Raw genomic sequence first — 72089 nt, 5'->3', positions numbered from 1 at the left:
AAGGAGCAGTGCCGCCAGAGCCTCTCAGTTTGCCGGAAATCAGTAAGAGGAGCAGCGTGGCGGAACAGGCAAGCACACGTGCAGAGAGTCCCAAGATGGCGCCGGAGGCCCAGAAAGTTTCCGCGGCGCAACAGGCGCAGCAACAGGATACCAAAGTATTAGATGGCCTGTACATCAGAAAATTGGAACATCCCTGAGAGGGAGAGCCACCACTGGAACACTGCCGTGCTACGGTGGTGAAATGAGACAAAGTGTGGGGGTTTGGCACTAGTTATGAGAAGCAGGGGCCATATTCCAATTTGCAATACTTCCTGAATATCTCGACGATTATTCGTCCTATGTTCGCGAAATTCGCATATTCGCTATGTTCATTCACTTTTTTCCATGCGAAAATTTGCATGAAAAAATGCGCATAAAAATTTGTATGTGAAAAAAAAACTAAAAAAAACACGAATATTCATCATTACGAATATATAGCACTAAAAATTCTCATTATGAATATTTCTGCTCAACACTATTTGGCACCCTCATGGACTGTCGTCATGGAGGGACCATCCTGGTCAATCCTCGGGCAGTGCAGAAAGACCATCTGCCCATGTCCATGCATTCTCTAGAGAGCGGGGAGTGTATAGTGTTGTTTATTCATGGCGATCTATATGGGAGGTATCTTGACCCAGTCAGGAGAAGCGTAGCCACTACCTCACCGCCATGACAAATTCCCGCCAGGTACAAAGATTAACTCATAATGTAAAGTTATGTACCACAGTCAGTCCACATATGGTAAAAGTAGTCCACACATATGCAAATAGTTAAGATAGGACTGTAACATTATTTGCCGTCCCAGTCCACAAGTTCTAAATATATACAGTTATATGTCTTATGCTTCTCTCCTGTCCACGTGTACAGGGTACTCTACTGGCCAGAGGGTTCACCTGATATCTAGATAATGCACGTAGAGCGACAGAATTGCTAAATGTAAAGGTAACACTGTTGTATAGTGTAATAACTATATTGAGTTCTGGGGAGAAGAGTTGAGAACCGAGGGGCCCCAGCAGCCAAGGCATTGGGTAGATAGCCTCCGGCAGCCCAATCCGTGAATCTATGTATATTGATTAGTGTTGAGCACGAATATTTGTAATGCAAATTTTCATCGCAAATATCGGCACTTCGCGATTCTGGGAATATTTAGAATATAGTGTTATATATTCGTAATGACGAATTGTTACGCCGAGCGCTCCGGGTCCCCGCTCCTCCCCGGAGCGCTCGCTACACTCCTCTCACTGCAGCGCTCCGGTCGGTTCCACGGACCCGGGGCGCTGCGATACCGCCTCTGGCCGGGATGCGATTCGCGATGCGGGTAGCGCCCGCTCGCGATGCGCACCCCGGCTCCCGTACCTGACTCGCTCTCCGTCAGTCCTGTCCCGGCGCGCGCGGCCCCGCTCCCTAGGGCGCGCGCGCGCCGGGTCTTTGCGATTTAAAGGGCCACTGCGCCGCTGATTGGCGCAGTGGTTCCAATTAGTGTTTACACCTGTGCACTTCCCTATATCACCTCACTTCCCCTTCACTCCCTCGCCGGATCTTGTTGCCTTAGTGCCAGTGAAAGCGTTTCCTTGTGTGTTCCTAGCCTGTGTTCCAGACCTCCTGCCGTTGCCCCTGACTACGATCCTTGCTGCCTGCCCCGACCTTCTGCTTCGTCCGACCTTGCTTCTGTCTACTCCCTTGTACCGCGCCTATCTTCAGCAGCCAGAGAGGTTGAGCCGTTGCTAGGGGATACGACCTGGTCACTACCGCCGCAGCAAGACCATCCCGCTTTGCGGCGGGCTCTGGTGAAAACCAGTAGTGACTTAGAACCGATCCTCTAGCACGGTCCACGCCAATCCCTCTCTGGCACAGAGGATCCACTACCTGCCAGCCGGCATCGTGACAGTAGATCCGGCCATGGATCCCGCTGAAGTTCCTCTGCCAGTTGTCGCTGACCTCACCACGGTGGTCGCCCAGCAGTCACAACAGATTGCGCAACAAGGCCAACAGCTGTCTCAACTGACTGTTATGCTACAACAGTTACTACCACAGCTCCAGCAACCATCTCCTCCGCCAGCTCCTGTACCTCCCCCGCAGCGAGTGGCCGCTTCTGGACTACGACTATCCTTGCCGGATAAATTTGATGGGGACTCTAAGTTTTGCCGTGGCTTCCTTTCCCAATGTTCATTACACTTGGAGATGATGTCGGACCAGTTCCCCACTGAAAGGTCTAAGGTGGCTTTCGTAGTCAGCCTGCTGTCTGGAAAAGCCCTGGCTTGGGCCACACCGCTCTGGGACCGCAATGACCCCGTCACTGCCTCTGTACACTCCTTCTTCTCGGAAATTCGAAGTGTCTTTGAGGAACCTGCCCGAGCCTCTTCTGCTGAGACTGCCCTGTTGAACCTGGTCCAGGGTAATTCTTCCGTTGGCGAGTATGCCGTACAATTCCGTACTCTTGCTTCTGAATTATCCTGGAACAATGAGGCCCTCTGCGCGACCTTTAAAAAAGGCCTATCCAGCAACATTAAAGATGTTCTGGCCGCACGAGAAATGCCTGCTAATCTTCATGAACTTATTCACCTAGCCACTCGCATTGACATGCGTTTTTCCGAAAGGCGTCAGGAGCTCCGCCAAGATATGGACTCTGTTCGCACGAGGCGTTTCTTCTCCTCGGCTCCTCTCTCCTCTGGTTCCCTGCAATCTGTTCCTGTGCCTCCCGCCGTGGAGGCTATGCAGGTCGACCGGTCTCGCCTGACATCTCAAGAGAGGACACGACGCCGCATGGAGAACCTCTGCCTGTACTGTGCTAGTACCGAACACTTCCTGAGGGATTGTCCTATCCGCCCTCCCCGCCTGGAAAGACGTACCCTGACTCCGCACAAAGGTGAGACAATCCTTGATGTCCACTCTGCTTCTCCACGTCTTACTGTGCCTGTGCGGATGTCTGCCTCTGCCTTCTCCTTCTCTTCTGTGGCCTTCTTGGACTCTGGATCTGCAGGAAATTTTATTTTGGCCTCTCTCGTCAACAGGTTCAACATCCCAGTGACCAGTCTCACCAGACCCCTTTACATCAATTGTATAAACAATGAAAGATTGGACTGTTCCATACGTTTCCGCACGGAGCCCCTTCTAATGAGCATCGGATCTCATCACGAGAGGATTGAACTTTTGGTCCTCCCCAATTGCACCTCGGAAATTCTCCTTGGACTTCCCTGGCTTCAACTTCATTCCCCAACCCTGGATTGGTCCACTGGGGAGATCAAGAGTTGGGGGCCCTCTTGTTCCAAGGACTGTCTAAAACCGGTTCCCAGTAACCCTTGCCGTAACTCTCTGCTTCCTCCAGTAACCGGTCTCCCTAAGGCCTATATGGACTTCGCGGATGTTTTCTGCAAAAAACAAGCGGAGACTCTACCTCCTCACAGGCCTTATGATTGTCCTATCGACCTCCTCCCGGGCACTACTCCACCCCGGGGCAGAATTTATCCTCTCTCTGCCCCAGAGACTCTTGCCATGTCTGAATACGTCCAGGAGAACCTAAAAAAGGGCTTTATCCGTAAATCCTCCTCTCCTGCCGGAGCCGGATTTTTCTTTGTGTCCAAAAAAGATGGCTCTCTACGTCCTTGCATTGACTACCGCGGACTTAATAAAATCACGGTTAAGAACCGCTACCCCTTACCCCTCATCTCTGAACTCTTTGATCGCCTCCAAGGTGCCCACATCTTTACTAAATTGGACTTAAGAGGCGCCTATAACCTCATCCGCATCAGAGAGGGGGATGAGTGGAAAACAGCATTTAACACCAGAGATGGACACTTTGAGTATCTGGTCATGCCCTTTGGCCTGTGCAACGCCCCTGCTGTCTTCCAAGACTTTGTTAATGAAATTTTTCGTGATCTGTTATACTCCTGTGTTGTTGTATATCTTGATGATATCCTAATTTTTTCGGCCAATCTAGAAGAACACCGCCAGCATGTCCGTATGGTTCTTCAGAGACTTCGTGACAATCAACTCTATGCTAAAATTGAGAAATGTCTGTTTGAATGCCAATCTCTTCCTTTTCTAGGATACTTGGTCTCTGGCCAGGGACTACAAATGGATCCAGATAAACTCTCTGCCGTCTTAGATTGGCCACGCCCCTCCGGACTCCGTGCCATCCAACGTTTTTTGGGGTTCGCCAATTATTACAGGCAATTTATTCCACATTTTTCTACCATTGTGGCTCCTATTGTGGCTTTAACCAAAAAAAATGCCGATCCCAAGTCTTGGCCTCCTCAAGCGGAAGACGCCTTTAAACGACTCAAGTCTGCCTTCTCTTCGGCTCCCGTGCTCTCCAGACCTGACCCATCTAAACCCTTCCTATTGGAGGTTGATGCCTCCTCAGTGGGAGCTGGAGCTGTCCTTCTACAAAAAAACTCTTCCGGGCATGCTGTTACTTGTGGTTTTTTTTCTAGGACCTTCTCTCCGGCGGAGAGGAACTACTCCATCGGGGATCGAGAGCTTCTAGCCATTAAATTAGCACTTGAGGAATGGAGGCATCTGCTGGAGGGATCGAGATTTCCAGTTATTATTTACACCGATCACAAGAACCTCTCATACCTCGAGTCTGCCCAACGGCTGAATCCTCGTCAGGCCAGGTGGTCTCTGTTCTTTGCCCGATTTAATTTTGAAATTCACTTTCGACCTGCTGATAAGAACATTAGGGCCGATGCTCTCTCTCGTTCCTCAGATGCTTCTGAAATTGAACTCTCTCCTCAACACATCATTCCTCCTGACTGCCTGATTTCCACTTCTCCAGCCTCCATCAGGCAAACTCCTCCAGGAAAGACCTTTGTTTCTCCACGCCAACGCCTCGGAATCCTCAAATGGGGTCACTCCTCCCATCTCGCAGGTCATGCGGGCATCAAGAAATCTGTGCAACTCATCTCTCGCTTCTATTGGTGGCCGACTCTAGAGACTGATGTGGTGGACTTTGTGCGAGCCTGCACTATCTGTGCCCGGGATAAGACTCCTCGCCAGAAGCCCGCTGGTTTTCTTCTTCCTTTGCCTGTTCCCGAACAACCTTGGTCTCTGATTGGTATGGATTTTATTACTGACTTACCCCCATCCCATGGCAACACTGTTATTTGGGTGGTCGTTGATCGATTCTCCAAAATGGCACATTTCATCCCTCTTCCTGGTCTTCCTTCAGCGCCTCAGTTGGCTAAACAATTTTTTGTACACATTTTTCGTCTTCACGGGTTGCCTACGCAGATCGTCTCGGATAGAGGCGTCCAATTTGTGTCTAAATTCTGGAGGGCTCTCTGTAAACAACTCAAGATTAAATTAAATTTTTCTTCTGCATACCATCCTCAATCCAATGGACAAGTAGAAAGAATTAACCAGATCTTGGGTGACTATTTACGACATTTTGTTTCCTCCCGCCAGGATGACTGGGCAGATCTTCTACCTTGGGCCGAATTCTCGTATAATTTCAGAATCTCTGAATCTTCCTCCAAATCCCCGTTTTTCGTGGTGTACGGCCGTCACCCTCTTCCCCCCCTCCCTACCCCCTTGCCCTCTGGTCTGCCCGCTGTGGATGAAATTTCTCGTGATCTCTCCATCATATGGAGAGAGACCCAAAATTCTCTCTTACAGGCTTCTTCACGCATGAAGAGATTCGCGGATAAGAAAAGAAGAGCTCCTCCCATTTTTTCCCCTGGAGACAAGGTATGGCTCTCCGCCAAATATGTCCGCTTCCGTGTCCCTAGCTATAAGTTGGGACCACGCTATCTTGGTCCTTTTAAGGTTTTGCGCCAGATTAATCCTGTCTCTTACAAACTTCTTCTTCCTCCTTCTCTTCGTATTCCTAATGCCTTTCATGTTTCTCTTCTTAAACCACTTATCATTAACCGTTTCTCTCCCAAATCTGTTCCCCCCACTCCTGTCTCCGGCTCCTCGGACATCTTCTCCGTTAAAGAAATTTTAGCATCAAAAAAGGTCAGAGGGAAAACCTTCTTTTTAGTGGATTGGGAGGGTTGTGGTCCAGAAGAGAGGTCCTGGGAACCTGAGGACAATATCCTGGACAAAAGTCTGGTCCTCAGGTTCTCAGGCTCCAAGAAGAGGGGGAGACCCAAGGGGGGGGGTACTGTTACGCCGAGCGCTCCGGGTCCCCGCTCCTCCCCGGAGCGCTCGCTACACTCCTCTCACTGCAGCGCTCCGGTCGGTTCCACGGACCCGGGGCGCTGCGATACCGCCTCTGGCCGGGATGCGATTCGCGATGCGGGTAGCGCCCGCTCGCGATGCGCACCCCGGCTCCCGTACCTGACTCGCTCTCCGTCAGTCCTGTCCCGGCGCGCGCGGCCCCGCTCCCTAGGGCGCGCGCGCGCCGGGTCTTTGCGATTTAAAGGGCCACTGCGCCGCTGATTGGCGCAGTGGTTCCAATTAGTGTTTACACCTGTGCACTTCCCTATATCACCTCACTTCCCCTTCACTCCCTCGCCGGATCTTGTTGCCTTAGTGCCAGTGAAAGCGTTTCCTTGTGTGTTCCTAGCCTGTGTTCCAGACCTCCTGCCGTTGCCCCTGACTACGATCCTTGCTGCCTGCCCCGACCTTCTGCTTCGTCCGACCTTGCTTCTGTCTACTCCCTTGTACCGCGCCTATCTTCAGCAGCCAGAGAGGTTGAGCCGTTGCTAGGGGATACGACCTGGTCACTACCGCCGCAGCAAGACCATCCCGCTTTGCGGCGGGCTCTGGTGAAAACCAGTAGTGACTTAGAACCGATCCTCTAGCACGGTCCACGCCAATCCCTCTCTGGCACAGAGGATCCACTACCTGCCAGCCGGCATCGTGACACGAATATTTGTGGGGGTTTTTTCACATGCAAATGTTAATTTTTTTATCACATGCAAATTTTTATGCGCATTTTTCATGTGAATTTTGTATGGGAAAAAAAGTGAATGAACATAGCGAATGTGCGAATTTCGCAAACATAGGACGAAAAATCATTAATATATTCGTGAAATTCGAATTCGAATATGGCCCCTGCTGCTCATCACTAATATTGATATGTATATTGTTGTCTTGAGTGTCTTCAGAAAGCAGTTACAAAGTCAAATTAACCCCATATGTTTAAAGAGCATGAATGGACATTCACCATGCCACATGGACTCATCTTGTTTCATAATATAGACTTGAGAAGGACATTGTGCATAAATGCCCCAGGAACTGTCACTAGACCTCAATGGTTCAATCCTCTGCTCATCCAGAACTGGGTTTCGAGGATGACTTCAATTAAGAGGGGGAGTTTGTGGTGGCCCAGTATGGGAGGTGTTACCCCGTGCTCCTGCTGTCCTGTCAGGCAGCCTCCTTCAGTGTCCCCAAGGCCCCTGCACTTGTTTCCCCATTGTAAATATGTTTTACCATGTAAAGTGTTATAAAATGTAATGTTGCTTTAAGAGTTATACCATGTGATATGTCATGTGATTGTTACCCAGGAGGTACAAGTGACCAGGTGACCCCAAGAGTGACCTATGGGCTCCCTGCTAGTCTCCCCCATATAAGCCCTGGGTGGAGCTTCTCTCTCTTCTGCTGAGGTCCAGTGCAGTCTTGTCTAGTGTGTGTGTCCAGAGTGTTGGAGACCTCAAAGTCCAATCCTGCAGCCGCCATCAAGTCAAGTAAGATAAAGTCACAGCTTTATGAGTCAAGTCAAGTCAGTCCCTGTCATCTGTCAAGTCAGCGTGGTCTGCATTCAATTGTCCAGTCCTACTACAAGTCCCAGCAAGCCCTTAAGGTCTCTGCATCACTGTTCACCTCATTGGGCCCTGGCTGAACTGTATAGACTTTTCCATCTGTCTACCCTCAGTAAAGCTACTGTTGTCCATAACTTGGCGTCGGTGTCTTTATAGCCCCCCGTGCCTAGCCCAGGATCCAGCGGTATACCTTCAGGTGGTTACAGGCCTAAACCCCACCCTGGCTTCACCAACACAAGGGGTTAATGCCATCTGCCCCTAGGGTAACAACATCTGCCCTCCTCACACCCCGCTAACACAGATAAATAAATATATAGATAGGTATGAGATAGATAGATATTAGATAGATAGATATGAGATAGATAGATAGATATGAGATAGATAGATAGATAGATAGATATGAGATAGATAGATATGAGATAGATAGATATGAGATAGATAGATATGAGATAGATAGATAGATATGAGATAGATAGATATGAGATACATAGATAGATATGAGATAGATAGATATGAGATAGATATGAGATAGATAGATATGAGATAGACAGATATGAGATAGATAGATATGAGATAGATAGATAGATAGATAGATAGATAGATAGATAGATATGAGATAGATAGATATGAGATAGATAGATAGATAGATAGATATGAGATAGATAGATATGAGATAGATAGATATGCAATAGATAGATATGAGATACAACCAAAGAATAAATTAGCCAGCACTATTGATCCAAACTATTGTAAAAACCTGGCTTGCAGGTGCAGGCTGCTGGGCTAAATATACAGCAACAGGAGAATACAGCAGCACACTGCTAGCACAAAGATATAGATGAAACATGAGTATATAGATGAAACATGAGTATATAGATAGAACATGAAAAGCTATACAGCTGTAATGCAATAAATGAAGATATGAAACTATGACATTATGAGGTACTTAGCTTGCAAATTTGGTGCCAAATAGCATGGACCATCCCACCACGGTAAGGTGACCTCATTCTGGGACGGACCCTACACTGTGAATATGCCTCTGTGTGAACAGTACAGCAGGCATTGCAAGGTCTGAAACATCCAAGGCACCTTATATACACCTAATAGAGGTGGGTGGGGTGCAGGAGCCAACATGGAGGTAGCCACTCCCCCGAGGATACATTATTTTCTAAAGAGGGAAACGAGTATACAGGCACCCTCAGCTATATTTCGCTTATTGTGCAGTTGATGCCTAGATACCAGCGGTTAAACACCAGCTGCACATTAGAAACCAAATATATACCAGTGACACTGTCATTATGCCATTAATATTGTCTTAATTTTGTTATTTCACATTTTTATGCACATTATTACTTAAAGGTTGTTTTTATTGTATATGTTCTTCTCACATGGGCCCTGTGAGAAGTAACTAATTATAGTCTATTTATCTTATTTTAATAAATAGTTTATATTATTATTATTGAAGCACGATCCAGACCATTATTTATTTAATATCTATACTATTATTTACTCACTTAGAAGGTCCGGGCAACTTTTCACTATTGGTCTTTCCTTTTTTTTGTGCAATTTACAAATCTGTTTAACTTTCTGGCACCAGTTGATTTATAAAAAAAATTTTTTCCAGTGGAGTACACCTTTAAAGGGGCACTGAGGGGACGGGGCATGACATCATGAGGGGGCGTGGCCATGATATCATGAGCCCCCAGCGCCGGCTTTAAGCATTTGGAACATTTTGTTCTGAATGCTGAGAAGCAGAGTACCATTTTAAAACATTGCACATTTCGGTACAGGTGGTCATGGGATTTGCACATTTTTTGGCAACTTTTAAAAATTTACAGATGATAATTCCGGCAACAAAACATACGCTGGGAAAACCAAGCCCAGTTTCTCCACTCCCTCAGAATGTAGCACACACAGAGAAAACAGCATGTGCAGCAGCAAAAAGTTGCATAGTAAAAGCTACAAGCCACACAGGCCTTGATCAATGCCCCCAATTGTGTTTGGTAAAAATTGTGCCTTAGATAACAATCAAATTCAAATCACATTTTTTTTAAGTTTACTTACATTTTCTCCCAGTATTGTGGATGTTTACTCAATAAAAGCCATAAACGGGACAACTATCTGTGTGTTGTTAGGTTCGTTACATTGTGTCTGTCTATAATTATGAGCTAGATAATGATCAGATCACATTGTATTAAAGTGATTCCAAAGAGTTCACTTACATTTTCTCCCTGCACTGTAGATGTTTATTCAATGTTTTAAATAAAAGACATGAACAGTACAACTGTCTGTGTGTTAAAAGGTTTGTTACATTGTATTTCTATATATTAATGACATTTTATTAAAGAGATTCCAAAGATTTCACTTACCGTATTTTTCGCCGTATAAGACGCACTTTTTCTTCCCCAAAACTGGGGGGGGGGGGGGAATTTGGTGCGTCTTATAAGGCGAATACACACCTATCGCGGCGGTCTCTGCGGCCATCAACGTCCGGGACCTGCGGCTAATTCAAGGACATCACCGATCACGGTGATGCCCTGTATTAACCCTCCAGACGCGGCGATCAGACACTAACCCAGCTGTTCAGTCGGGCTGTTCGGGACCGCCGTGGGGAAATTGCGGCATCCCGAACATCTTACAGTACACCGGGAGGGACCTTACCTGCCTCCTCGGTGTCTGCTCCGTGACGGGATCCCCTGCATGGCTGGCGCTCTCCTTCGTCGTCATCGTGGCGCACGCCGTCCCGTCATCCAATAGGAACTACGTGCGTAGCGGCGACGTGGTGGCGATGGAAAGCGAGGATGCCGGGCAGCAGAGATGTTCCGGAGCAACGGGGACACCCCGGGGACACGGCGACAGCGATGGAGGGCGACATCCAGAGCAGTGGTGACGAGCGGTGACAGGTCCCGAGTGGCGGGGACACGTGAGTATTACCTCCTATACCAGTGGTCTGCAACCTGCGGACCTCCAGATGTTGCAAAACTACAACTCCCAGCATGCCCGGACAGCCAACGGCTGTCCGGGCATGCTGGGAGTTGTAGTTTTGCAACATCTGAAAGTCCGCAGGTTGAAGATCACTGTCCTATACTTTACATTGTATTTGGTTCATAATCTTTATTTTCTAGATTTTTATCCTATAAAATTAGGTGCGTCTTATTTGCCGGAGCGCCTTATATGACGAAAAATACGGTACTTTTTCTACCTGCATTGTAGAAGTTTACTCAATGTGCTCAATAAAAGACAGGCCCAGGTCTCTGTGTTATTAGGTTTGTTACATTGTGCTTGTCTATAATTATTAATGACTTAGATAACAAAGAGATCACATTTTATTAAATCAAATCCAAAGAGTTCACATACATTTCTCTCCCTGCACTGTGGATATTTGCTCAATTAAAGACATGAACATTACAAATGTCTGTGTGTTTTTAGGTTTGTTACATTATATTTGTTTATTATCAGACCTCATTTTGTTAAAGGGAGTCCAAAGCATTTACTTACATTTCTCCCTGCACTGTAGATGTTTACTCAATGGGTTTCATTTACTAAGGGTTTTTCAGTAGATTTTGTAGGTTTTTTTTTGTGTCTAAAGTGTTGTGCACCATAATTTCTGACAAAAAAATCCAAAAAAACCCTAATAACTCTCCACTTTACTCAGAAAACCCTACAAAGGTGCGTGACCATCAGGGAAAAGGGGCGTGTCTCTAAAAAAAAAAAAACTACTGTTAAAAAGAAAACCTACAAATTTACTTAGGTTTCCACATAAAATGTGGTGGATTTGAGCTTTGGAACACCTGACAGCTCAGATCATGTGTAAAAAGAGCAACATACAAGATACAATAGTAAATACCATGGAAAAATACCTGTCGGAATCAAAATCCCCCAAAGAAAACGACACTCCGCTTTTAGTAAATGAGGGCCAATGTGTTCAATAAAAGATATTAACAGTTCGATTGTGTGTTATTATTTTAGTTACATTGTGTTTGTCTACAATTCTGATTAGATATTAATCAGATCAAATGTTGTTAAGGCGATTTCAAAGAGTTCACTTACATTTTCTCCCTACACTGTGGATGTTTACCCAATCTGCTCAATAAAAGACATGGACAGTTCAACACTTAATTGATTTAGTTACATTATATTTGTCTACAATTATGACTTAGATATTAATCAGATCACATTTTATTAAGGCAATTTCAAAGAGTTTACTTACATTTTCTCCCTACACTGTGGATATTTACTCAATGTGCTCAATAAAAGACATGGACAGTTCAACACTTAATTGAATTAGTTACATTATATTTGTCTACAATGATGGCTTACCGTATTTTTCGCCCTATAGGACGCTCCGGCATATAAGACGCACCCAATTTTAAATTAGGAAAATCTAGAATACAATGTAAAGTATAGGTCACAGTGATCTTCAACCAGCGGACCTCCAGATCTTGCAAAACTACAACTCCCAGCATGCCCGTACAGCCGTTGGCTGTCTGGGCATGCCAGGAGTTGTAGTTTTGCAACATCTGGAGGTCTGCAGGTTGAAGACCACTGGTATTGGAGGTTATACTCATGTGTCCCAGCTGCTCCGGACCCGTCACCGCTCGTTACCGCTACCCTGGATGTCGCCCTCCAACGCTGTCGCCGTGTTCCCGGGGTGTCCCCCTCGCTCTGGAACGTCTCTGCTGCCCGGTATCCTTGCTCTCCGTCGCCGCCATCCTGTCGCTACGCACGCCGCTATGCACGACGATCCTTTTGGATGACGGGACGATGTGCGCGACGACGTGATGACGACGAAGGAGAGCGGCGACCATGCAGGGGATCTCGACACGGAGCAGACACCGAAGAGGCAGGTAAGGTCCCTCCCGATGCAGCCGGGTTAGTGTCACTTTCGCTTCAGACGCGGCGGTCAGCCTTGATCGCTGCGTCTGAAGGATTAATACAGGGCATCACCGCGATCGGTGATGTCCTGTATTAGCCGCGGGTCCCGCCGGTTGATGGCCGCAGGGACCGCCGCGATAGGAGTGTATTCACCGTATAAGACGCACCAACTTTTCCCCCCAGTTTTGGGGAAGAAAAAGTGCGTCTTATACGGTGAAAAATACGGTAGATATCAATCAGATCGCATTTTATTTAGGCGATTTCAAAGAGTTCACTTACATTTTCTCCCTACACTGTGGATATTTACTCAACTCAATAGAAGATATGAACAGTTCACCTGTCTTCCTTGTAATTCATTTAGTTGCCTTAAGAGAACAATCAGACGCCAATTTGTTAATAATCAGTGCAGAAAAACAGGTGGGTCACTTTTTCATGCAACTGTATTGTTGTTGTTATACCGTATTTTTCGCCGTATAAGACGCACTTTTTCTTCCCCAAAACTGGGGAGAAAAAGTCGGTGCGTCTTATACGGCGAATACACCCCTATCGCGGCGGTCCCTGCGGCCATCAACGGCCGGGACCCGCGGCTAATACAGAACATCACCGATCGCGGTGATGCCCTGTATTAACCCTTCAGACGCGGCGATCAAAGCTGACCGCCGCGTCTGAAGGGAAAGTGACACTAACCCGGCTGTTCAGTCGGGCTGTTCGGGACCGCCGCGATTTCACGGTGGCGGTCCCGAACAGCCCGACTAAATAGCCGGTTAGTGCTTACAGGACACCGGGAGGGACCTTACCTGCCTCCTCGGTGTCTTCTCCGTTCAGGGATCCCCTGTATGGCCGGCGCTCTCCTTCCTCGTCATCACGTCGTCGCGTGCGTGCGTCGGCGTGCGTAACGACGTGATGGCGGCGACGGAGAGCGAGGATACCCGGCCGGCAGCAGAGACGTTCCGGAGCGACGGGGACGCGGCGACAGCGATGGAGCGACATCCAGGGCAGCGGTGACGGGTCCGGAGCGGCGGGGACACGTGAGTATTACCTCCTATGCAGTGGTCTTCAATCTGCGGACCTCCAGATGTTGCAAAACTACAACTCCCAGCATGCCCGGACAGCCAACGGCTGTCCGGGCATGCTGGGAGTTGTAGTTTTGCAACATCTGGAGGTCCGCAGGTTGAAGACCACTATTGGGTTCAAAATCTACATTTTTTTTAGATTTTGCACCTATAAATTGGGTGCGTCTTATACGCCGGTGCGTCCTATAGGGCGAAAAATACGGTAATTATTTTATTATTATTTAAACAAATAAAATCTATAGAGTAAATTTGCACTTAATGGGAGAGATTACAAGCCCCACGACTAGGAATTTTGATGTATATTCCAGATCCCGGGGAATGTATTCAGTCAGGACGCAGACGGTGAACACTGGATCATTATTGGCAGCTGACATTTATCTGGAGAAGAACGATTCTATTTACCCTCCGGACTATAAAAGAGGAGAGATCGGCTCGGGGACACTCAGATGGTTCATAGGAGAGAATCCAAATAGACCCTTCAGGGGGAGTACGAGGCCATGAGCACCTGGACTAAGACCCCCTGAATACACAGGTGAGCCACAATGTACTAACAAAGAAATTACAAGAAAAATTAATTTTTTAATTACACTTTTTGTTATTGTTCTAAATAATGCACCAACTACTACAATGCTTAAAAGCAAAAAATAACAAAAAATTAAATTCTTGCTTAAAAAAAAAAAAAAAAAAAAATTAAGTAGAATTTATTAAAGGTTGTGGGGAATGTGCGAAATTTAGTTTTGTGAATTTCTCTTATGGTTTTGCGAATAGCATTTCCTAATTTCTATAGTACGTTTATTTATTTAAACTCCTTTTTTGGTGGATAAAAAAATTTGCTACATTTTTTTTTTCCTGTCTAAAATTTAAGAACATTTTTAATTTTTTTTTTTTTTTTTTTTTTTGCTGATCTGGAAATGTTGTGACGATGCTGGAACAATATGATATTTTTTTTTTTCAGGATTGAGATTCTGCAAAGTTTTTGTGCATGGTTTAAATTTATAAATATATATATATATATATATATATATATATATATATAATGTATTTATATAGATTTTTTTTTTTCTATTTAATTTACATTAATATTTAATTATATTTATTTTATTATTAGTAGTATTATTGTTACTATTACTTATTTTTAATCTAGATATTTTTAACGTCTTCCTGGCTTATTTCACTTGCAATCATAACAATGCCCACTGGCACCATAGAATAAAGGCACTAGGGAACATACACAGAATGCTGGAAACAATTGCACAGAGCATACACTATAATCCGCACCATACTGCAAAAGTCAGAAATCTATAATGCAGTTTTTACCAATCAATGTGCCTCCAGCTGTTGCAAATCTACAACTCCTAGTATGCCCGGACTGATTAGAAACTAAACAAAGCACTAGGGAACACACACAGAATGCTGGAAACAACTGCACAGATCATACACTATAATCCGCACTATACTGCAAAAGTCAGAAATCTATAATGCAGTTTTTACCAATCAGTGTGCCTCCAGCTGTTGCAAATCTACAACTCCTAGTATGCCCGGACTGATTAGAAACTAAACAAAGCACTAGGGAACACACACAGAATGCTGGAAACAACTGCACAAATCATACACTATAATCCGCACCAGTGTTTCTTAGCTGTTACAAAACTACAACTCCCAGTATTCCCGGACAGCAGTTGCTCATTTTTTTTCCCCCATGATGCAGTTTTTTTGTTTTGTTTTAAAAACAGTATTAAAATATGCGTCTTTTATTTGGCCTTTTACTCCTTAATTTTTTTTTTTTTTTTTATTAAAAGTCATGTGACCCAAGAATGTCTATTAAAAGTATAACTGGAACAAAAATCCCAGAAAATGGGCATCATATACTAATATTTCCTTTTTTTATTATTTACATATTTTTTTTAATTATTTAATTATTTTTAAATATATTTTTTTAAATTATTTTCATAGTGATCCCTTGTATGTATTATTTTGTTTTTAAATGCCACATGCCAGTGCGTCACCAAAGTGGGTTTTAATGTGCCAACATTTAATTTTTTTTACCTCCTCAAAGAAAGATAAAAAAAACTGGGTGAACTATTTCATAAATCAAGTTAAAAAAAAACAAAAAAAAAACACACCCACTTTTCAGGTAAAAAAAAAAAAAAAAAAGTAAGAGAATGGTCAGGAAACATAGGCAAACTATGGTGCATATTTAGCACATGCCGTCAATAAACATTGTAACTTTTTCCTACTATGTTGACACAGAAATTAAAAAGTAAATGAGGACCTATATTTGCATATAGGTTGTCATTTTATTTGGTGTTTTTTTTTTCCCTCCTATAGTCGTCTATGGGAACACAAATACCATTGTGCATGATAAAAAATTAAATAAGAATAAATAGAAACTCCACTGAACCTAAAGACACCACTTAATGGTAAAAAAAAAAAGCCTGGTAAAATAAATCAATTTAATTAATTATTTACTAATTAATGAATTAATTAAAAAATATACATATATAAAAAAAAATGTGGTATGGAATGTTATATTTCCCTATTAACATCTGGCCACAGTGTTTTTTATGCAAAAGATTTTTATTCCTCATAAAAAGTAGGCTTCATTTAAATTTTTTTTTTTTTTTTTTCCTTTTTGGAGGGGGTAACATTCATTAATTTGTCTCATAGATTTTCTCATTCTTCCTCCTTCAAAAAAAGAAGAGATGGAGACCCCCCAGCCGGCCGTCCTGACATTGTGAGCCCCCCGCTCTCTGTTGTTGTCGGTGTTTTTGGTTTGTGACTTGATCTAGAAGAAATGGCGCTTTATACTCTGACTTTCTTCGCTTTCCTGATCGCAAGCTCTGCAGGAAAATGTGTTCCCAATAAAGCAGGCAAGTAACCCAATGTCCTTAAAGGGGTACTCTGCCCCTAAAAAACATTTAAAAAAACTGCATAAAAACTGTATTGTTCAAAATTTCTATTAGGTTGCAAACAGACATAACTTTGGCGTTTGTTGGTGTTTTTTTTTTCTTAGGAGAAAAAACTATTAAAAAAAAAAACCTGCCCCCCATTTTTTCCCTCCATGATGCAGTTTTTGTGTGGTTTTCTTCAAAAAATTTTTTATTAGCATAAGCTTTTTTTTTATTTAGCATTTTTTCCCCTGCGTGTTTCTCACTGCAAGTCAAGTGGTTCTTTCATCATGTGACTTAAAGGGGTACTCCGGTGGAAAACATTTTTTTTTTTTTTTTTATCAATTGGTGCCAGAAAGTTATACAGATTTGTAAATTACTTCTATTAAAAAATCTTTACCCTTCCAGTACTTATTAGTTGGTGTATGCAAAAGAGGAAATTCTTTTCTTTTTGAATTTCTTTTTTTGTCTTGTCCACAGTGCTCTCTGCTGACACCTGATGCCCACATCAGGAACTGTCCAGAGCAGGAGAAAATCCCCATGGCAAACCTATCCTGCTTTTGACAGTTCCTGACACGGACAGAGGTGTCAGCAGAGAGCACTGTGGACAAGACAAAAAATTAATTAAAAAAGAAAAGAATTTCCTCTGTAGCATACAGCTGCTAATAAGTACTGAAAGGATTAAAATCTTTAAATAGATGTAATTTACAAATCTGTATAAAGGAAAAAAATGTGTGCCACTCACAAATCTAAAATTCGAGGATATAGTTGGTTATATGCCGAAACCCCAACGGCCGGGAATAAATAATATATGAAAAGAAAATATATAACCAATCCTTCTAGGATTTTACCCCGAAGGGTACACAATGAATTCCAAAATAATATAGAGAAATTTCAATTGATATAAATTTTATTAGACATATATAAAACAATTATATGAGATTGTATAAAATTATTCTAATCCTGGCACAGATATAATATAGGTGAATATTCCACTGGGCCCTAGTGGTATTGATCACCTGAAGTAGAAAGACTTTGTTCTAACAACCATAGATATATAAAAAAAATTGATTAAAAAATTGTTAAAAAAATTATAAAAATATACCGGTCTGAAGAAAGATATTATGTCCTTCTCTGGTGCAGCTGATATAATATCTTAGCGATGAATAGATGGACCAGTAGTGTATCCACTGTGCAGTTATTTTAGTCTATTGGCTAATACAGGCTTGGTCTGGTCTGTATTGGATACTGCTGTTACAATGTATCTCACCCGCTCCTGGCGCTCGATGATATCTCCGTCCACCATACGCCGGCTGCGCTGGCACAGGGCTGTCACTTGTGCAGAGTTTTACTTGTGCAGGAGTGCGTTTGGCACAATGTCCCCAGTGGCCTCCGTGTTGCTCCTGTGATGGTATTGCAGGGCGGGCGCAGGGCTGGCGTCCCTCGTGGTGGATGATGATGGAGAGTGGTAATTTCTCAGGGCGGGTGGAAGATGGATCTTTCCCAGCAGGTTCAGGTTGGTGGAAAATCGCGGTGTAAGTCCAGATCGGACTGCAGCTGCGGTGGTTGTTGCTTCCAATAAATTGTAAGTCTCTGTGCCAGGTTCACGCCATCAATATATTGCAAGGTGCGGCAATTCATCTAGACGCGTTTCAGGGTTCTTTTGCTAAATTGCATGACCCTTTCTTCATTAGAAGCAGAAAGGGTCATGCAATTTAGCAAAAGAACCCTGAAACGCGTCTAGATGAATTGCCGCACCTAGAACAAAGTCTGCCTACTTCAGGTGATCAATACCACTAGGGCCCAGTGGAATATTCACCTATATTATATCTGTGCCAGGATTAGAATAATTTTATACAATCTCATATAATTGTTTTATATATGTCTAATAAAATTTGTATCAATTGAAATTTTTCTATATTATTTTGGAATTCATTGTGTACCCTTCGGGGTAAAATCCTAGAAGGATTGGTTATATATTTTCTTTTCGTAATATACAAATCTGTTTAACTTTCTGGCACCAGTTCATAAAAAAATAAATAAATAAAGAATTCCACCCAAGTACCCCTTTTAAGTATTTCTATTAAAGGATTGGGGTGAAAAACGCCAACATAAAGACATAGGGGGAGACATTAAAAACTACTGTTCTTTCTTTTACACCGATATTAAAGGGGTATTCCAGCAAAAAACTTTTTTTTTTTTTATATCAACTGTCTCCAGAAAGTTAAACAGATGTGTAATTTACTTCTATTAAAAAATCTTAAAGGGGTACTCCAAGCCAAAACTTTTTTTTATATATCAACTGGCTCCGGAAAGTAAAACAGATATGTAAATTACTTTGATTAAAAAATCTTAATCCTTACAATAGTTATTAGCTTCTGAAGTTGAGTTGTTGTTGTTTTCTGTCTAACTGCTCTCTGATGACTCACGTCCCGGGAGCTGTGCAGTTCCTATGGGGATATTCTCCCATCATGCACAGCTCCCGGGACGTGACATCATCATTGAGCAGTTAGACAGAAAACTTCCGAAGCTAATAACTATTGGAAGGATTAAGATTTTTTAATAGAAATAATTTACAAATCTGTTTAACTTTCCGGAGCCAGTTGATATATATATATAAAAAAAAGTTTTTGCCTGGAATACCCCTTTAATCCTTTCAATAATTATCAGCTGCTGAAGTTGAGTTGTTCTTTTCTGTCTGGTAACCGTGCTCTCTGCTGACATCTCTGCTAGTCTCGGGTACTGCACAGAGTAGAAGAGGTTTGCTATGGGGATTTGCTTCTAAACTGGGCGGTTCCCGAGACAGGTGTCATCAGAGAGCACTTAGACAGAAAAGAACAACTCAACTTCAGCAGCTCATAATTACTGAAAGGATTAAGATTTTTTAATAGAAGTAATTTTCAAATCTGTTTAACTTTCTGGAGCCAGTTGATATATAAAAAAAAGTTTTTTTCCTGGAATACCCCTTTAATTACTTTTTTTTTTATCCTCACATTTTCAAAGGTCTCTTTTGCTGCTTTGAAAATGCTCGTTTCTGTGTCACTTTTGGTTTTTTTTTTCGTGACAAAATTTGCGACAAAAATGGCCAGCAAATGCCAGCATATTAAATTTTTTTTGCTCCAAATTTTAAATCACCGAAAATTCCGGCAGAAGCATCTCCCCATGATTCCTAGTGCTCATACAAGCGATAACTGTATGAATAAAACATGTCCAGGGGTTAAATGTGAGTGCGGGGGCAGTGACCATGACATTTTTTTTTTATTTAACATTATGGAATAATTAATATTTATTTTTCAATAACTGATTAAATTGATTTAATCAAAAAGAATAAAAAAAAAAAAAAAAAAAATACAACCTTTTTGGACTTTCACCCCTTGTAAAACATGAAATTTACATAACCACGCCCACTTTTTGCAAAATTGGCGTGACTAGTGTAAACCTTTTGAAGTGTGTAGTTTTGAATGCGATTTAATATAATAATTCCTTTTAAAAATTAAAGGGGTACTCCGCTGCTCAGCGTTTGTCATCGTGATGTCAAGCCCCGCCCCCTCAATGCAAGTCTATGGGAGGGGGCGTCACGCCCCCTCCCATAGACTCGCATTGAGGGGGCGGGATGTCATGAGGGGGCGGGGCTATGACGTCACAAGCTCCCGGCGCCGGCTCCAGAGTTCGGAACAGTTTGTTCCAAACGCTGAGCAGCGGAGTACCCCTTTAAAAAAGGAATTAAAGAGATTGTTTTTATGTGACGCACAACGTTAATGACAAAGTTATTTAAAAAAAAAATCAAAAATGACAAAACTACTGAACTTTTTCATTCTGGGGGAATTGGGGATCACCAAATTTGGGTTCTATTTGTCTTCCAGATGTGGTTATTGTTCATTGTTATCCCAAATCTATTGTGGCGAAAATCCCGGAGTGTCCGTACGGATGGGAGATCAGCCAGCTGGCTCTGGGCGGGGTGTGTTACAATGGAGTCATCGACAATGGTTATTATCAGTTCACTATTCCTGATTTATCTCCGAGGAACAAATCCTACTGCGGGACACAATCTGATGTGAGTCTTATTTAATATTTCTTCAGGGCTGTTTTTTTTATTTATTTATTTATTTATTTATTTTTTTCGGGGAGGGGGTGTGGTGTCTTTATTAAATCTTTACACTTTATTTTAAATTGGAAATATCAATCCAGATTAAGCTGTAATATTTAAACTTTAATTTGTTTGTAAGAAGAATTTAGAGGATTTTTTGAGCCAATGTCGAGATCAAGATATATATATATATATATATATATATATATATATATATATATATATATATATATATATAAATCAATACATTGCACCAGAACTATTGGTCTGAATTTTCCTTTCCTTGATTAAAGGTTTTTTCTTTTTCTTTTTTTTATCAACTGGTGCCAGAAAGTTAAACAGATTTGTAAATTGCTTCTATTAAAAAAATCTTAATCCTTCCAGTACTTATTAGCTGCTGAATACTACAGAGGACATTTTTTTCTTTTTGGAACACAGAGCTCTCTGCTGACATCACGAGCACAGTGCTCTCTGCTGACATCTCTGTCCATTTTAAGAACTGTCCAGAGTAGGAGAAAATCCCTGTAGCAAACATATGCTGCTCTGGACAGTTCCTAAAAATGGACAGAGATGTCAGCAGAGAGCCCTGTGCTCGTGATGTCAGCAGAGAGCTCTGTGTTCCAAAAAGAAAAGAATTTCCTCTGTAGTATTCAGCAGCTAATAAGTACTGGAAGGATTAAGATTTTTTGATAGAAGTAATTTACAAATCTGTTTAACTTTCTGGCACCAGTTGATTAAAAAAAAAAAAAGGTTTTTCACCAGAGTACCCCTTTAAGGGTAGAGTTCCATGTCCCATCTGGATTAACTACATGCGATGGTCAATGGCCACATGATGTTGCTGGTAAGGCTGTGGTGTTATCAGTAAAATTGCCTGCCCTTTGGCCATCAATTGTAAGGATGGACTCAGGGGGGGGGTAGCTTTAAAGGGGAACTTCCCTCCCCAGCATTCGGAACATTTAGTTCCGAACGCTGGGTGCGGGATTTGGGGGTCGCCACGCCCCCCTTGTGACATCACACCCTGCCCTCTCCCATAGACTTGCAATGAGGGGGCGGGATGTGATGTCATGAGGGGCACTGGGGGAGATTTATCTAAACCTGTGCAAAGGAAAAGTTGCCCAGTTGCCCATAGCAACCAATCAGAGCGCTTCTTTCATTTTGCAGAGGCCATGTTAAAAATGAAAGAAGCGATCTGATTGGTTGTTGTGGGCAACTCAACTTTCCCTCTGGACAGGTTTTGATAGATCTCTTCCACTGCGCTTTAGCTAATAATTACATTTGTCAAGCAGTAACCCGACAGGTTTCTACACTCCCATATTTTGGTGCATCCTCTGGGGATAGCAGAGACCATGTAAACACATTTTAGATAAACAGTTTAACCATTATTAGGTTCTCCATTTATATAGCAGATTTATAGCCCCTGACACTTGTGTATGACTGCCATAAATCGACTCTATCATATCACTGACTTATGGGGCCCATAGAAAAAGTTAAAATTAGCCCCCCCCCCAAGAGTTTGTTTGATTTTGCCCCCCGAGAGACAAAGGTCTGATTTTTTTGATTTCCCATTGGTCAATACCCCCTCCATTAATTTGTTGACAATGCAGATAACTGGAGAGAGGAGATCTGAAAACCAATAGAAAATAGAATGGACCCAACTAGGGGTTTTCCAAGGGCCCCATGGTATGTAAGGACCTTGTCCTGACTGAAGGTCCCTGGAAGGGACAACAGCACAAGAATTGTGCATTAGGAGTGCATTGGTTTTGCATAGGTTCCCATAATCAAACAGATCCGAGATCAGCAGGCTCAGTGCCAAGTGTCAGATGGAGGGCGGTAAAGCACATGGATTCTAGAGCTGTGGAATTGTGTTCTTTGGAGATGATTCTCCTCTCGGGATCTGCGCCCTGCTGATGGCTGATTTTGGGTTTGGCATTTGCCTGGAGAACACTGCTGACCAGAATGCTTAAAGGGGTACTCCGGCAGAAAACTTTTTTTTTTTTTTATGAACTGGTGCCAGAAAGTTAAACAGATTTGTAAATTACTTCTATTAAAAAAATCTTAATCCTTTCAGTACTTTTTAGCAGCTGTTTGCTACAGAGGAAAATCTTAATTTTTTTAATTTCTTTTTTGTCTTGCTCTCTGCTGACACCTGATGCCCGTATCAGGAACTGTCCAGAGCAGGAGAAAATCCCCATAGCAAACCTCTCCTGCTCTGGACAGTTCCTGACACGGACAGAGGTGTCAGCAGAGAGCACTGTGGACAAGACAAAAAAGAAATTAAAAAAGAAAAGAGTTTCCTCTGTAGCATACAGCTGCTAAAAAGTACTAAAAGGATTAAGATTTTTTTTTTATAAGAAGTAATTTACAAATCTGTTTACCTTTCTGGAACCATTTCATAAAAATAAAAAAAGTACTCCGGTGGAAAACTTTTTTTTTTTTTAAATCAACTGGTGCCAGAAAGGTAAACAGATTTATAAATTACATCTAATAAAAAATTTGAAGCCTTCCAGTACTTATCAGCTGCTGTATATACAGAGGAAGTTGTGTAGTTCTTTCCAGACTGACCAAAGTGCTCTCTGCTGACACCACCTCTCCTGCTCTGGACAGTTCCTGATATGGGCAGAGGTGTCAGCAGAGAGCACTGTGGTCAGACTGGAAAGAACTACACAACTTCCTGTGGAGTATACAGCAGCTGATAAGTACTGGAAGGATTAAGATTTTTAAATAGAAGTAATTTCCAAATCTGTATATCTTTCTAAAGACAGTTTATATGAAAAACATTGTTTTCCACCGGAGTACCCCTTTAATGTCTACTGTGAAATGCAGTGGAGGAGGGGTAAAGATATGGGGTAAGTAAAAAAAATTGTCATTCCAATTTGCTGGAAACAGTATGGGGGGCGTCCTATCCCAGTGAGCTCCATAGATATAGCTTAATCCGTCCGCTGCTCCGGATGAATGAAGCAGCGCTGAAGACCGCTTCCGGGTGTAGTGAGAAATCCCGCACATGCGCAGTATCGTCTGGGACTCGGCCGAGATGAGACGGAGATAGTAAGGCAATATATGAATATTTATTAGCCGGGCGGTGCTGCGGGCTGGGCGGTGGTTACGTCACAGTGCCAGTTGAAGGCAGTAACCCCGCCCGTGCCAGTTAGCAGCTAATTTGAATAGACCGAAAAAGAGCTATAACGGGTGAATGGCGCAGCGGATCCGGGCAAGGTAGGACTCAAAATGTTCAGCGTCTCCCGCACTATCCACAGGTACCCGTGGATAGTGCGGGACAAAACATGTGACAGTTTTCCTTTAATCGTAGACAGTCTACGATTAAGCACCTGTGAGTGTGAAACGCGTCAGGCGTTCCTTACCTGTACTGTGACTCCTGTCAAGCAAATAAAGCAAGTTTTAAGTGCCCTTCCAGCGCCGGGCCTCTTTTCTTCTTATATATGGAGATAGTTTTATGTATATTTGTATATACCAGTAAGTGACTCTGAATTTGTTTTCCAGTTCAAGAACCCAATCTACCATTTTTACAACTCAATAGTTTCCAATGACAGCACCCTGATCGTCAAAAGCCAGCCGGTGAATTACACTTTTACCTGCACTTACCAGTCCAACTATCTGGTCAGCCATGCTGCCTTTGACCAAAGGTAAGTTTGCTCCTCAGCTGCCGACGCATTTCGAGTATTGATTCCCCCAGGCGCGTTCCACTCATGTATGTTTCAGTCTTACATATTTTTTTCCTTCTTCTAGAGTAGCCACAGTCCATGTGAAGAACGGGAGCTCGGGATCATTTGAAAGCACACTGTCCCTCAATTTCTACTCTGTGAGTCTTTCAAACGTCCCCCTCCTCTCCACCACGCGCTTCACTGTTTTTCTTTGTATGTTCGGTATAACAAGCGGTTATTTGGTTAACAAAACCATTTCCAGTTCTTTGTTCTTCCATTGTTCTTTGACCTCCATCACTTAGAGCAATGGTCCCTAACACAGTCCTCAAGGCCCTCCGACCTTCCAGGTTTTTTTCACTTACTCAATTGGAAACATTTAAAGGGGTACTCCCATGGAAAACTTTTTGTTTTTTTAAATCAACTGGTGCCAGAAAGTTAAACAGATTTGTAAATCACTTCTATTAAAAAATCTTAATCCTTCCAGTACTTTTTAGGGGCTGTATACTAAAGAGAAATCCAAAAAAGAAATGCATTTCCTCTGATGTCATGACCACAGTGCTCTCTGCTGACCTCTGCTGTCCAGAGCAGGAAAAAATCCCCATAGCAAACATATGCTGCTCTGGACAGTTCCGAAAATGGACAGCAAAGGTCAGCAGAGAGCTCTGTGGTCATGACATCAGAGGAAATGCATTTCTTTTTTGGATTTCTCTTTAGTATACAGCCCCTAAAAAGTACTGGAAGGATTAAGATTTTTTAATAGAAGTGATTTACAAATCTGTTTAACTTTCTGGCACCAGTAGATTTGAAAAAAAAAGTTTTCCACGGGAATATTCCTTTAAAGGGGTACTCCACTGCTCAGCGCTTGGAACAAACTGTTCCGAACGCTGGAGCCGGCGCTGGGAGCTTGTGACGTCATAGCCCCGCCCCCTCATGATGTCACAACCACTGCATTACATCTGCTAACATAATACATTACGTACATACATACATTACGTCACGCCCCGCCCCCTCAATGCAGTCACGCCCCCTCCCATAGACTTGCATTGAGGGGGTGTGGCGTGATATCATGAGGGGCGGGGCTATGATATAATGAGCTCCCGGAGCCGGCTCCAGCGTTCGTAATAGTTTGTTCCAGGGTACTCCCCTGGAAATCATTTTTTTTTAATCAACTGGTGCCATAAAGTTAAACAGATTTGTAAATGACTTCTATTGAAAAATCTTAACCCTTCCAGTACTTATCAACTGCTGTATGCTCCACAGGAAGCTCTTTTCTTTTTGAATTTCCATTCTGTCTGACCACAGTGCTCTCTGCTGACACCTCTGTCCATTTTAGGAACTGTCCAGAGTAGGAGCAAATTCCCATAGCAAACCTCTCCAGCTCCGGACAGTTCCCGACATGGACAGAGGTGTCAGCAGAGAGCACTGTGGTCAGACAGAAAGGAAATTTAAAAAGAAAAGAACTTCCTGTGGAGCATATAGCAACTGATAAGTACTGGAAGGATTAAGATTTTTAAATAGAAGTCATTTAAAAATCTGATTAACTTTCTGGCACTAGTTGATTAAAAAAAATAAAAATAATGTTTTCCAGGGGAGTACCCCTTTAAATTGTGCTGTGTTGCAGTACCACACACAACCTGCGGGTATGCTGTAACTGAACTGAAGTCCAATCTTAGAAAAACTCTCAAGAGATGACATTTTCGGCATTGGTTGGATAAGATAATATGGTATTTGCTCAGGAGCTGGGTGTGCGCCAAACCCAGTGGGTGCCGGCAGCTATCTGCAGCTGAATCCAGCCAGCAGTCCCTGACTATGGAGATGCCTTTGTTTAAAGGGGAACTCCGGTGGAAACATTATTTTAAAGTCAACTGGTGCAAGAAAGTTAAACAGATTTGCAAATTACTTCTATTTAAAAATCTTAATCCTTCCAGTACTTATCAGCTGCTGTATGATCCACAGGAAGTTCTTTTCTTTTTGAATTTATTTTCTGTCTGACCACAGTGCTCTCTGCTGACACCTCTGTCCATGTCAGGAACTGTGCAGAGCAGGAGAGGTTTTCTATGGGGATATGATTCTAATCTGGACAGTTCCTGATATGGACAGAGGTGTCAGCAGAGAGCACTGTGGTCAGGCAGAAAAGAAATTCACACATTTTTCAGTTTTATACAGCAGCTGATAAGTACTGGAAGGATTAAGATTTCTTTTTTTTTTATAGAAGTAATTTACAAGTTGATTTGAAAACATTTGTTTTCTACTTGTTTCCACCAGAGTACCCTTTTAAATAGTGGTCTGATCGGCACTCTGAGATGTAATAGTAGGGTGCTGATTTTATGGTTTATGGTTTTATGGGAATGCATCTTAATTGGGGGGGGGGGGGGCCTTCGGCTGTCCGGGCATGCTGGGAGTTGTAGTTTTGCAACAGCTGGAGGCACCCTGGTTGGGAAACACTGATATAGAGGGATGATGATGGTGGGAACACATAGGTCTGCATTGGAAGTTTGTAAATAGACACTGTCACTTTAAAAAAAAACTTTCAACATGTTGTACCGACATGTCAAAGGTTTTGATCAGTCAGGGTCTAAGTGTTCCGACCCCGACCAATCGCAAGAATGCTTAGCGTGTTTTCTCTCTGCTATGTGCCACATGACTGACAAAAACTTACAATGAAAGTCTATGGGACTATATGGAACAGAGATTGGCTAGAGAAGTTCTCAGCCGCATGCTCCATTCCTGGTTCATTCTAACAATCAGTCAGGGTCTGAACTCTGAGACCCCGACCCATCAAAACTTCTAACAAGTCTCTAGGACATCTCAAAATCTCTAAAGTTTTTTTTTTAAATCAGATAATTTTCATAATTTTTTTAGAAAAATTTAGTTTTATTGCTACATGTGATTTAACAATAGAAATATGAAAAAGGTGAAAAACAGACAAACACTTAGAAATTATATATATATATATGTATGTATGTATATATATATATATATATATATATATATATATATATATATAAAAATAGAATAATGCTAAAAAGCTTTTTTTTTCTTTTTTTTTTTCTTTTTTTAAAGCAACATGCACACTTTAAAGGGGTACTCTGCTGGAAAACATTTAATTTTATTTTTTTTATTTTTTTAAATCTACTGGTGCCAGAAAGTTAAACAGATTTGTAAATGACTTCTATTAAAAAAATCTTATTCCTCCTAGTACATATCAGCTGCTGTATGCCCCACAGTAAGTTCTTTTCTTTTTGAGTTTCCTTTCCGTCTGACCACAGTGTTCTCTGCTGACACCTCTGTCCATTTTAGGAACTGTCCAGAGTTGGATCAAATGTCTACAGCAAGACTCTCCTGCTCTGGACAGTTCCTAAAATGGACAGAGGTATCAGCAGAGAGCACTGTGGTCAGACAGAAAAGAACTACACAACTTCTTCTATAGTATACAGCAGCTAATAAGTACTGGAAGGATTAAGATTTTTTACTAATCTGTTTAACTTTCTGGCACCAGGTGATTTAAAAAAAAAAAGGTTTTCCAGTGGAGTACCCCTTTAAAAGGTGGAAAACAGTTAAACACTTAGAAATTATATATATATATATATATATATATATATATATATATATATATACATATATATTTTTTTTTAAATATTTTTTTTAATTTTTTTTTAATTATTATTATTATTTTTATTATTCTTATTAATAATAAATATATATATATATTTTATTATTTATTTCTTTTATTATTATTATTAATATTAATAAAAAAAAAATATATATATATATATATATATATATATTTTTTTTTTTTTTTAAGGCAGTGTTTCCCAACCAGGGTGCCTCTAGCTGTTGCAAAACTACAACTCCCAGCATGCTCGGACAGCCAAAGGCTGTCCGAGCATGCTGGGAGTTGTAGTTTTGCAACAGCTAGAGGCACCCTGGTTGGGAAACACTGCCTTAAAGGCATGCTGGGAGGTGTAGTCTTGCAACAGCTGGAGGCACCCTGGTTGGGAAACACTGCCTTAAAGGCATGCTGGGAGGTGTAGTCTTGCAACAGCTGGAGGCACCCTGGTTTTGAAACACTGCTATTAGGCATCTTGCAGTTGGGCAATATTCTTTTATACCCTCTTTTTTTTTTTTTATTGGGTTTTAACACTGGAGTTTGAAAAGATAATAATGACAAAAATTCTAAGTATAGATACAATCTGCGGATATATGGAAAGTTTTCATAGTAAACAAAAATTGCCAAATGTTTATGTCTGGAGCACTAGTCAAAAAGGTTGTTTATATATACAGAGCCTTCGTACAATTGATCAAAGAAGGACGATACTTAACATCTGTATCTCCCATCCTGAAGGTGGCGCACCGTTAACATATCTCATTATAAGGCAATCGTGTATGTAAACTGGAGATCATTTCATTGATTTCTATTTGTCTTTGTGTTGTTGGTTGTTTTTGTTGCTTTTTTTTTCCCCCTTCGATTTGCTTTTGTTTTCATCGGGAAAGAACGCCAAGTTTTCCACCCAAAAAGAAGCTCCATTTGTGGTGGAGACGTCAGATATCGGATCGGATGTGTTTGCGGGGGTTGAAGCCAAAGGAATTAGCAGCAGGTACAAAAAAAACAAAAAAAAAACTATTTCTCTCCTTAAAGGGGTACTCCGGTGAAAACCCTTTATCTTTTAAATCAACTGGTGGCAGAAAGTTAAACATATTTCTTAATTACTTCTATTAAAAAATCTTAATCCTTCCTGTACTTATTAGCTGCTGAATACTACAGAGGAAATTCTTTTCTTTTTGGAATGCTCTCTGATGACATCACGACCACAGTTCTCTCTGCTGACGTTATTATAATAATAATAATAATGCTTTATTTATTGTTGTCCTTAGTGGGATTTGAACCCAAGTCCCCAGCACTGCAAGGCAACAGTGCTAACCAATGAGCCACCATGCTGCCCTTAGCATACATCTACTGTGCATGGTTGCTAAAATGGACAGAGATGTCAGCAGAGAGCACTGTGTTCATGATGTCATCAGTGTTCCAAAAAGAAAGGAATTTCCTCTGTAGCATTCAGCAGCTTATAAGTACTGGAAGGATTAATATTTTTTTAATAGAAGTAATTTACAAATATGTTTAACTTTCTGCCACCAGTTGATTAAAATGAAAAAACGGTTTTCACCGGAGTACCCCTTTAAAGGGTACCTTTCTTTAAAAAAAAAAAAACTTTTGATATATTACAGATTAATGTATGCAGAATAACTTTCCCAAACAAAGCATGTTATTAAAAAATATGCTTCTTTCTATTTAATTTTCCACTTTGAAAAAATGACCACTAATAGTCATTTCCCTACCAGTCCTGCAGAGGGACACACAAGCTCAGCACTGCTCCCTGCCAGGGAGCAGTGCTGAGCTTGTCTGTGTCCCGGCTGCAGTCTGAGATTTAGGACTCCAGCATGAGTCTGAAATCTATCAAAAAGGTCTGCGGCCAGGACTGGTAGGGAGACCCCTAGTGGTCATTTTTTTCAAAGTGAAAGATTAAATAGAAAGAAAGATATTTTTTTTAATAACATGCTATTGGAAAGTTACTCTGCATACGTTAATCTATAATATATCAAAAGTTTTTTTTTTTTTAATGAAAGGTACCCTTTAAAGGGGTTCATAGGAGCCCATAGATATCTTATCACCTATCCAAAGGATAGGGAATAAGATGTCTGATCGCGGGGGTCTCGCTGCTGGGACCCCCCGCGATCTCCGTGCAGTCTCGGAAATAGTGGTTTCTGGGACTGGAGACGTGATGTCACACCACGCCGCCTCCCTTCATGTCTATGGAAGGGGGTGTGACAGGTGCTGCGGGACCCCCATGATCGGACATCTTACCCCTTATCCAAGATGTCTATGGGCGGAGTACCCCTTTAAATTTACAGCAAAAAGAATATTTCAGAGTAATGCCAGGATGGACAGGGCTGGTTTATAGGTTTATAGGTCGGCAGACTGGTTAGTTCTCCAGGGCTCTTGTTTTCTAGGCTAAACTGAAAATTGAAACCATGTGGCAGTATCAAGTGCAATATTTTTTTTTTAAATCAACTGGTGCCAGAAAGTTATACAGATTTGTATATTACTTCTATTTAAAAATCTTAATCCTTCCAGCACTTATCAGCTGCTGTATGCTCCACATGAATTTATTTATTTTTTTTAATTTCCTTTCTGTCTGACCACAGTGCTCTCTGCTGACACCTCTGTCCATTTTAGGAACTGTCCAGAGCAAGATAGGTTTGCTATGGGGATTTGTTCCTGCTCTGCTCTGGAAAGTTCCTGACATGGACAGAGGTGTCAGCAGAGAGCACTGCGGTCAGACAGAAAGGAAATTCAAAATGAAAAGAACTTCCTGCGGCGCATACAGCAGCTGATAAGTACTGGAAGGATTAAGATTTTTAATAGAAGTAATTTACAAATCTTTTTAACATTCTGACACCAGTTGATTAAAAGAAAAATGTTTTCCAGCGGATTACCCCTTTAAAGGGCTACTCCGACATCAGTTGCTGTGACAACACCCCACTGACAATGAGAGGACTACACCACTTCCAGTCAAGGGTGAAAAACATGCTGAGCCCAGTACATATAGTAAAAACACTATAATAGTAACTTATATATCTTGGAGGGATAGTCTTATTTACATACACATTTTAGAGAGTGTAATACCACTTTAAGGGAGCCTTTTGTGGGCAATATATAGTGTATAGTAGTTGTACTAGACTTTACGTACCTGTATTGTCTTAGCACTACACACAGGGCTCAAGTCCTGCAGGAACCCATGGGAACGGAGTTCCTGCACTTTTTCCACAGCAGGAACGCAGTAGCAGAAGTCCTGCTAAATCCTTAAAGGGTTACTCCGCCCCTATCCTAGGGGATAAGATGTCTGATCGTGGGGGTCCCCATCGGACCCCCGTGATCTCGGCTGCAGCACATAGACATCCGGTGCACAGGGCGAATTTAACTCTGTGCTGGATGACTGGTGATGTAGGGCAGAGCCCCCTCAATGCAAGTCCATGGGAGGGGGCGTGACGGCTGTCACGCCCCCTCCCATAGACGTGCATTGAGGGGACGTGACGTCATGAGCCTCTGGCGGGACCCCCGGGATCAGACACCTTATCCCCTAACCTTTTGGATAGTACCCCTTTAAGTGGAAATCTAGGGTGAGTTCCCCCGGGATCAGACACCTTATCCCCTAACCTTTTGGATAGTACCCCTTTAAGTGGAAATCTAGGGTGAGTTCCCCCGGGATCAGACACCTTATCCCCTAACCTTTTGGATAGTACCCCTTTAAGTGGAAATCTAGGGTGAGTTCCCCCGGGATCAGACACCTTATCCCCTAACCTTTTGGATAGTACCCCTTTAAGTGGAAATCTAGGGTGAGTTCCCCCGGGATCAGACACCTTATCCCCTAACCTTTTGGATAGTACCCCTTTAAGTGGACATCTAGGGTGAGTTCCCAGCCTTTTTTCCCCAGGACTTGACCCCTGACTACACATATATTTGTATGGTGGTATTATGTGTAAAGGATAAGAACGACAAGCGGAGAGGCAGTATATCCATGAGTTATCTATGGGAGGCGCAATTTACTAACCAACCTGTTTATGTTCTTCAGGTTTAAGGTCGTACTGAACTATTGCTGGGCCACCCCGTCTCCAGATTACGCCTATCACATTCAATGGCAACTAATAAGTAAGGGGTAAGATGTCTATGAGTAAAATGTCTACGTTCTGCTACACAAATGTGCAGAACTAAATATTCTTTTTAAATTTTTTATTTTTTAACCCCTTAAGGACTCAGGGTTTTTCCGTTTTTGCACTTTCGTTTTTTCCTCCTTACCTTTTAAAAATCATAACCCTTTCAATTTTCCACCTAAAAATCCATATTATGGCTTATTTTTTGCGTCGCCAATTCTACTTTGCAGTGACATTAGTCATTTTACCCAAAAATGCACGGCGAAACGGAAAAAAAAATCATTGTGCGACAAAATCGAAAAAAAAACGCCATTTTGTAACTTTTGGGGGCTTTCGTTTCTACGCAGTGCATATTTCGGTAAAAATTACACCTTATCATTATTCTGTAGGTCCATACGGTTAAAATGATACCCTACTTATATAGGTTTGATATTGTCGCACTTCTGGAAAAAATCATAACTACATGCAGGAAAATTTATACGTTTAAAAATGTCATCTTCTGACCCCTATAACTTTTTTATTTTTCCATGTATGGGGTGGTATGAGGACTCATTTTTTGCGCCGTGATCTGAAGTTTTTATCGGTATGATTTTTGTTTTGATCGGACTTTTTGATCACTTTTTATTCATTTTTTAATGATATAAAAAGTGACCAAAATACGCTTTTTTGGACTTTGGAATTTTTTTGCGCGTACGCCATTGACCGTACGGCTTAATTAATGATATATTTTTATAGGTCGGACATTTACGCACGCGGCGATACCACATATGTTTATTTTTTATTTTTTTTACACTGTTTTATTTTTTTTATGGGAAAAGGGGGGTGATTCAAACTTTTATTAGGGAAGGGGTTAAATGACCTTTATTAACACTTTTTTTTAACTTTTTTTTGCAGTGTTATAGGTCCCATAGGGACCTATAACACTGCACACACTGATCTCTAATGCTGATCACTGGCGTGCATTAACACGCCTGTGATCAGCATTATCGGCGCTTGACTGCTCCTGCCTGGATCTCAGGCACGGAGCAGTCATTCGTCGATCGGACACCGGGGAGGCAGGTAAGAGCCCTCCCGGTGTCCGATCAGCTGTTCGGGACGCCGCGATTTCACCGCGGCGGTCCCGAACAGCCCGACTGAGCAGCCGGGTCACTTTCACTTTCACTTTAGAAGCGGCGGTCAGCTTTGACCGCCGCTTCTAAAGGGTTAATACCGCACATCGCCGCGATCGGCGATGTGTGGTATTAGCCGCGGGTCCCGGCCGTTGATTAGCGCCGGGACCCACGCGATATGATGCGGGATCGCGGCGCGATCCCGCTTCATATCGCGGGAGCCGGCGCAGGACTTAAATATACGTCCTGCGTCGTTAAGGGGTTAAAGGGGTATTCCGGGATTTTTTTTTTATTTGACTATGCTACAGGGGCTGTAAAGTTAGTGTAGTCCATAATATAGTGTCTGTACCTGTGTGTGACGGTTTTCTCACAATTCTTCTGTGATTTTAACCCCAATATTTATTTTTACCAGCATACAAAATGACTGTTGTCTCGGATTTTTCCCAGCTTGCAATGCGGCAGAGACCTGACATCACTAGTCAGCTGATGACAGGGAGCCTGTCTGCTTCAATGGGTGGAGGGATCAATCTGCAACTAATGCAACAGCCGTAGGCACCCTGATTGAAAACCACAGGTCTTTTGAATGGATGCGGCTCATTTATGTTTCAATGGGTGGGGTGGCTGATGTGTGGGAGGGAGGAAAATGGAATTGTGGGATTTGTAGGCAAAAAAGAAAACTCAAACAGGAAATACCAGTTCACAATAAGCTAGCCACAGTGTTATGGTAATCTCACAACATAGCTATTTAGCCCCAAGACAAGCGCAGATCCTTCCTAAGCATGTCCATTACTGTCTGCCAGGTATGTACTAAAATCACCTTATGGTGGAGAACCCCTTTAACCCCTTAACGATGCAGGACTTATATTTACGTCCTGCGCCGGCTCCCGCCATATGAAGCGGGATCGCGCCGCGATCCCGCATCATATCGCGTTGGTCCCGGAGCTCATCAACGGCCGGGACCTGCGGCTAATACCACACATCGCCGATCGTGGCGATGTGCGGTATTAACCCTTTAGAAGCGGCGGTCAAAGCTCGGTGAAATCGCGGCGTCCCGAACAGCTGACAGGACACCGGGAGAGCCCTTACCTGCCTCCTCGGTGTCCGATCGGCGAATGACTGCTCCGTGCCTGAGATCAGGCAGGAGCAGTCAAGCGCCGATAACACTGATCACAGGCGTGTTAATACACGCCTGTGATCAGGATGAGAGATCAGTGTGTACAGTGTTATAGGTCCCTATGGGATAACAATGATCAGTATAAGAGATCAGTGTGTGCAGTGTTATAGGTCCCTATGGGATAACAATGATCAGTGTGTGCAGTGTTATAGGTCCCTATGGGATAACAATGATCAGTATAACAGATCAGTGTGTGTGCAGTGTTAAAGGTCCCTATGGGAGAGATCAGTGTGTGCTATGTTATAGGTCCCTATGGGACCTATAACACTGCAAAAAAAATTTTTTTTAAAGTGTTAATAAAGGTCATTTAACCCCTTCCCTAATAAAAGTTTGAATCACCCCCCTTTTCCCATAAAAAAACTAAAACAGTGTAAAAAATAAAAAAATAAAAACATATGTGGTATCGCCGCGTGCGTAAATGTCCGAACTATAAAAATATATCATTAATTAAACCGCACGGTCAATGGCGTATGCGCAAAAAAATTCCAAAGTCCAAAAAAGCGTATTTTGGTCACTTTTTATACCATTAAAAAATTAATAAAAAGTGATCAAAAAATCCGATCAAAACAAAAATCATACCGATAAAAACTTCAGATCACGGCACAAAAAATGAGCCCTCATACCGCCCTGTACGTGGAAAAATAAAAAAGTTCTAGGGGTCAGAAGATGACATTTTTAAACGTATAAATTTTCCTGTATGTAGTTATGATTTTTTCCAGAAGTGCGACAAAATCAAACCTATAAAAGTAGGGAATTATTTTAACCGTATGGACCTACAGAATAATGATAAGGTGTAATTTTTACCGAAATATGCACTGCGTAGAAACGGAAGCCCCCAAAAGTTACAGAATGGTGTTTTTTCTTCGATTTTGTCGCACAATGATTTTTTTTTCCGTTTCGCCGTGCATTTTTGGGTAAAATGACTGATGTCACTGCAAAGTAGAATTGGCAACGCAAAAAATAAGCCATAATATGGATTTTTAGGTGGAAAATTGAAAGGGTTATGATTTTTAAAAGGTAAGGAGGAAAAAACGAAAGTGCAAAAACGGAAAAACCCTGAGTCCTTAAGGGGTTAAAGGGGAACTCCGGTGGAAAGAAGTAGAAAACAAATGTTTTCAAATCAACTGGTGCCTGAAAGTTAAACAGATTTGTAAATTACTTCAATTAAAAAATCTTAATCCTTCCAGTACTTATTCACTGCTGTATAAAACAGAGAAATGTGTGAATTTCTTTCCAGTCTGACAACAGTGCTCTCTGCTGACACCTCTGTCCGTGTCAGGAACTGTCCAGATTAGAATCATATCCCCATAGAAAACCTCTCCTACTGGGCAGTTCCTGACACGGACAGAGGTGTCAGCAGAGAGCACTGTGGTCAGACTGGAAAGAACTTCACAAATTTCTCTGTAGTAGATCTGTAGTATATAGAAGCTGATAAATACTTGAAGGGTTAAGATTTTTTAAATAAAAGTGATCTACAAACCTGTTTAACTTTCTTGCACCAGTTGATTTGAAAAAACTTTATATCCATCGGAGTTCCCATTTAAGTTTGTTTTTAGTGCAACTACCTATTAGGACAGGAAAAGTTCTATTCTACAATATGGCAAGAATATAACTATTAGTGTTGAGCGCAAATATTAGAAATGCTAATTTTTACCGTGAATATGGGCGCTTTGCCATTTTGCGAATATATAGATTATAGTGATATATATATATTCGTAAGGACGGATATTTTTTTTATCTTATTTTTTATTTTATGCAAATTTATGCAAATATTTATGCAAATATCAGCACTTCCACACTGGACACTGATCCCTCCCTTCTCTTAGGTGAATTGCGCATACGCACTATGCAAAATTTCATTACGACTTTTCGGATGGAAAAAAGGAAAGAGAACGAAAATAGCGAATATGCGAATTTCGCATACACAGGACGAATATTTGTCCCATAGAGATGCGAAATATTGCAAATTCGAATATGGCCGCTCATCACTAATGACTATAATAAAACTGCCTAACCTAAAAAATATTGACCCTACAACAATAACAGTATAATAATCTCTATAAAAATATCCCTCCCATTAAAATGACCCACCCTATACACAAACCCCCAAAAAACTAAAAGAATGGATGGAGAGCACCAGCAGACAGTAAACCCCTAAATCACATACCAACCAAGGATAAGTGTTAAAGGGGTATCTTATCCCCAAAGGACCCCCACGATCTCGGTGCTGGGGACCCCCGCGATCTCGGTGCAGCCCTCGTCATTCTGTGCCGGGTGCTGCTTCTGAGACAGGGACGTGACGTCACACCACGCCCCCTCCATTCATGTCTATTGGAGGGGGTCGAGACGGCCGTCATGCCCTCTCCCATAGACATGAATGGAGGGGGCCGTCATGCCCTCTCCCATAGACATGAATGGAGGGGGCCGTCCCTGGGAATCTGTATACTATTGATCTGTTAGTCCGTGCAGATCTGACAATAGACAATATCCTGATTGCATTTTCATGATTTAATTTCGTACAGTATCTGTTGAATACTCAGGGTATTTTTGTGAACCCTGGAACAACTGAGTTACCCAAGTTCTGTTATTTCTTACTATTTTGGTTCTTGTTGTAGTGTTTTTTGGTGAAGGAATTCACTTTATTTATTGGGTGGATTTTACTGTATTTACTATTAAAAGTTATATTTTACAACTACTCTCTGTTTGATTACCTTGGTCATAATATGATATAATAACACTGCTCCTATATACAAGAATATAACTATTAGAATATAACTATTAGAATACTGATACTATGTACAAGAATATATCTACTATAATACTGCCCCTATATACAATTATATAACTACTATAATACTGCTCCTATATACAAGAATATAACTACTATAATACTGCTCCTATATACAAGTGTTACGCCGAGCGCTCCGGGTCCCCGCTCCTCCCCGGAGCGCTCGCTTCACTCTCCCCGCGGCAGCGCTCCGGTCACGTCCTCTGACCCGGGGCGCTGCGATTCCGCTGCCAGCCGGGATGCGATTCGCGATGCGGGTAGCGCCCGCTCGCGATGCGCACCCCGGCTCCCCTACCTGACTCGCTCTCCGTCTGTTCTGTCCCGGCGCGCGCGGCCCCGCTCCCTAGGGCGCGCGCGCGCCGGGTCTCTGCGATTTAAAGGGCCACTGCGCCGCTGATTGGCGCAGTGGTTCCAATTAGTGTTTACACCTGTGCACTTCCCTATATCACCTCACTTCCCCTTCACTCCCTCGCCGGATCTTGTTGCCTTAGTGCCAGTGAAAGCGTTCCTTGTGTGTTCCTTGCCTGTGCTTCCAGACCTTCTGCCGTTGCCCCTGACTACGATCCTTGCTGCCTGCCCCGACCTTCTGCTACGTCCGACCTTGCCTTTGCCTACTCCCTTGTACCGCGCCTATCTTCAGCAGCCAGAGAGGTGAGCCGTTGCTAGTGGATACGACCTGGTCACTACCGCCGCAGCAAGACCATCCCGCTTTGCGGCGGGCTCTGGTGAAAACCAGTAGTGGCTTAGAACCGGTCCACTAGCACGGTCCACGCCAATCCCTCTCTGGCACAGAGGATCCACTACCTGCCAGCCGGCATCGTGACAGTAGATCCGGCGATGGATCCCGCTGAAGTTCCTCTGCCAGTTGTCGCTGACCTCACCACGGTGGTCGCCCAGCAGTCACAACAGATAGCGCAACAAGGCCAACAGCTGTCTCAACTGACCGTTATGCTACAACAGTTACTACCACAGCTTCAGCAGTCATCTCCTCCGCCAGCTCCTGCACCTCCTCCGCAGCGAGTGGCCGCTCCTGGGATACGCTTATCCTTGCCGGATAAATTTGATGGGGACTCTAAGTTTTGCCGTGGCTTTCTTTCCCAATGTTCCCTGCATCTGGAGATGATGTCGGACCTGTTTCCCACTGAAAGGTCTAAGGTGGCTTTCGTAGTCAGCCTTCTGTCCGGAAAAGCCCTGTCATGGGCCACACCGCTCTGGGACCGCAATGACCCCGTCACTGCCTCTGTACACTCCTTCTTCTCGGAAATCCGAAGTGTCTTTGAGGAACCTGCCCGAGCCTCTTCTGCTGAGACTGCCCTGTTGAACCTGGTCCAGGGTAATTCTTCCGTTGGCGAGTATGCCGTACAATTCCGTACTCTTGCTTCAGAATTGTCCTGGAATAATGAGGCCCTCTGCGCGACCTTCAAAAAAGGCCTATCCAGCAACATTAAAGATGTTCTGGCCGCACGAGAAATTCCTGCTAATCTACATGAACTTATTCACCTAGCCACTCGCATTGACATGCGTTTTTCCGAAAGGCGTCAGGAACTCCGCCAAGACATGGACTCTGTTCGCACGAGGCGTTTCTTCTCCTCGGCTCCTCTCTCCTCTGGTCCCCTGCAATCTGTTCCTGTGCCTCCCGCCGTGGAGGCTATGCAGGTCGACCGGTCTCGCCTGACACCTCAAGAGAGGACACGACGCCGTATGGAGAACCTCTGCCTGTACTGTGCTAGTACCGAACACTTCCTGAGAGATTGTCCTATCCGTCCTCCCCGCCTGGAAAGACGTACGCTGACTCCGCACAAAGGTGAGACAGTCCTTGATGTCTACTCAGCTTCTCCACGTCTTACTGTGCCTGTGCGGATGTCTGCCTCTGCCTTCTCCTTCTCTACGGTGGCCTTCTTGGACTCTGGATCTGCAGGAAATTTTATTTTGGCCTCTCTCGTCAACAGGTTCAACATCCCGGTGACCAGTCTCGCCAGACCCCTCTACATCAATTGTGTAAATAATGAAAGATTGGACTGTACCATACGTTTCCGCACGGAGCCCCTTCTTATGAGCATCGGATCTCATCATGAGAGGATTGAACTTTTGGTCCTCCCCAATTGCACCTCGGAAATTCTCCTTGGACTTCCCTGGCTTCAACTTCATTCCCCTACCCTGGATTGGTCCACTGGGGAGATCAAGAGTTGGGGGTCCTCTTGTTCTAAGAACTGTCTAAAACCGGTTCCCAGTAACCCTTGCCGTAACTCTGTGGTTCCTCCAGTAACCGGTCTCCCTAAGGCCTATATGGACTTCGCGGATGTTTTCTGCAAAAAACAAGCTGACACTCTACCTCCTCACAGGCCTTATGATTGCCCTATCGACCTCCTCCCGGGCACTACTCCACCCCGGGGCAGAATTTATCCTCTCTCTGCCCCAGAGACTCTTGCCATGTCCGAATACGTCCAGGAGAATCTAAAAAAGGGCTTTATCCGTAAATCCTCCTCTCCTGCCGGAGCCGGATTTTTCTTTGTGTCCAAAAAGGATGGCTCCCTACGTCCTTGCATTGACTACCGCGGTCTTAATAAAATCACGGTTAAGAACCGCTACCCCTTACCCCTCATCTCTGAACTCTTTGATCGCCTCCAAGGTGCCCACATCTTCACTAAATTGGACTTAAGAGGCGCCTATAACCTCATCCGCATCAGAGAGGGGGACGAGTGGAAAACGGCATTTAACACCAGAGATGGACACTTTGAGTATCTGGTCATGCCCTTTGGACTGTGCAACGCCCCTGCCGTCTTCCAAGACTTTGTCAATGAAATTTTTCGTGATCTGTTATACTCCTGTGTTGTTGTATATCTGGACGATATCCTAATTTTTTCTGCCAATCTAGAAGAACACCGCCAGCATGTCCGTATGGTTCTTCAGAGACTTCGTGACAACCAACTCTATGCCAAAATTGAGAAATGTCTGTTTGAATGCCAATCTCTTCCTTTTCTAGGATATTTGGTCTCTGGCCAGGGACTACAGATGGATCCAGACAAACTCTCTGCCGTCTTAGATTGGCCACGCCCCTCCGGACTCCGTGCTATCCAACGCTTTTTGGGGTTCGCCAATTATTACAGGCAATTTATTCCACATTTTTCTACCATTGTGGCTCCTATCGTGGCTTTAACCAAAAAAAATGCTGATCCCAAGTCCTGGCCTCCTCAAGCAGAAGACGCCTTTAAACGACTCAAGTCTGCCTTTTCTTCGGCTCCCGTCCTCTCCAGACCTGACCCTTCCAAACCCTTCCTATTGGAGGTTGATGCCTCCTCAGTGGGAGCTGGAGCTGTTCTTCCTTCTGCGCCTCAGTTGGCTAAACAATTTTTTGTACACATTTTTCGTCTTCACGGATTGCCTACGCAGATTGTCTCGGATAGAGGCGTCCAATTCGTGTCTAAATTCTGGAGGGCTCTCTGTAAACAACTCAAGATTAAATTAAATTTTTCTTCTGCATATCATCCCCAGTCCAATGGACAAGTAGAAAGGATTAACCAGATCTTGGGTGATTATTTGCAACATTTTGTTTCCTCCCGCCAGGATGACTGGGCAGATCTCCTCCCATGGGCCGAATTCTCGTATAACTTCAGGGTCTCTGAGTCTTCCTCCAAATCCCCATTTTTCGTGGTGTACGGCCGTCACCCTCTTCCCCCCCTCCCTACTCCCTTGCCCTCTGGTCTGCCCGCTGTGGATGAAATTTCTCGTGACCTTTCCATCATATGGAGAGAGACCCAAAATTCTCTCTTACAGGCTTCATCACGCATGAAGAAGTTCGCGGATAAGAAAAGAAGAGCTCCCCCCGTTTTTTCCCCTGGAGACAAGGTATGGCTCTCCGCTAAATATGTCCGCTTCCGTGTCCCTAGCTACAAGTTGGGACCACGCTATCTTGGTCCTTTCAAAATTTTGTGTCAAATTAATCCTGTCTCTTATAAACTTCTTCTTCCTCCCTCTCTTCGTATCCCTAATGCCTTTCACGTCTCTCTTCTCAAACCACTCATCCTCAACCGTTTTTCTCCCAAGTCTGTTCCTCCCACTCCTGTTTCCGGCTCCTCGGACATCTTCTCGGTCAAAGAAATTTTAGCTGCCAAAAAGGTCAGAGGGAAAAATTTTTTTTTTTTAGTGGACTGGGAGGGTTGTGGTCCTGAAGAGAGATCCTGGGAACCTGAGGACAACATCCTAGACAAAAGTCTGCTCCTCAGGTTCTCAGGCTCTAAGAAGAGGGGGAGACCCAAGGGGGGGGGTACTGTTACGCCGAGCGCTCCGGGTCCCCGCTCCTCCCCGGAGCGCTCGCTTCACTCTCCCCGCGGCAGCGCTCCGGTCACGTCCTCTGACCCGGGGCGCTGCGATTCCGCTGCCAGCCGGGATGCGATTCGCGATGCGGGTAGCGCCCGCTCGCGATGCGCACCCCGGCTCCCCTACCTGACTCGCTCTCCGTCTGTTCTGTCCCGGCGCGCGCGGCCCCGCTCCCTAGGGCGCGCGCGCGCCGGGTCTCTGCGATTTAAAGGGCCACTGCGCCGCTGATTGGCGCAGTGGTTCCAATTAGTGTTTACACCTGTGCACTTCCCTATATCACCTCACTTCCCCTTCACTCCCTCGCCGGATCTTGTTGCCTTAGTGCCAGTGAAAGCGTTCCTTGTGTGTTCCTTGCCTGTGCTTCCAGACCTTCTGCCGTTGCCCCTGACTACGATCCTTGCTGCCTGCCCCGACCTTCTGCTACGTCCGACCTTGCCTTTGCCTACTCCCTTGTACCGCGCCTATCTTCAGCAGCCAGAGAGGTGAGCCGTTGCTAGTGGATACGACCTGGTCACTACCGCCGCAGCAAGACCATCCCGCTTTGCGGCGGGCTCTGGTGAAAACCAGTAGTGGCTTAGAACCGGTCCACTAGCACGGTCCACGCCAATCCCTCTCTGGCACAGAGGATCCACTACCTGCCAGCCGGCATCGTGACAACAAGAATATAACTACTATAATACTGCTCCTATATACAAGAATATAACTACTATAATACTGCTCCTATATACAAGAATATAACTACTATAATACTGCCCCTATATACAAGAATATAACTATTAGAATACTGATACTATGTACAAGAATATATCTACTATAATACTGCTCCTATATACAAGAATATAACTACTATAATACTGCCTCCTATATACAAGAATATAACTACTATAATACTGCCTCCTATATACAAGAATATAACTACTATAATACTGCTCCTATATACAAGAATATAACTACTATAATACTGCCTCCTATATACAAGAATATAACTACTATAATACTGCTCCTATATACAAGAATATAACTACTATAATACTGCTCCTATATACAAGAATATAACTACTATAATACTGCCCCTATATACAAGAATATAACTACTATAATACTGCTCCTATATACAAGAATATAACTACTGTAATACTGCTCCTATATACAAGAATATAACTACTGTAATACTGTTCCTTTATACAAGAATATAACTACTATAATACTGCTCCTATATACAAGAATATAACTACTATAATACTGCTCCTATATACAAGAATATAACTACTATAAAACTGCCCTCTATGTACAGTAATATAACTACTATAATACTGCTCCTATATACAAGAATATAACTACTATAATACTGCTCCTATATACAACAATATAACTACTATAATATTGCTCCTATATACAAAAATATAACTACTATAATACTGCTCCTATGTACAAGAATATAACAACTATAATACTGCTCCTATATACAAGAATATAACTACTATAATACTGCTCCTATATACAAGAATATAACTACTATAATATTGCTCCTATATACAAGAATATAACTACTATAATACTGCTCCTATATACAAGAATATAACTACTATAATACTGCCCTCTATGTACAAGAATATAACTACTATAATACTGCCTCCTATATACAAGAATATAACTACTATAATACTGCTCCTATATACAATAATATAACTACTATAATACTGCTCCTATATACAAGAATATAACTACTATAATACTGCTCCCTATATACAAGAATATAACTACTATAATACTGCTCCTATATACAAGAATATAACTACTATAATACTGCCTCCTATATACAAGAATATAACTACTATAATACTGCCCCCTATGTACAGTAATATAACTACTATAATACTGCCCCCTATGTACAGTAATATAACTAATATAATACTGCCTCTTATATACAAGAATATAACTACTATAATACTGACTCCTATATACAAGAATATAACTACTATAATACTGCTCCTATATACAAGAATATAACTACTATAATACTGCTCCTATATACAAGAATATAACTACTATAATACTGCTCCTATATACAAGAATATAACTACTATAATACTGCCTCCTATATACAAGAATATAACTACTATAATACTGCCCCCTATGTACAGTAATATAACTACTATAATACTGCCCCCTATGTACAGTAATATAACTAATATAATACTGCCTCTTATATACAAGAATATAACTACTATAATACTGACTCCTATATACAAGAATATAACTACTATAATACTGACTCCTATATACAAGAATATAACTACTATAATACTGCTCCTATATACAAGAATATAACTACTATAATACTGCTCCTATATACAAGAATATAACTACTATAATACTGCTCCTATATACAAGAATATAACTACTATAATATTGCTCCTATATACAAGAATATAACTACTATAATACTGCTCCTATATACAAGAATATAACTACTATAATACTGCCCTCTATGTACAAGAATATAACTACTATAATACTGCCTCCTATATACAAGAATATAACTACTATAATACTGCTCCTATATACAATAATATAACTACTATAATACTGCTCCTATATACAAGAATATAACTACTATAATACTGCTCCCTATATACAAGAATATAACTACTATAATACTGCTCCTATATACAAGAATATAACTACTATAATACTGCCTCCTATATACAAGAATATAACTACTATAATACTGCCCCCTATGTACAGTAATATAACTACTATAATACTGCCCCCTATGTACAGTAATATAACTAATATAATACTGCCTCTTATATACAAGAATATAACTACTATAATACTGACTCCTATATACAAGAATATAACTACTATAATACTGCTCCTATATACAAGAATATAACTACTATAATACTGCTCCTATATACAAGAATATAACTACTATAATACTGCTCCTATATACAAGAATATAACTACTATAATACTGCTCCTATATACAAGAATATAACTACTATAATACTGCTCCTATATACAAGAATATAACTACTATATTACTGCCTCCTATATACAAGAATATAACTACTATAATACTGCTCCTATATACCAGAATATAACTACTATAATACTGCTTCCTATATACAAGAATATAACTACTATAATACTGCTCATATATACAAGAATATAACTACTATAATACTGCTCCTATATACAAGAATATAACTACTATAATACTGCTCCTATATACAAGAATATAACTACTATAATACTGCTCTGTATACAAGAATATAACTACTATAATACTGCCTCCTATATACAAGAATATAACTACTATAATACTGCTCCTATATACAAGAATATAACTACTATAATACTGCTCCTATATACAAGAATATAACTACTATAATACTGCTCCTATATACAAGAATATAACTACTATTATACTGCTCCTATGTACAAGAATATAACTACTATAATACTGCTCCTATATACAAGAATATAACTACTATAATACTGCTCCTATATACAAGAATATAACTACTATAATACTGCTCCTATATACAAGAATATAACTACTATAATACTGCCCCCTATGTACAGTAATATAACTACTATAATACTGCCCCCTATGTACAGTAATATAACTAATATAATACTGCCTCTTATATACAAGAATATAACTACTATAATACTGCTCCTATATACAAGAATATAACTACTATAATACTGCTCCTATATACATGAATATAACTACTATAATACTGCCTCCTATATACAAGAATATAACTACTATAATACTGCCTCCTATATACAAGAATATAACTACTATAATACTGCTCCTATATACAAGAATATAACTACTATAATACTGCTCCTATATACAAGAATATAACTACTATAATACTGCTCCTATATACAAGAATATAACTACTGTAATACTGCCCCTATATACAAGAATATAACTACTATAATACTGCTCCTATATACAAGAATATAACTACTATAATACTGCCTCCTATATACAAGAATATAACTACTATAATACTGCTCCTATATACAAGAATATAACTACTATAATACTGCTCCTATATACAAGAATATAACTACTATAATACTGCTCCTATATACAAGAATATAACTACTATAATACTGCTCCTATATACAAGAATATAACTACTATAATACTGCCCCTATATACAAGAATATAACTACTATAATACTGCTCCTATATACAAGAATATAACTTCTATAATACTGCTCCTATATACAAGAATATAACTACTATAATACTGCCCTCTATGTACAGTAATATAACCATTGATGTAGAAGTATTCCCTGATGTTTGGTCTCTATATATTTGTAGTTGTGCATCAGATGAGTCGATTATTGTGCATGAAAATGGGAAGAACAGTCGGGCGACATTCCAGTTCAGCGCCTTCCGCTTCCAGAACGTCCCCAAGTTATCCAAGGTTTGGCTGCACTGCGAGACGTATCTGTGCGACAGCGAGAAGTTCTCCTGCCCTGTGGTGAGTGGCGGACGTGGAGGGGGATTTAGAAAACCTTGTACTCCATTATTTGGGCTCTAGTTTGTCTTACATTTTTGATGCAGCTGCTTTTTAGAGACAAAGAGCAGTATTTATGGAACCTTTTACCCCATTATTTTGGCTGTAATTTGTCGCTTTTTATAATTTTTTTAGTTTTTTGGTGCAGTAGTTTTTTGCGACAATGTTTTGCACCAAACTAAATAGAAATTTTTTTTCAAAGTGACGTTGGAAGTTGTGATTTGAGTTGAAATCATGCAGGGGTCAGGAATTTATGATATGCGACAAACTGAAAAGCCACAAATTCTGGCGCAACTGCTGTAATTTAGGCAAAAAACTACACCAGTCCTGACATGCCTTAGAAACTGGCTGTGGACAGCATTTTTAAAAGTCGCACAAAAAGTCGTAGAGAAATTTGATCAGCACCAGATTTACCCCATGCCCTGCGCCAAGTAATCAATTTGGTGCAAGTACAGTTTTCACCATGTGAATTAAAGGGGTACTCCCGTGGAAATTTTTTTTTGTTTTTTAATCAACAGGTGCCAGAAAGTTAAAAAGATTTGCAATTTACTTCTAAAAAAAAATCTTAATCCTTCCATTACTTTTTAGGGGCTGTATACTACAGAGGAAATGCTTTTCTTTTTGGATTTCTCTCCTGCCATGACCACACAGTGCTCTCTGCTGACCTCTGCTGTCCATTTTAGGAACTGTCCAGAGCAGGAGAAAATGCCCATAGCAAACATATTGCTGCTCTGGACAGTTCCTAAAATGGACAGCAGAGGTCAGTAGAGAGCACTGTGGTCATGGCAGAAGAGAAATCCAAAAAGAAAAGCATTTCCTCTGTAGTGTACAGCCCCTAAAAAGTACTGGAAGGGTTAAGATTTTTTAATAGGAGTAATTTACAAATCTGTTTAACTTTCTGGCACCAGTTGATTTAAAGGCAAAAAGGCAAAAACTTTTCTTTATATATAAACTGGCTCCAGAAAGTTAAACAGATTTGTAAATTACTTCTATTAAAAAATCTTAATCCGTTCAGTACTTATGAGCTTCTGAAGTTTAGGTTGTTCTTTTCTGTCTAAGTGCTCTCTGATGACACGTGTCTCAGGAAGCGCCCAGTTTAGAAGAGGTTTGCTATGGGGATTTACTTCTAAACTGGGCGTTTCCCGAGACACGTGTCATCAGAGAGCACTTACAAAAGAACAACCTAAACTTCAGAGGGTCATAAGTACTGAAAGGATTAAGATTTTTTAATAGAAGTAATTTACAAATCTGTTTAACTTTCTGGAGCCAGTTGATATATATATATATATATATATATATATAAGTTTTTCCTGGAATTCCCCTTTAAAAAAAATGAAATAAAAAATTCCACAGGAGTACCCCTTTAATGGAGTAAAAAGTTGTGCACCTCCTCCATTTTCCATGAATACCCCCCATAATCTGTATATATAATTATGACCTCTGGTGAATGTGTAATAATAGTGACGACCCGTAGGGGGACAGGCTGACAGTGACTTTACTTATTCATTTTTTATTTTTATATTTTGTCCCATGATGCATCACTTCTTACCTACATGAGCCAATAAGATCCACCAGCCATTCACAATTTACTGTAATACACCCATTATACCCTCCATATACTCTATAGACCCAGTATTATAACATCACATTGACCAGCAAAACCCTGCGCCGAATAAAAAACAAACCAAATTGTCATGATCATAACTACTTTATTGTTTCATATCGGCAGATGTGCGGAAAACGGAGACAGCAAAAAGAGCAGACGGGAGGCGTCCTAGTGGCAGAATTTAGACTTCAGAGTATGTATCCGAGACCACAGGATCTATCCCTAAGATGTATCAGGCTTCCTTTTACTTTTCCTTCCTTTTGGATGGCTTTCTGATATAAGTTAGTAAATCAGCTGTTTATATTTTCCTTAAACCGCATTTGATGTCCCTGATGATCCTGGCACCACTCTGGGGAAACACGTTGGGACTCTTTACATTGTATATTATTTGGTTGAGCTCTTTCATATATGATACTTGTACAGTCTATAGCCATAATATCCAAAAAGTATGTTTTATATCTTTAAAGGGGTACTCCACTGACCAGCATTCGGAACATTTAGTTACGAACGCTGTGTGCATGCTGCAGGGTCGGCCATGCTGCCTCGTGATGTCACGCCACACCCCCCTCAATGAAAGTCTATGGGAGGGGGCGTGACGTCCGTCACGCCCCCTCCCATAGACTTGCATTGAGGGTGGTGGTGTGACATTGTGAGGGGGCGTGGCCGACCCCCCGCAGCGTGCACACAGCGTTCGCAACTATATGTTACGAGCACTGGCCAGTTGAATACCCCTTAAAAAGCCAGTATCATATACAAAAGAGATCAACTAAATAATATACAATGTAGAGTGTCCCAACAGGTTTCCCTTGGGTGGGGCCAGGATCATCAGGGGAATAGAACTGGGATATAAAGAATACACAACAACAGCAGATGGTACCCTCTTGGCACGGGGTGCAGTGGATCGATTTAGAAGCTGTTTGTAATGACCCAATTTTGGTCTGAAGAATTAACTTTTTAGGTTCTGACTTAGCTTGTTTCTGTGGTTACCCTCTGACCTATCCATGGGTCTGTCTCTTTAGCCATTCAGATACCTTCTGTGACCACACAGTTCAGCTGGCTATTTAAAGGGGTACTCCGATGGAAAAAAAAAAATTTAAAGTCAACTGGTGACAGAAAGTTAAACAGATTTGTAAATTACTTCTATTTAAAAATCCTAATCCTTCCGGTACTTATCAACTGCTGTATGCTCCACAGGAAGTTCTTTTCTTTTTGAATTTCTGTTCTGTCTGACCACAGTGCTCTCTGCTGACACCTCTGTCCATGTCAGGAACTGACTAGAGCAGAAGCAAATCCCTATAGGAAACCTCTCCTGCTCTGGACAGAGGTGTCAGCAGAGAGCACTGGTCAGACAGAAAATAAATTCAAAAAGAAAAGAACTTCCTGTGGGTCATACAGCAGCTGATAAGTACTGGAAGGATTAAGATTTTTTTTAAATAGAAGTAATTTGCAAATCTGTTTAACTTTCTGGCATCAATTAACTTTAAAAAAATTTTTTTCCACTGGAGTACCCCTTTAAACCTTCAGTGGCAAGTGCACTTTGCCTGTGAAAGAAGTCATTTTTGTATTGTATTCAATTATGTGGTATCTGACTTTGGCCATGTTTCCTGGATTAACCCCTTACTTTCTGATTCGGCATCTCTCTAGTTGGTTCTGATTTTAGCTTGTTGTTGATTTATCTGTTTGTCTCCCTCTGTATTGTTATTGTTTGTTTCCCTTTTGTATTCCTGACAATTCCCTGACCTGTGACTGAGTATTTTGTAGTTTGTTATTTTGATTTTAAAGTCCCAGCACGTGGATAGATAGGGACCATCTTTGTGGTTGTGGATCCCTCAGTTAAGGCAGATACGCAATAGAAAGGGACAGAGGCTGTGGGCGAGAGCATGTATGTGACATTGTTGTGGTATTTTGTTGTTGTATGTTGATCCCTGATGATGCTGGCAACACCATGGGGAAATACGTTGGGATTCTCTCCATTTTATAAAATTTAGTTGACTTCTTTTATAAATTTTACTAGCTGTTACAGGTATAGCCTAATAGTGGAGTTGAGCCCTATAACTGCGTGTCTGGTCACCAATGTATTTCTGTACTCTTGGTTACTATGTGTAGGTCTTTAACCCTTATTTGTCTATTTATAATTACTCCCTATGTACTATGGAGCTGCAAATACTCCATAGTACATGTTCATGCCATGTACCCAGAGGCTATTTGGATGGACTTGGTATCCTATGAGGCACAGTGTGCTGCCATACTGAGCAGTGGTCTACTTTCATGTGTATAACGGACTGGCCCGTACGGGGATCGACCCCACGAACTTGGCATTATTAGCACCACGTCTAACATGGTCGGTTAGCTCAGTTGGTTAAATGGGCACTGTCATGAAATCAAAAAATTGATATGTTGTAGTACTTAAGTACTACAACATATCTCTAATATACTTTAATTTAAAAAAGTGATTTTAAAACAGTTTAAAATCACTTTTAAATTCGGTCACTAGGGGTCGCCCTCCTAGTGGCCGAATGCATTAGGCAGTGACCTCACTAATGAATTTCGAATCGTTGAAGCCTGGCAACGAGTCGGAATTCAGTCACTGCGGTGCTCGCTCCCGCCTGTCAATCAGACAGGCGGGAGCGAGCGCTTTGAAAGAAGAGGACGCGCGCAGGCTCCCTGGCAGGCCCCGGTTCCCGGCGACAGGTAAAAATATCTATGTTGTGTCTGTTTTCAATGTGTTTTTGTGCTTTTGCGGGGGGAGGGGAGGGGGGGGGGGTAGTGGGTTGAGCGGCGCAGCGGAGCCAGGGGGTTGCGGGTTGCGCGGCGGGAGCGGGATGTGCGGCCATTTCCCTATACAGTATGCCTCCAGTTGTTTCCCCACTACAACTCCCAGCATGTCCTGACAGCCAATAGATGTTAGCGCAAGCTGGGAGTTGTAGTGGGGAAACAGCTGAAGGGACACTGAATAGGTGAACTAAGGGGGGGTGGGGAGTGAGTTGAGCGGCGTGATGGGGGGGGGGGGGGTTGCGGGCTGCGCGGCGGGGAGCGGGATGTGCACAGCGATCACAGATACTGTTTTCAGCTATACAGTATGCCTCCAGTTGTTTCCCCACTACAACTCCCAGCATGCCCTGACAGCCAATGTCAGGGCAAGCTGGGAGTTACAGTGGGGAAACAGCTGGAGGCACCCTGTATAGGTGAACTACGGGCGGAAGTGTTGGCCCCAGCAGGCATCAGTGACGTGGTGCCTGCTGGGGAAGTCTGCCTGGTAGTGAGCACACTGCCAGGCAGACAAAAGGCATTTTTTAAAATGTAAAAAAAAAATTAAAGGCAGGGAGGGGGTTAGGGATAGATGGGTAATAGGCAGGGACAGGAAAAAAAAAGTGATGGTGGGAGCTCTCCTTTAAAGTGTGGTGCTAATAACCCCAAGGTCACGGGTTTTCTAACATGGCCGGTTAGCTCAGTTGGTTAGAAAGTGGTTCTAATAACGCCAAGGTTGCGGGTCCGATCCCTGTACGGGTCAGACCTCCTTCTCTAAAGTGACCGGTTACAGGCTTGGTGCTAATAACGCCAAGGTCACGGGAAGGATCACCATATGGACATATTCTCCTATCTCAGTGTAAACAGGTAGAGCAGCCAAGATTTAAAGGGGTTATCCAGGCAAAACCTTTGTTTCAATATATCAACTGGCTCCAGAAAGTTAAACAGATTTGTAAATTACTTCTATTAAAAAAATCTTAATCCTTTCACTACTTATGAGCTTCTGAAGTTGAGTTGTTCTTTTCTGTCTAAGTGTTTTCTGATGACACGTGTCTCGGGAACCGCCCAATTTAGAAGAGGTTTGCTATGGGGATTTTCTTCTAAACTGGGCGGTTCCCGAGACACGTGTCATCGGAAAACACTTAGACAGAAAAGAACAACTCAACTTCAGAAGCTCGTAAGTACTGAAAGGATTAAAAAAAATTAATAGAAGTAATTTACAAATCTGTTTAACTTTCTGGAGCCAGTTGATATATAAAAAAAAGTTTTTTCCTGGATAACCCCTTTAATTGTTCTCATTGGAGTTGTACCTCTCTATAAGCTTGTCCTAATGGTTGCTGCTAGGACTGGCTTCAGGACCACAGGACAACATATCCCATAGAGCTTACAAGCTAAACTAAAGTTCTTGGATAGAACAGTAAGAACCTAACCACCATGTTCTTGACTCTTTTTTTAGGTTCAGCCTCCTTCATCTATCCCGGTCTCGCAGGTAATGTTCCAAAGGCCGCTGAGATATGAGAAGCTGTTTGCAGGGTCCTCAGTCCATAGAGGTTACTTTAAAGGGGTATTCCATAAAAAAAAAAAAAAAATTTATTCATATCAATGGCTCCATAAAGTTAAACAGGTTTGTATATTACTTCTATTAAAAAAAATATCTTAATCCTACCAGTACTTATCAGCTGCTGAAGTTGAGTTGTTCTTTTCTGCCTGAACACAGTGCTCTCTGCTGACACTTCTGTCTGTCTCAGGAACTGTCCAGAATAGCAGAAAATCCCCATAGCAAACCTCTCCTGCTCTGTGCAGTTCCTGAGACAGACAAAGGTGTAAGCAGAGAGCACTGTGGTCAGACAGAAAAGAACAACTCAACTTCAGCAGCTGATAAGTACTGGTAGGATTAAGATTTTTTTTAATAGAAGTCATTTACAAATCTGTTTAACTTTTTGGAGCCAGTTGATATAAAAATAAAATGTTTTTTCATGGAATACCCCTTTAACGATGACAAGTCCTTCATTCCAGGTCACAGGGGTTATGGCAGCCTTGTAACTCAGTAGGTATCTGGGGAGGCAGGACATTTTAGGTCCCAGCCCCTGATTCACACTCGGTATTTTGGCCACCATGCCGGTATTTTTATATTAAAAATACCGGCAATGCAATGGCCATTATTTATCAAACCAATCCTCCAACTCCCGGAATGTTGCACCATATACTACACTAGTGTTTCCAAACCAAAGCACCTCAAGCTGTTGCAAAACTACAACTCCCAGCATGCCCGGACAGCCAACGGCTGTCCGGGCATGCTGGGAGTTGTAGTTTTGCAACAGATGGAGACACCCCGGTTGGCATACATTGACTTATAATATATTCTACTATATAGTCAAAACATGCTGGGAGTTGTAGTTTTGCAACAGCTGGAGGCACCCTGATTGGGAAACATTGACTTATAATATATTCTACTATATAGTCAAAACATGCTGGGAGTTGTAGTTCTGCAACAGCTGGAGGCACCCCTGGCTGGGAAACACTAACCTATACTATATTCTACTATATAGTCCAACATGCTGGGAGTTGTAGTTTTGCAACAGCTGGAGGCACCGTGGTTGGTAAACACTGACGTATACTATATACTACTATATAGTCCAACATGCTGGGAGTTGTAGTTTTGCAACAGCTGGAGGCACCCTGGTTGGGATACACTGACCTATAATATATTCTACTATATAGTCCAACATGCTGGGAGTTGTAGTTTTGCAACAGCTGGAGGCACCACTGGTTGGGAAACACTGACCTATATTATATACTACTACAAAGTCCCACATGCTGGGAGTTGTAGTTTTCGTTTGGGGCGGCTGCTGAGCCACAGGCTGCATCAGGGCATGCTGGGAGTTGTAGTTAGTAACGAACTGCAACTGCAAAATTTAAGTTAAAAAAAGCGATCAAAAAGTCACATCGAAACAATAATGGTCGTGTTAAAAACTACAGATCGGGGCGCAAAAAATTAGCCCTCTTACAGGCCCAGTATAAGGAGAAATAAAATAAGTTATAGGGGTCAGAATAGGACAAAACTTCTTCCCGCATATGTGTATCCTGTGATGTCACGCATATATAATTAATTATGCAAATTAGCATGGCCAATATTTCTCTTTTTTTTTTTGCAAGAAAAGTGGCGACCCTAGCTGAGGAGCATCAAGGTCCAGATGTAACTTTTGCCCCCGTATAGTCGAGGACCCCAAAAGAATTTGTCATATTACTAGTTATCCAGCTTTCCCAGGAATAGATCGGAAGAGAAGTGTCCCCAATGTAACAGCGGTGATATGTATCACATCTATAACTCTATTGTTCCCTCCTCAGTCATCACCCACCATCTGCTCCTGACAATGGGGATCTACAAAATATTCACCTAAAACGAAGCCGACCTCAGAGTGACCTACCAGGGCATCCCCCGAATGTCCAGCCACCCACACACCCTCAGGAATACCACGGTCACCGACCGACCTCGGAACACCGGACACCGTACACGGCTTCAAGACAAAAGTCCTTCTAAACTACAGATCAGTGATGAACTTCAGATACTTTAAAGGGGTACTCCACTGGAAAAAAAAGTTTAAATCAACTGGTGCCAGAAAGTTAAAGGGGTACTCCAGCCCTAAGACATCTCATCCCCTATCCTTTGGATAGGGGATAAGATGTCTGACCGTGGGGGTCCCGCCGCTTGCGGCGGGACCCCCACGGTCAGACATCTTATCCCCTATCCTTTGGATAGGGGATAAGATGTCTTAAGACCAGAGTACCCCTTTAAAGAACATCTGCAGAAAAAGTCATCTTATCCCCTATGCACAGGATAGGAGATAAGTGTTTGATTGCGGGGGGTCCGAACGCTGGGACCCCCCCCCCCCCACGATCTCCTGCACGGGGCCACAGCTCTCCCATGCAGGAGGCATGCCGGCCGCAGCATGACGCCATGGCCGACACGCCTCCTCCATGTATCTCTATGGGAGAAGCGGGGAGGCAGCGTTAGTGCCTACCCGCCTCTCACATACAACTGTATGGGGAGGGGGCGTACCGTCAACCTCAGAGAGCGACAATGAGACCTCACATAGAGCAACAATGCGGGGGCCCATGCAGGAGACTGCTGGGGGGTCCCGGCAGTCGGACCTCCCGCGATCAGACACTTATCCCTTATCCTGTGAATAGGGGATGAGTGGTCTTTTGCTGCAGATGTCCTTTAAACAGATTTGTAAATTACTTCTATTTAAAAAAAATCTTAATCCTTCCAGTACTTATCAGCTGCTGTATGCTCCACAGGAAGTTATGTAGTTATTTTCTGTTGATCACAGTGCTCTCTGCTGACACCTCTGTCCATGTCAGGAACTGTCCAGAGCAGGAGAGGTTTGCTATGGAGATTTGCTCCAGCTCTGGACAGTTCCTGACATGGACTGAGGTGTCAGCAGAGAGAACTGTGGTCAGAGAGAGAAAGGAAATAAAAAAAAAATAATAACTTCCTGTGGTAGGTACTGGAAGGATTAAGATTTTTTAATAGAAGTCATTTCTGGCACCAGTTGATTACAAAAAAATGTTTTCCAGTGGAATACCCCTTTAAGGTAGTTTCCTGCCTTATGTAAATAACACCTTATCATTGTATAATGTTATAGCGTAACTGTCACTTTAAAACACGTTTTGTTTGGTCGAGGTCTAAGTGTTCAGAGCTGGGAGGAAAGCATGGCTGACCGGGATAATCCCATAGAATTACACTGTAATGTCTTGTTTAGCGCACGTCTATCGCAGGTCGTTTTAGCCATCGGTTGGTGTTCAGGAACTCAGACCCCAACCAATCCTGACTCTACAACATATCAAAAGTATTTTTATTAAGTGACATTTCCCATTTAAAGGGAACCTGTCACATTAAAAGGCAGTGAAATCTGCAGGTAACATGTTATAGAGCAGGAAGAGCTGATCAGATGATATATACAATACAGTATAATCTGTAGGTATCATGTTATAGAGCAGGAGGAGCTGAGCAGATGATATATACAATACAGTACAATCTGCAGGTATCATGTTATAGAGCAGGAGGAGCTGAGCAGATGATATATACAATACAGTACAATTTGCAGGTATCATATTATAGAGCAGAAGGAGCTGAGCAGATGATATACACAATACAGTACAATCTGCAGGTATCATGTTATAGAGCAGGAGGAGCTGAGCAGAGGATATATATACACAATACAGTCCAATCTGCTGGTATCATGTTATAGAGCAGGAGGAGCTGAGCAGATGATATATACAATACAGTACAATCTGCAGGAATCATGTTATAGAGCAGGAGGAGCTGAGCAGATGATATATACAATACAGTACAAACTACAGGTATCATGTTATAGAGCAGGAGGAGCTGAGCAGACGATATATACAATACAGTAAAATCTGCAGGTAACATGTTATAGAGCAGGAGGAGCTGAGCAGATGATATATACAATACAGTACAATCTGCAGGTATCATGTTATAGAGCAGAAGGAGCTGAGCAGATGATATATATACAATACAGTACAATCTGCAGGTAACATGTTATAGAGCAGGAGGAGCTGAGCAGATGATATATACAATACAGTACAATTGCAGGTATCATGTTATAGAGCAGGAGGAGCTAAGCAGATGATAAACACAATACAGTATAATCAGCAGGTATCATGTTATAGAGCAGGAGGAGCTGAGCAGATGATATATACAATACAGTACAATCTACAGGTATCATGTTATAGAGCAGGAGGAGCTGAGCAGATGATATATACAATACAGTATAATCTGCAGGTAGCCATGTTATAGAGCAGGAGGAGCTGAGCAGATGATATATACAATACAGTACAATCTATAGGTATCATGTTATAGAGCAGGAGGAGCTGAGCAGATAATATATACAAAACAGTACAATCTGAAGGTATCATGTTATAGGGCAGGAGGAGCTGAGCAGATGATATATACAATACAGTACAATCTGCAGGTATCATGTTATAGAGCAGGAGGAGCTGAGCAGATGATATCTACAATACAGTATAATCTATAGGTATCATGTTATAGAGCAGGAGGAGCTGAGCAGATGATATATGCAATACAGTATAATCTGCAGGTATCATGTTATAGAGCAGGAGGAGCTGAGCAGATTATATATTCAATACAGTACAATCTGCAGGTATCATGTTAAAGAGCAGGAGGAGCTGAGCAGATGATATATACAATACAGTACAATCTGCAGGTATCATGTTATAGAGCTGGAGGAGCTGAGCAGATTATATATACAATACAGTACAATCTGCAGGTAACATGTTATAGAGCAGGAGGAGCTGAGCAGATGATATATACAATACAGTACAATCTGCAGGTATCATGTTGTAGAGCAGGAGGAGCTGAGCAGATGATATATACAATACAGTACAATCTGCAGGTATCAAGTTATAGAGCAGGAGGAGCTAAGCAGGTGATATATACAATAAAGTACAATATGCAAGTAACATGTTATAGAGCAGGAGGAGCTGAGCAGATGATATATATACAATACAGTACAATCTGCAGGTATCAAGTTATAGAGCAGGAGGAGCTAAGCAGGTGATATATACAATAAAGTACAATATGCAAGTAACATGTTATAGAGCAGGAGGAGCTGAGCAGATGATATATATACAATACAGTACAATCTGCAGGTATCAAGTTATAGAGCAGGAGGAGCTAAGCAGGTGATATATACAATAAAGTACAATATGCAAGTAACATGTTATAGAGCAGGAGGAGCTGAGCAGATTATATATACAATACAGTACAATCTGCAGGTATCAAGTTATAGAGCAGGAGGAGCTGAGCAGATTATATATACAATACAGTACAATCTGCAGGTATCATGTTATAGAGCAGGAGGAGCTGCGAAGTAGTGTTGAGTGCGAATATTCGAATAGCAAATTTTTTCGCGAATATCGGAACTTCACGATATCGCGAATATTTAGAATATTCGCTATGACAAATATTTTTTTTTCTTTTTTTCACAGTACACATCACAATGATGTGTACTACTGTACTGTGTAAATAAAAAGTGATCATCCCTCCCTGCTTCCAGCTTGTGGTCCAAAGAAGGCAAATAAGCAAATGCAAATTTTATGTGAAAAATATGCGAATATCGGCACTACCTGAAGACACTGATCCCTCCCTTCTTTAAGCTTGTGGGCCAATGAGAAGGATGCAAATACAGTTGTCAGATGTTAGTGACATCCCTAGCAACCAATAGGAAAGTAGTTAGTTGAATGATATAATCGCACATGCGCATGTGGCAAATTTTATTACGAATTTCACATGGGGAAAAAAGTGAACGAATATGTGAAATTCGGGAATATAGGACGAATAATGAGCATATGCCGCTTATCACTACCGAGCAGACGATTTATACTGTATTGTATATATTATCTGCTCAGCTCCTCCTGCTCTATAACATGATACCTGCAGATTGTACTGTGTTGTATATATCATCTGCTCAGCTCCTCCTGCTCTATAACATGATACCTGCAGATTGTACTGTGTTGTATATATCATCTGCTCAGCTCCTCCTGCTCTATAACATGATACCTGCAGATTGTACTGTATTGTTTATATCATCTGCTCAGCTCCTCCTGCTCTATAACATGATACCTGCAGATTATACTGTATTGTTTATATTATCTGCTCAGCTCCTCCTGCTCTATAACATGATACCTGCAGATTATACTGTATTGTATATATCATCTGCTCAGCTCCTCCTCCTCTATAAGATGATACCTGCAGATTGTACTGTATTGCATATATCATCTGCTCAGCTCCTCCTGCTCTATAAGATACCTGCAGATTGTACTGTATTGTATATATCATCTGCTCAGCTCCTCCTGCCCTATAACATGATTCCTGCAGATTGTACTTTATTGTATATATCTGCTCAGCTCCTTATGCTCTATAACATGATACCTGTAGATTGTACTGTATTGTATATATCATCTGCTCAGCTCCTCCTGCTCAATAATATGATACCTGTAGATTGTATGTATATATCATCTGCTCAGCTCCTCCTGCTCAATAATATGATACCTGCAGATTATACTGTATTGTATATATCATCTGCTCAGCTCCTCCTGCTCTATAACATGATACCTGCAGATTGTACTGTATTGTATATATATCATCTGTTCAGCTCCTTCTGCTCTATAACATGACACTTGCAGATTGTACTGTATTGTATATATATCATCTTCCCAGCTCCTTCTGCCCTATAACATGATACCTGCAGACTGTACTGTATTGTATATATATCATCTGTTCAGCTCCTTCTGCTCTATAACATGACACTTGCAGATTGTACTGTATTGTATATATATCATCTTCCCAGCTCCTTCTGCCCTATAACATGATACCTGCAGATTGTACTGTATTGTATATATATCATCTGTTCAGCTCCTTCTGCTCTATAACATGACACCTGCAGATTGTACTGTATTGTATATATATCATCTGCTCAGCTCCTCCTGCTCTATAACATGATACCTGCAGATTGTACTGTATTGTATATATCATCTGCTCAGCTCCTCCTGCTCTGTAACATGTTACCTGCAGATTGTACTGTATTGTATATATCATCTGCTCAGCTCCTCCTGCTCTATAACATGATACCTGCAGATTGTCATGTTTTATATATATCATCTGCTCAGCACCTCCTGCTCTATAACATGATACCTGCAGATTGGTCTGTATTGTATATATGATCTGCTCAGCTCCTCCTGCTCTTTAACATGATACTTGCAGATTGCACTGTATTGTATATATCATCTGCTCAGCTCCTCCTGCTCTATAACCTGATACCTGCAGATTGTACTGTATTGTATATATCATTTTCTCAGCTCCTCCTGCTCTAAAACATGATACCTGCAGATTGTACTGTATTGTATATATCATCTGCTCAGCTCCTCCTGCTCTATAACATAATACCTGCAGATTGTACTGTATTGTATATATCATCTGCTCAGCTCCTCCTGCTCTATAACATGATACCTGCAGATTGTACTGTATTGTATATATCATCTGCTCAGCTCCTCCTGCTCTATAACATGATACCTGCAGATTGTACTGTATTGTATATATCATCTGCTCTGCTCCTCCTGCTCTATAACATGATACCTGCAGATTATACTGCATTTTTAATTTAACAGGTTCCCTTTTACTTATTTTACTGCAATTTTCTATTAGACTTGATATTTTTTATATGTGCCACTGTTTTCAAAATCTCTGCTTCCAGTCAGTGAATGGCAGTGTCTTTACAGATCTAATATTTCTCACAGCTGTGAGTTTAGCTACAATTGTATCCAATCTACACAATGTTCAGGAAGCTAAATTATATATATATATATATATATATATATATATATATATATATATATGCCTCCATACTACAGACATGTGACCCGCTCTGATACATTGTTACGAACTTTCAGGGCATATGTTCAGCTTACAATTTCCTAGAGCGGTGGTCTATGAACTATGAACCTCCAGCTGTTGCAAAACTACAACTCCCCGCAAGCCCAGACAGCCAACGGCTGTCTGGGCTTGCTGGGAGTTGTAGTTTTGCAACATAACTGCTGATTCATTTTCTATGTTTGCTACACTGTTTTCTATTAGATGTGTTTTCTCCAGTTTCAAATCACTGACAGCAAGCGGAGGTCTCAAGATGTTGATTCGCAAAGCCCGTAAGGATACATTGCAGGACGCTTAACTTGCCAATGACTTAGCTCCGACTACATAAAGGCAGACGACCCCTTTAAGACGCTCTGAAACGCGTTGCCGGCTGATTCACAATGGTGCCTTATGATGTATATAGACTTTTTGTGTCATTTATGTATCTTATTATTAGCGTGCGAGGAAGAACATAAAAAACACATAAAAGACAATTGTTATCGGCCTCTTTGTCCTGGATTTCTTTTTTTTCACTCAATAATCTAGTAAGAAAGTCAAAATTTCCAGATCTTCCAATGGGCGAGTGAATCAAAAACGGAACTCCGTATCTCTGTCCTTGGATACATTGAAAATGAAGCGCCGACGTCCAGGTGAAAGGATCTATGGGATAAAGTCATAGAAGAAGTATATAGGGTGCAGAAATAGTAGCCCTGGTGCATAAAGGGGGTCCAAGGAGTTTGCAGCCATACTGATTATAATTCCACCACTAAAATGATTTCCTAATGCTGTCTACATTTTCCATGAATCCTCTGGCTTTGCAGAGAGAGAGAGAGAGAGTGGAGTCTGATCACTGCAGCTGGTCATCTAATTAGGGTGCAGGTGAAGTGATGACATGCTTTTTCTCATTTAGGGTCTATTCACACTATTTGTCCTGCGCAGGTTTGAAGCGCAGGATTTCATGCTGTGTTCAGTCATTTAGTTTACATTGGAATCTGCAGCATAAAATCCTGCGCATCCAATTTGTGCAGGATACTGTATGTGTGAATGGACCATTAAAGTGCATTTTTTTCAAATAAATATTTCCATGAGAACAAAGATTTAACCTAGAATCACAAATGAGGTCCTTTGGTTTTCCTGCATTTTTTTTTTACTACATACATAGTAATGGCAGCAGCAGTATAGAGAAAGAATTGGAGGGGAGATGTATAACTACTATATATCCTGATCACATAGAGATAGCAGCAGTATACAGATAGAGCTGGAGGGGAGGTGTATAACTACTATATATCCTGATCCTATAGAGATAGCAGCAGCAGTATACAGATAGAGCTGGAGGGGAGGTGTATAACTACTATATATCCTGATCCCATAGAGATAGCAGCAGTATACAGATAGAGCTGGAGGGGAGGTGTATAACTACTATATATCCTGATCCCATAGAGATAGCAGCAGTATACAGATAGAGCTGGGAGGAGTATAACTACTATGTATCCTGATCCCATAGAGATAGCAGCAGCAGTATACAGATGGAGTTGGAGAGGAGGTGTATAACTACTATATATCCTGATCCCATAGAGATAACAGCAGCAGTATACAGATGGAGCTGGGTGGGAGGTGTATAACTACTATACATCTTGATCCCATAGAGATAGCAGCAGTATACAGATAGAGCTGGAGGGGAGGTATATAAATACTATATATCCTGATCCTATACAGATAGAGCGGGATGGGAGGTATATAACTACTATATATCCTGATCCCATAGAGATAGCAGCAGCAGTATACAGATAGAACTGGAGGGGAGGTGTATAACTACTATATATCTTGATCCCAAAGAGATAACAGCAGCAGTAGACAGATAGATCTGGAGGAAAGGTGTATAACTACTATATATCTTGATCCCATAGAGATATCAGCAGCAGTATACAGATAGAGCTGGAGGGGAGATGTATAACTACTATATATCCTGATCCCATAGAGATATCAGCAGCAGTATACAGATAGAGCTGGAGGGGAGGTATATAGATACTATATATCCTGATCCCATAGAGATAGCAGCAGTATACAGATAGAGCTGGAGGAGAGGTGTATAACTACTATATATCCTGATCCCATAGAGATAACAGCAGCAGTATACAGATGGAGCTGGAGGGGAGGTGTATAACTACTATACATCTTGATCCCATAGAGATAGCAGCAGTATACAGATAGAGCTGGAGGGGAGGTATATAAATACTATATATCCTGATCCTATACAGATAGAGCGGGATGGGAGGTATATAACTACTATATATCCTGATCCCATAGAGATAGCAGCAGCAGTATACAGATAGAGCTGGAGGGGAGGTATATAGATACTATATATCCTGATCCCATAGAGATAGCAGCAGTATACAGATAGAGCTGGAGGAGAGGTGTATAACTACTATATATCCTGATCCCATAGAGATAGCAGCAGTATACAGATATAGCTGGAGGGGGAGTGTATATAAATACTATATATATCCTGATCCCATAGAGATATCAGCAGCTTCTTTTAAGAAATCCTCTAATAATTCCAGAAACCTACAATGCAGAAACATTTAATATGACACATTTTAAGTAGCCAAAAAGATCCCACGAAAAAGCAAACTACAGATACCGTGAGTGCACTGACCAGTAACATGTCCACATACCTGCTTACCCTAGATGCCCCATAGGTGGCCGCCACATATGTTAACAACACTTAATAAAGTTTTCATTTATTCCAAAAATATCTATAAGAACATTATAAAATAAGGGACATCGGGGACGAGAATATTCAGCATCTGGCTATGTAGGGGTCAGATATACTGATCAGAAGGGGGAGAGGAAGATTTATTATGGGGGGGGAAGACCCCTCTCTGTGACCTCCACTACTTCCATAACATAAAGCAGTGTTTCCCAACCAGGGTGCCTCCAGCTGTTGCAAAACTACAACTCCCAGGATGCCCGGACAGCCGAAGGCTGTCCGGGCATCCTGGGAGTTGTAGTTTTGCAACAGCTGGAGGCACCCTGGTTGGGAAACACTGACATAAAGGGGGAAATCTCTTTGGGTATTGTCAGTGACTGTCCTGTCTGCTCAGACCTAATGACTGAATTGTGAATTATATAAATGTAATAGGATCAGACATAAATAGCCCCATCTTAAAGGGGTACTCCCATGGAAAACCTTTTTTTATTTTTATTTTTTTAAATCAACTGGTGCCAGAAAGTTAAACAGATTTGTAAATGACTTCTATTCAAAAATCTTAATCCTTCCAGTACTTTTTAGGTGCTGTACACTACAGAAAAAATTGCTTTTCTTTTTGGATTACTCTGATGTCACGACCACAGTGCTCTCTGCTGACACCTCTGTCCATTTTTGGAACTGTCCAGAGCAGGAGAAAATCCCCATAGCAAACATATGCTGCTCTGGACAGTTCCTAAAATGGACAGCAGAGGTCAGCAGAGAGCACTGTGGTCATGACAGCAGAGAAATCCAAAAAGAAAAACATTTCCTCTGTAGTATACAGCTCCTAAAATGTATTGGAAGGATTAAGATTTTTTTATAGAAGTAATTTACAAATCTGTTTAACTTTCTGGCACCAGTTGATTTAAAAAAAATAAATAAATAAATAAAAAAAATTCCATGGGAGTACCCCTTTAAGCCTTCAAAATCATTTCTGGGTATAGTTCCTTGTACTAGTTCTCTTGTCCTGTATATATGGACACTGAACAGTACCACTTCTCCTGTCCTGTATACTGGGTGTGATCCTCAGTATAAATCACATATACACTGGATGCAGATACCACAATAAGCCTACAGTGGGAGAAAAAAGTATTTAGTCAGCCACCAATTGTGCAAGTTCTCAAATTATGGTGGAGAATAAGTATTTGGTCAATAAGAAAAGTTCATCTCAATACTTTGTTATATCCCCTTTCTTGGCAATGACAGAGGTCACATGTTTTCTGTCTTTCATGTTTTTCACACACTGTTACTGGTATTTTGGCCCATTCCTATATGCAGATCTCCTCTAGAGCAGTGATGTTTTAGGGCTGTTGCTGGGCAACACGGACTTTCAACTCCCTCCAAAGGTTTTCTATGGGGTTGAGATCTGGAGACTGGCTAGGCCACTCCAGGACCTTGAAATGCTTCTTATGAAGCCACGCCTTCATTGCCCGGGCAGTGTGTTTGGGATCATTGTCATGCTGAAAGACCCAGCCACGTTTCATCTTCAATGCCCTTACTGATGGAAGGAGGTTTTCACTCAAAATATCACGATACATGGCCCCATTCATTCTTTCCTTTACACGGATCAGTCATACTGGTCCCTTAGCAGAAAAACAGCCCCAAAGCATGATGTTTCCACCCCCATGCTTCACAGTAGGTATGGTGTTGTTTGGATGCAACTCAGCATTCTTTCTCCTTCAAACACAATGAGTTGATTTTTTACCAAAAAGTTCTACTTTGGTTTCATCTGACCATATGACATTCTCCCAATCCTCTTCTGGATCATCCAAATGCTCTCTAGCAAACTTCAGAGGGGCCCAGACATGTACTGGCTTAAGCAGGGGGACATGTCTGGCACTGCATGATTTGAGTCCCTGGTGGCGTAGTGTGTTTCTTATGGTAGCTGTTACGCCGAGCGCTCCGGGTCCCCGCTCCTCCCCGGAGCGCTCGCTTCACTCTCCCCGCGGCAGCGCTCCGGTCACGTCCTCTGACCCGGGGCGCTGCGATTCCGCTGCCAGCCGGGATGCGATTCGCGATGCGGGTAGCGCCCGCTCGCGATGCGCACCCCGGCTCCCCTACCTGACTCGCTCTCCGTCTGTTCTGTCCCGGCGCGCGCGGCCCCGCTCCCTAGGGCGCGCGCGCGCCGGGTCTCTGCGATTTAAAGGGCCACTGCGCCGCTGATTGGCGCAGTGGTTCCAATCAGTATGTTCACCTGTGCACTTCCCTATATCACCTCACTTCCCCTGCACTCCCTTGCCGGATCTTGTTGCCTTAGTGCCAGTGAAAGCGTTCCTTGTGTGTTCCTTGCCTGTGTTTCCAGACCTTCTGCCGTTGCCCCTGACTACGATCCTTGCTGCCTGCCCCGACCTTCTGCTACGTCCGACCTTGCTTTGCCTACTCCCTTGTACCGCGCCTATCTTCAGCAGCCAGAGAGGTAAGCCGTTGCTAGTGGATACGACCTGGTCACTACCGCCGCAGCAAGACCATCCCGCTTTGCGGCGGGCTCTGGTGAAAACCAGTAGTGGCTTAGAACCGGTCCACTAGCACGGTCCACGCCAATCCCTCTCTGGCACAGAGGATCCACTACCTGCCAGCCGGCATCGTGACAGTAGATCCGGCCATGGATCCCGCTGAAGTTCCTCTGCCAGTTGTCGCTGACCTCACCACGGTGGTCGCCCAGCAGTCACAACAGATAGCGCAACAAGGCCAACAGCTGTCTCAACTGACCGTTATGCTACAACAGTTACTACCACAGCTTCAGCAGTCATCTCCTCCGCCAGCTCCTGCACCTCCTCCGCAGCGAGTGGCCGCTCCTGGGATACGCTTATCCTTGCCGGATAAATTTGATGGGGACTCTAAGTTTTGCCGTGGCTTTCTTTCCCAATGTTCCCTGCATCTGGAGATGATGTCGGACCTGTTTCCCACCGAAAGGTCTAAGGTGGCTTTCGTAGTCAGCCTTCTGTCCGGAAAAGCCCTGTCATGGGCCACACCGCTCTGGGACCGCAATGACCCCGTCACTGCCTCTGTACACTCCTTCTTCTCGGAAATCCGAAGTGTCTTTGAGGAACCTGCCCGAGCCTCTTCTGCTGAGACTGCCCTGTTGAACCTGGTCCAGGGTAATTCTTCCGTTGGCGAGTATGCCGTACAATTCCGTACTCTTGCTTCAGAATTGTCCTGGAATAATGAGGCCCTCTGCGCGACCTTCAAAAAAGGCCTATCCAGCAACATTAAAGATGTTCTGGCCGCACGAGAAATTCCTGCTAATCTACATGAACTTATTCACCTAGCCACTCGCATTGACATGCGTTTTTCCGAAAGGCGTCAGGAACTCCGCCAAGATATGGACTCTGTTCGCACGAGGCGTTTCTTCTCCTCGGCTCCTCTCTCCTCTGGTCCCCTGCAATCTGTTCCTGTGCCTCCCGCCGTGGAGGCTATGCAGGTCGACCGGTCTCGCCTGACACCTCAAGAGAGGACACGACGCCGTATGGAGAACCTCTGCCTGTACTGTGCTAGTACCGAACACTTCCTGAGAGATTGTCCTATCCGTCCTCCCCGCCTGGAAAGACGTACGCTGACTCCGCACAAAGATGAGACAGTCCTTGATGTCTACTCTGCTTCTCCACGTCTTACTGTGCCTGTGCGGATGTCTGCCTCTGCCTTCTCCTTCTCTACAGTGGCCTTCTTGGACTCTGGATCTGCAGGAAATTTTATTTTGGCCTCTCTCGTCAACAGGTTCAACATCCCGGTGACCAGTCTCGCCAGACCCCTTTACATCAATTGTGTAAACAATGAAAGATTGGACTGTACCATACGTTTCCGCACGGAGCCCCTTCTAATGTGTATCGGATCTCATCACGAGAGGATTGAACTTTTGGTCCTCCCCAATTGCACCTCGGAAATTCTCCTTGGACTTCCCTGGCTTCAACTTCATTCCCCTACCCTGGATTGGTCCACTGGGGAGATCAAGAGTTGGGGGTCCTCTTGTTCCAAGAACTGTCTAAAACCGGTTCCCAGTAACCCTTGCCGTAACTCTGTGGTTCCTCCAGTAACCGGTCTCCCTAAGGCCTATATGGACTTCGCGGATGTTTTCTGCAAAAAACAAGCTGAGACTCTACCTCCTCACAGGCCTTATGATTGCCCTATCGACCTCCTCCCGGGCACTACTCCACCCCGGGGCAGAATTTATCCTCTCTCTGCCCCAGAGACTCTTGCCATGTCCGAATATGTCCAGGAGAATCTAAAAAAGGGCTTTATCCGTAAATCCTCCTCTCCTGCCGGAGCCGGATTTTTCTTTGTGTCCAAAAAAGATGGCTCCCTACGTCCATGCATTGACTACCGCGGTCTTAATAAAATCACGGTTAAGAACCGCTACCCCTTACCCCTCATCTCTGAACTCTTTGATCGCCTCCAAGGTGCCCACATCTTCACTAAATTGGACTTAAGAGGCGCCTATAACCTCATCCGCATCAGAGAGGGGGACGAGTGGAAAACGGCATTTAACACCAGAGATGGACACTTTGAGTATCTGGTCATGCCCTTTGGACTGTGCAACGCCCCTGCCGTCTTCCAAGACTTTGTCAATGAAATTTTTCGTGATCTGTTATACTCCTGTGTTGTTGTATATCTGGACGATATCCTAATTTTTTCTGCCAATCTAGAAGAACACCGCCAGCATGTCCGTATGGTTCTTCAGAGACTTCGTGACAACCAACTCTATGCCAAAATTGAGAAATGTCTGTTTGAATGCCAATCTCTTCCTTTTCTAGGATATTTGGTCTCTGGCCAGGGACTACAGATGGATCCAGACAAACTCTCTGCCGTCTTAGATTGGCCACGCCCCTCCGGACTCCGTGCTATCCAACGCTTTTTGGGGTTCGCCAATTATTACAGGCAATTTATTCCACATTTTTCTACCATTGTGGCTTCTATCGTGGCTTTAACCAAAAAAAATGCTGATCCCAAGTCCTGGCCCCCTCAAGCAGAAGACGCCTTTAAACGACTCAAGTCTGCCTTTTCTTCGGCTCCCGTCCTCTCCAGACCTGACCCTTCCAAACCCTTCCTATTGGAGGTTGATGCCTCCTCAGTGGGAGCTGGAGCTGTTCTTCTACAAAAAAATTCTTCCGGGCATGCTGTCACTTGTGGTTTTTTCTCTAGGACCTTCTCTCCAGCGGAGAGGAACTACTCCATCGGGGATCGAGAGCTTCTAGCCATTAAATTAGCACTTGAGGAATGGAGGCATCTGCTGGAGGGATCAAGTTCTCCTGTTATTATCTACACCGACCACAAGAACCTCTCCTACCTCCAGTCTGCCCAACGGCTGAATCCTCGCCAGGCCCGGTGGTCTCTGTTCTTTGCCCGATTTAATTTTGAGATTCACTTTCGTCCTGCCGATAAGAACATTAGGGCCGATGCTCTCTCTCGTTCCTCGGATGCCTCAGAAGTTGAACTCTCTCCGCAACACATCATTCCACCTGACTGCCTGATCTCCACTTCTCCTGCCTCCATCAGGCAGACTCCTCCAGGAAAGACCTTTGTTTCTCCTCGCCAACGCCTCGGAATCCTCAAATGGGGTCACTCCTCCCATCTCGCAGGTCATGCGGGTATCAAGAAATCTGTGCAACTCATCTCCCGCTTCTATTGGTGGCCGACTCTGGAGACGGATGTTGTGGACTTTGTGCGAGCCTGCACTATCTGTGCCCGGGATAAGACTCCTCGCCAGAAGCCCGCTGGTTTTCTTCATCCTCTGCCTGTCCCCGAACAGCCTTGGTCTCTGATTGGTATGGATTTTATTACTGACTTACCCCCATCCCATGGCAACACTGTTATTTGGGTAGTCGTTGATCGATTCTCCAAAATGGCACATTTCATCCCTCTTCCTGGTCTTCCTTCTGCGCCTCAGTTGGCTAAACAATTTTTTGTACACATTTTTCGTCTTCACGGGTTGCCTACGCAGATTGTCTCGGATAGAGGCGTCCAATTCGTGTCTAAATTCTGGAGGGCTCTCTGTAAACAACTCAAGATTAAATTAAATTTTTCTTCTGCATATCATCCCCAGTCCAATGGACAAGTAGAAAGGATTAACCAGATCTTGGGTGATTATTTGCGACATTTTGTTTCCTCCCGCCAGGATGACTGGGCAGATCTCCTCCCATGGGCCGAATTCTCGTATAACTTCAGGGTCTCTGAGTCTTCCTCCAAATCCCCATTTTTCGTGGTGTACGGCCGTCACCCTCTTCCCCCCCTCCCTACTCCCTTGCCCTCTGGTCTGCCCGCTGTGGATGAAATTTCTCGTGACCTTTCCATCATATGGAGAGAGACCCAAAATTCTCTCTTACAGGCTTCATCACGCATGAAGAGGTTCGCGGATAAGAAAAGAAGAGCTCCCCCCGTTTTTTCCCCTGGAGACAAGGTATGGCTCTCCGCTAAATATGTCCGCTTCCGTGTCCCTAGCTACAAGTTGGGACCACGCTATCTTGGTCCTTTCAAAATTTTGTGTCAAATTAATCCTGTCTCTTATAAACTTCTTCTTCCTCCCTCTCTTCGTATCCCTAATGCCTTTCACGTCTCTCTTCTCAAACCACTCATCCTCAACCGTTTTTCTCCCAAATCTGTTCCTCCCACTCCTGTTTCCGGCTCCTCGGACATCTTCTCGGTCAAAGAAATTTTAGCTGCCAAAAAGGTCAGAGGGAAAAATTTTTTTTTAGTGGACTGGGAGGGTTGTGGTCCTGAAGAGAGATCCTGGGAACCTGAGGACAACATCCTAGACAAAAGTCTGCTCCTCAGGTTCTCAGGCTCTAAGAAGAGGGGGAGACCCAAGGGGGGGGGTACTGTTACGCCGAGCGCTCCGGGTCCCCGCTCCTCCCCGGAGCGCTCGCTTCACTCTCCCCGCGGCAGCGCTCCGGTCACGTCCTCTGACCCGGGGCGCTGCGATTCCGCTGCCAGCCGGGATGCGATTCGCGATGCGGGTAGCGCCCGCTCGCGATGCGCACCCCGGCTCCCCTACCTGACTCGCTCTCCGTCTGTTCTGTCCCGGCGCGCGCGGCCCCGCTCCCTAGGGCGCGCGCGCGCCGGGTCTCTGCGATTTAAAGGGCCACTGCGCCGCTGATTGGCGCAGTGGTTCCAATCAGTATGTTCACCTGTGCACTTCCCTATATCACCTCACTTCCCCTGCACTCCCTTGCCGGATCTTGTTGCCTTAGTGCCAGTGAAAGCGTTCCTTGTGTGTTCCTTGCCTGTGTTTCCAGACCTTCTGCCGTTGCCCCTGACTACGATCCTTGCTGCCTGCCCCGACCTTCTGCTACGTCCGACCTTGCTTTGCCTACTCCCTTGTACCGCGCCTATCTTCAGCAGCCAGAGAGGTAAGCCGTTGCTAGTGGATACGACCTGGTCACTACCGCCGCAGCAAGACCATCCCGCTTTGCGGCGGGCTCTGGTGAAAACCAGTAGTGGCTTAGAACCGGTCCACTAGCACGGTCCACGCCAATCCCTCTCTGGCACAGAGGATCCACTACCTGCCAGCCGGCATCGTGACAGTAGCCTTTGTTACTTTGGTCCCAGCTCTCTGCAGGTCATTCACTAGGTCCCCCGTGTGGTTCTGGGATTTTTGCTCACCGTTCTTGTGATCATTTTGACCCCACGGGGTGAGATCTTGCTTGAAGCCGCAGATCGAGGCAGATTATTAGTGGTCTTGTATGTCTTCCATTTTCTAATAATTGCTCCCACAGTTGATTTCTTCACACCAAGCTGCTTGCCTATGTCAGATTCAGTCTTCCCAGCCTGGTGCAGGTCTACAATTTTGTTTCTGGTGTCCTTCGACAGCTCTTTGGTCTTGGCCATAGTGGAGTTTGGAGTGTGACTGAGGTTGTGGACAGGTGTCTTTTATACTGATAACAAGTTCAAACAGGGGCCATTAATACAGGTAACGAGTGGAGGACAGAGGAGACCCTTATAGGAGAAGTTACAGGTCTGTGAGAGCCAGAAATCTTGCTTGTTTGTAGGTGACCAAATAATTATTTTACCGAGGAATTTACCAATTAATTCATTAGAAATCCTACAATGTGATTTCTTGTATTCTTACCCCCCATTATGTCTCTCATAGTTGAGGTTATAACCTATGATGAAAATTACAGGTTGGTGGCTGCTAAATACTTTTTTTCCCCACTATATATATATAAATATAATACATTAATCATCTCCTTGGCTCTGGCTTGTTGTAGACTTTCTGTACATGTATAACTCTACGCTCCTGTATATTTTAGGGGTAGAGGGGTATTTTGTCTGCTGTTTATTTCACCCTCCGCACAGGGTCTTGTGGTGGCGCCAAATGTGACCAGACATCTCACAACCAATATGGAGAATCGGCATCATTAATATTATTATTATTATATACAGATAATATATAAAGAGATAAGATATGAAGATCAGGAATCCAGGGTCTAGAAGGGGCGATCATCATCACTTCCATATCCAGTATAATCATCCAGAGGATACAGATTAGATACTCAGCTTTTCTGCCTGGAATAATAAGATACAAAGTGATACATTATAATAACACAAGCTGAAGAAATGTATATAGTGATATGGACCATGCTGGTATAACCTGGTATATACTGTATATAATATATATGTACAGCTGGTATAAGTTATATATCTCCTGTATATAGTGATATGGACCATGCTGGTATAACCTGGGTATATACTGTATATAATATATATGTACAGCTGGTATAAGTTATATATCTCCTGTATATAGTGATATGGACCATTCTGGTATAACCTGGGTATATACTGTATATAATTATATATATGTACAGCTGGTATAAGTTATATATCTCCTGTATATAGTGATATGGACCATGCTGGTATAACGTGGGTATATACTGTATATAATATATATGTACAGCTGGTATAAGTTATATATCTCCTGTATATAGTGATATGGACCATGCTGGTATAACCTGGGTATATACTGTATATAATATATATGTACAGCTGGTATACGTTATATATCTCCTGTATATAGTGATATGGACCATGCTGGTATAACCTGGGTATATACTGTATATAATATATATGTACAGCTGGTATAAGTTATATATCTCTTGTATATAGTGATAGGGACCATGATGGTATAACCTGGGTATATACTGTATATAATATATATGTACAGCTGGTATAAGTTATATATCCCCTGTATATAGTGACATGGAACATGCTGGTATAACCTGGGTATATACTGTATATAATTATATATGTACAGCTGGTATAAGTTATATATCTCTTGAATATAGTGATAGGGACCATGCTGATATAACCTGGGTATATACTGTATATAATATATATGTACAGCTGGTATAAGTTATATGTCTCCTGTATATAGTGATATGGACCATGCTGGTATAACCTGGTATATACTGTATATAATTATATATGTACAGCTGGTATAAGTTATATATCTCCTGTATATAGTGATATGGAGCATGCTCGTATAACCTGGGTATATACTGTATATAATATATATGTACAGCTGGTATAAGTTATATTTCTCCAGTATATAGTGATATGGA

General features: G+C 42.6%; 2 protein-coding genes across 2 annotated transcripts in view; one reads left to right on the top strand and one right to left on the bottom strand.

Annotated features, from left to right (window-relative positions):
• The first annotated feature begins 16490 nt into the window (after positions 1–16490).
• Positions 16491–53910, top strand: TECTB (tectorin beta). The gene is made up of 10 exons (XM_056532278.1): positions 16491–16566; positions 20448–20638; positions 24170–24312; positions 24416–24488; positions 28825–28928; positions 31962–32045; positions 45786–45948; positions 47714–47783; positions 51795–51827; positions 53687–53910. The coding sequence occupies exons 1-10, from the start codon at positions 16491–16493 to the stop codon at positions 53737–53739; spliced, it is 990 nt and encodes a 329-aa protein (XP_056388253.1). The 3' UTR covers positions 53740–53910.
• Positions 53911–70081: 16171 nt separating this feature from the next.
• The window catches only part of LOC130282293 (guanylate cyclase 2G-like), a gene marked incomplete at its 5' end in the record, with an annotated part of 60785 nt that continues 58777 nt past the window's right edge, over positions 70082–72089 (bottom strand). The window contains 1 exon segment of the mRNA XM_056530372.1: positions 70082–71037. Coding sequence (XP_056386347.1) covers positions 71017–71037 — 21 coding nt within the window.

This window comes from Hyla sarda, chromosome 7 (assembly GCF_029499605.1).
Source record: "Hyla sarda isolate aHylSar1 chromosome 7, aHylSar1.hap1, whole genome shotgun sequence".
NCBI lineage: Eukaryota > Metazoa > Chordata > Amphibia > Anura > Hylidae > Hyla > Hyla sarda.
The sequence above is the reverse complement of the archived record's forward strand: the minus strand, read 5'-3'. Positions and strand labels throughout refer to the sequence as shown.

What these genes read in the sequence shown, in the direction of transcription:
- TECTB (XM_056532278.1), top strand. Translation starts at nt 16,491, where the DNA reads ATGGCGCTTTATACTCTGACTTTCTTCGCTTTCCTGATCGCAAGCTCT. An exon ending in ACTGCGGGACACAATCTGAT is followed by an intron (nt 20,639 to 24,169) that starts GTGAGTCTTATT and finishes TTTGTTTTCCAG; the next exon opens with TTCAAGAACCCAATCTACCA. An exon ending in AGAAGTTCTCCTGCCCTGTG is followed by an intron (nt 45,949 to 47,713) that starts GTGAGTGGCGGA and finishes TCATATCGGCAG; the next exon opens with ATGTGCGGAAAACGGAGACA.